Source organism: Taudactylus pleione, unplaced genomic scaffold (assembly GCF_031769625.1).
Source record: "Taudactylus pleione unplaced genomic scaffold, aTauple2 ptg000276l, whole genome shotgun sequence".
Taxonomy (NCBI): domain Eukaryota; kingdom Metazoa; phylum Chordata; class Amphibia; order Anura; family Myobatrachidae; genus Taudactylus; species Taudactylus pleione.
In genome coordinates, this window is record NW_028284678.1 from 5,551,473 (window position 1) to 5,623,561 (window position 72,089).

Here is a 72,089-nt window from a genome sequence, read left to right on the forward strand (position 1 = left end):
AAATGGGGGGCTTTTTTTGTTGCTGTCCGCAGACTCAGTACAGCCAGGCTGGAGGGGATCATACTAAGTTCTAAGCCTGCACTTTAGGGCTTAATGAGGCATATAATTATAAATAAATAATAAAAAAAAACTACAGGGGCTGTAAGTGTCCCCTAACTAATTAAGGGGTGACCCCATAACTATGGGAGGTACCACATTAGCATATGAGTTATACGGCATTGCATAGCCGCCTCCCTGCTCCTGTGCAATATTGTACACCTCAGAATAAGGCCCTATGCTAGTAGCTATTCTATATGTTATTGATCTAAAAACAAAATCCTCAAAATCAATGACCGGTTGGGAGAACATGCTTCATGGCATAAATAAATTGGCCCTAGTGATTTCTGTTTTCTTATTCATTTTCTCATTCATGTGTTGCAGACCCCTTCTCCTACTTGTTTTCATCCAAATAAAATGCTCAGGTTTATTGATTTTGATTTCTGACCTTTTCTGTGTTTTGTTTCATGTTTATTTTTTGTTGCTAATCGTTGAATAACCATTTAGCTCCTCCGTAATTTACTGTTGGATAGATCAACACAACTAAGATATCAATATGTAATAATGTTATTAGCTTGAAAGCTACTGGAAATGAATAGCCAGGCTCAGTGATACCATTCAGAATTTTACTACTGTATTTCCCAATAATTATATGTTGGTGGGGAGTGTTGTGTAAATTCCCCCACCCACACTAACAATTCTCAACAAGTGAAGTCTCTTTGGAAACAACATGAAGCGATGACTGTAGCAGATGTTACTGTACACATCAGGGAGCAAAGAATATCTTAGTAAATGTGTCATTGAGTCCGGTATATGACACATCTGGACTTGTTGTGTTTTTGTATAGCTGGTGTAGAGATGGGTGGGTGGTTATATTTGTACCTTTAGTATACTGTAACACATTGTGTAAATTTAGAAAGTTATCTGTGTGGACCCACCGCAATTTATTATATTATGTTTATCTCACTATGGGCGGGATCAGCGCCATAGCTAGGTGGGGGGCTGGAGGTGCACGTGCACCCGCCGCCAGTGTCCTCCAGCCCGGTGCCGCAGGAAGGCTCCAAGCCAAATGCCCACTGAGATTTTATTGCCAGCGGTCGCCCGGCTCCTTCCTTGCAGCGCCGCGGTTCTCACATGAACTCCAGCTTCCGGCTCTCCCCATGGGCACTATGGGAGAGACGTCATGACATCTCTCCAATAGTTCTGAGCAGCAACCGGGTGGACTGGACGGGGCCGGACATAGTAGCGGGGTTTAAGGTAAGTATTGTTTTTTGTGTGTGTGTGTTAGCAGCACTACAGGGGCATTACTATGGGGGCATTACCATATGGGCACTACTTTGGGGGAATTACCATATGGGCACTACTACAAGGGCATTACTATATGGGCACTTCTACAGGGGCATTGCAATGGGGGCATTACTATATGGGCACTACTACAGAGGCATTACTATGGGGGCATTACTATATGGGCACTACTACAGGGGCATTACTATATTGGCACTACTGCAGGGGCATTACCATATGGGCACTACTACAGGGGCATTACTGTATGGGCACTACTACAGGGGCATTACCTCATGGGCATTACTCTAGGTGCACTGCTGAAGGGGACATTATTATAGGGGCACTGCTGCAGGGGGCATTACTATGGAGGAATTACCAGGGGGGGCATCAAATTACTGTCTTGCCCCAGGTGACAAAAATCCTAGTTTCGGCCCTGGATGTACTAAGCATCATATCTGCGATGCAGTACATTCCGCCTGTCTTCGGGTACATACCGTGGTTGATTACCACGGTATATACCTAGAATATCAGAAAGGACAGCTCTCCCAATAAGAGCTGTCCATTGCAATGGCTCCGGACAGAGGGACTTCAGAATTTAACACCCAGAAGTCCCTCTGGCATCCTTCCCTCTCATAGGCTTCTATTGGGTAATGCCACCTGAAAGTGGCGTTACCCACAGGGACGAGGCTTTGTACATATGGGGAATGCAGTAAAACCCCCGAAAATTGCATTTTCGAGGGTTTTACTGCATTTTCCCCTTTAGTACATCTCGGCCTATTTATTACGTTGAATACATGTGGAGTGTAATGAGGTTTGGGTGGTGGTTTTCATACTGTATGGTGAATTAAGGTCAGTTTTGCTTTGGTTATAATGAAAAGATGCATCAACTTAAACGGGATGCGCTCATAAGCCCGACTGCTGGGATTCCGGTGCTCAGAATGCTGGCACCGGAATCCAAACACCTGTCAGAATCCCTGCGGCGGCATCCCAATCACTGGACTACTGACCGCCGGATTCCCGAAGGTAAGTAGGGGAGTTAGGAGGAGGGTTAGGCACTAAGGGGGAGGGATAGATTTATGGTGCGGGGAGAGTGAGGCTAGGTTAAGGCACTGGGGACGGAGTGTTAGGGTTAGGGGGATTGTTAGGATACCTACCGGTATCTTAATCCTGTCGGGATTCTGACTGCTGGGATCCCGAGCGCTGGCATCCCGTAGAGAACGCACTTAAACACATGTAAGTCTGCACAATGTTTTTCGTGCTGCAGTGGAAATATCATACAGAATCTCGGCAGTGACTTATATCCATCCTCTGGTACTGGTTTGTCAATAAGGGCCTGATTCTGAGCTGCACGCAATTCCAACGCAATGCCCATGTTGAGCGATTATTTGCCAGTGCGCAAAGGCATTACTGGGGGGAGGTGACCTGAAGTGAATGCAAAAAATGTCAGGTGCTTGTGATGGGAGTGTGCCGACATGTCAGTAAAAGTGGCTGTGTTCCCAGTCTCAGAGCTGCAGCCACAGCGCCCATGTTCAGATGGACACTCTGCACCTGCCATAGGACAATGCAGTGCAAGTGACGATGGTGCACGTGAGGGTGCGCCGATGGCGGTGTGTCAAAGAACACAGCGCGCACGGACACTAAAAGTGGGTGTCTCAGGGCTTGTACATTCAAATGGTAGGCTGAAACTAGCAAATGTATATTATCGTCGCCGCAGCTCCGCAAACAGACGCAGCAGCGTCCACCTCTGACGCAGGCCTTAAAGCTCCTCAACTTGATCAAAGTCATGCCCAAAATGATACAGGCCCCTAATGAGACACCACATCAAGGGGAGAAATTAGGGGTCAGGCACATGATCGGATGCCATCCGCCCCCCTCATTTTATTATTATCATTATTAGGTTAGGTAGGAAAATAGAAGATTTTAGCTGGGCACAGTTAAATATGTATAAAAATAATACAAAGTAAATAAAATTAAATTAAACAAATCTACTGCTGGGATAATGGAGTCCAACAAAAACTCAAATAACAATAAGCTACAAACTGAATCAAATAGATAAATAATTCACAGCACTATAATAAAAAAATAACTCTCCAAGATGTAGGAAACACCACATAAATATATAAAGAGTAATTTAATAATTACTTTTTTAAAGAAAATTCTTTAATGTTAAAAAATCATTAGATTATCAGACGTATATCAGTTGTTTGTTTGATCACATAAATGATATTCTAAAAAGTTTCTCATTCACGATCCATCAAACTCAAATTATTATTGTAATAATATAAATAATAATATAAAAGGTAGTTACCATACTACGCCACCGATGTTCGCTAAACTGCGCATGCGTAAAGTTCACAATGCGCGTGCGCAAACTAGCTGCTACGATCAGTAATTTCTCTCTCCTTGAACACAGCCAGGTCAGTAGTTTGAGTGACAGATTGAGGCATTTGTGGGTGGTAACAGGGGAAGGTGCTTGAAAATGGGGGAGTGGAGATCCGTACGCAGGCGTGCCTAATTATGCGAAGAACAGCGTTTTATGGGAGTGCATAATTAACAAAGTAGTGTCATGACACACGTGACATGGGTGGTTTGTACACTGACCTGATCGTAGTGCTTAAGAGAGGGTATGGTCAACCTCATGCTCTACGACCAGTTCCGATGGTTCCCGATGGTCTCGATTAATCCTTATATGCCCGGACATGACGTGTAATGCGTACGAGAATGGGGCGTATTTTTTGTCTTACGGCCGCATCCTCCCCTTGGTCGGCCAGCTAATGATCCGATCTTAAGGACGCAACTTGCGAGGGCATCATTTACATGTCCGGCCCCTTTTCCCTTACGACCGTCCGGCCACTACGACCGACTCTGAATGAGGTCCTGTTTCCTTAGGATAGAGTATTGCAAGTTGCAACCCGCTGAAAAAATTAGCTGCACGTCAGCAGCACGTAGAAAGAAGTCCCTTTCTCCATATGTTGCTAGTTAAATGTTAAGTAGAATATGATTGGTTGCTATGGGCAACATCTCCATTTCTGAAAACTCTCACTTTAGTAAACCTACCCCTTATACTCCACCAGGAAGAGTTAGCTGTTCCCCAGTAGCAGCACATATTTTACTCCAATTGATATATTTAATAGCTATTTACAGACCTTTTGTCATATACATGACTGGCCTGCTTACAAACACACAGCAGGTCACTGATTACTGGTCACTATATAAACCTGCTGAGTTCACTTCTCCAGTGCCTGAGTGTCAACTGTGTCAACACACTGTAGATGCTCCAGCTTCAGAACTATATTTTCCAGTATAGTTTGCTTCCAGTGTTGTTTCAACTCCGGGGGTTCTGTCTCCTCAACAGCAGCACATCCATACCACATTTACATCAGTAGAGTCCTCACACCAGGTAAGTACTGCTTTCAAATCTAATTTCCCCCCTTCTCCCAAAGCTTATACACCCCAATCAGGTTGGTTATGTTTCGGATCGACAAGCCTCTAATAATACCCGCAGAGTGTTTACTATCATTCAGTTGCTGTCTCAGTCCCAGGAACAATTCATCCTGCTTTCTTTAGACGCTGAGAAAGCCTGACAGACTAATTGGGATTATATGAAGTATACACTGTCTTTTTTTGGTTTTGGTGGTGTCATTCTGGATTCAATATTGACTTTGTACCAACACCCCTCTGCTCGGGTCTTTAGCAATGGCTTTCTCTCCAACACTTTCCCCATCTTTAATGGCACTAGACAGGGTTGTCCACTTTCCCCTCTCATTTTTGTTCTTGCTATGGAACCCCTAGCTCAAAAAATCAGGGATTCACAGAATTTCCTGGTTACCCCACTCAGAATGGTCCTCACAAACTTTGTCTCTTTGCTGACGATGTCCTCCTATTTGTTACCAAACCTTTAGCTTCTTTACCTGTTGTATATAATATTTTTGGATAATTTTAGTGCAGTTTCTCTTTCCAACCTAAATACATCTAAATCCGATGCCCTCCCAATCAATATTCCCCCTTCTGTACTATCCCTTCTCAAACATAATTTTTCTTATAATTGGAAGACTGTGTCTCTCACTTACCTTGGTGTGCAGATTCCAACCCATGTTAAAGATGTTTTTGAAGTTAGATTACCTCCACTGTCCACACATATGTCTGCGCTAGCTCGCACCTGGGGTTCCTAGGAGATATCATAGTTGGGATGCATCACTGCCTTTAAAATGACATTACTGCCTAAATTAATGTATCTATTTCAAACTATATTTTTCCTTCCCGTTATTTAACGATGTTTAAAAAATTAATGGTATCATATATTTGGAAAAACAAGCCCCCATGGTTAGCGGCCCATAAGATGGCTCTTCCAAAAAGATATGGTGGGTTGAAGCTCCCCAACCTTTCCTTGTATCAGTCAGCCTGCATACTGGCACATCTCCACAACTGGTTCCTGCCCCCTGAGGTCAAGCCCTGGGTCGACCTAGAACATACTACAGTGGCAGGATTCCCTCTAACAGATCTGCTTTGGCTTCCAAAACAGGTCCGCTCCCTCCCTCCCTCCCTCAGTTTTGCCCACTTGCTATTGTGGATGCTCTAAAGGCATGGGATACTACTGCTATATGTAATGCGGATTGGGGTCTGCCCCCTAGAAATGTATCTGTTAAAGCATTGAGGACCTCATTCAGAGTCGGTCGTTGCGGCCGCATGGTCGTAAGGTAAAAGGGGCCGGATATGCAAATGAAGCGCTCGCAAGTTGCGTCATTAAGATGGGATCAGTAGCTGGACGAGCGAGGGGAGGATGCGGCCGTAAGACTAAAAATACGCCCCCTTCTCGTTCCTATTACACGTCATCTCCGGGCATTTAAGGATTAATCGAGACCATCGGGAACCATCGGAGCTGGTCGTAGAGCTTAAGGTTGACCATACCCTCTCTTAAGCACTACGATCAAGTCAGTGTAAAAAACCTCCCATGTCACATGTGCCATGACACTACTTAGTTAATTATGCACTCCCATAAAACGCTGTTTGCATAGTCAGGCATGCCTGCGTTCGTATCTCCACTCCCCCGTTCACAAGCACCTTCCCCTGTTACCACCCACAAATGCCTCATCCTGTCACTAAAACTAACGACCTGGCCAAGTTGAAGGAGAGAGCAATTTCTGATCGTAATAGCTAGTTTGCGCATGCGCATTGTGAATTTTATGCATGCGCAGTTTAGCGAACATCAGTGGCGTACGACCGTACGGCTGCAATGACCAACTCTGAATGAGGTCCTGAGTTTCTTAATTCCTCATCTGTCTCTTACCTTATGGATCTCCCATGGGGTATCTACTCTAAATGATCTCCTTCTCGGTGATTCTCTACTGCCTTTCTCCCAACTCCAAACAACATTTGGAGTCCCCACTACAGCCCACTATTCCTACCTCCAAATAACCCATTGGCTTTGTGACATGCATAAATTACCCAGAGCATTGTCCCCACCTCCTCCATTGCTCTTGAGTAAACTATCTTCACAAACCTCTAGGGGGGATATTTCTTATTGGTATGTGTTTATACAATCTACACCTATTAACAACTCTACAATGGGAATCTGATTTGCAGCATACTTTTACCCCACTACAATTGAAAAGTACAGTATGTATTGTGATGACTTGGGGTATTTAGCTCGGCAGAGGGTGGATGGGTGCAGTGTTTAGGTGCTTATTGAGGGTCTACACACGGTTTTCAAGTAAATAAATGATGCTTTTACTTCTAGCTTGTGAATTCAGGATACAGAAAACAACAAAACACAATCCTGGTGGCCTTCCCTGTATCACACAGATATAGACCCTGGCTTTCTCAGCCCGCAGCTTTACTGCTTCAATGTCCCACGGTCAGAGAGTTTTGTGGTCACCCCTTGCCTCCTGCAAGGTCCGGACACCGGCCTCCTGGCCCCCAATGGCTCGCTCGGCTTCACTGGGCTCTCTGGCTTACTGCTTCAATGTCCCACGGTCAGAGAGTTTTGTGGTCACCCCTTGCCTCCTGCAAGGTCCGGACACCGGCCTCCTGGCCCCCAATAGCTTGCTCAGCTTCACTGGGCTCTCTGACTGTTACAGTCCCAACTAGACTGTCTCTCCCGGCCTGACTGCTCGGCCTTCTCACTAGCTCACACCTGAGCTCTCTCCACCTGGCAGGTGTATCACTACTCAGTATTTCAACCCTGTGTGGGAGGATCTCTCCAATCCCACACAGAATCTGCTGCTCACCAACGGCACCTCTGGTGATACTGCCACAGTATACTAACTCATGTCACATGTCAAGGTGTAACAATCATATAGAGATGCAGTTTAAACTACTCCATAGACTTTATCTCACCCCAATTAAATTGCACAAAATGTGGTATTCTGTTGGAGACAATGGCCCTGATTCAGACCCACTTGCAAGCGGCTGTCCGCTCGCAAGTGGGTCGATGGTCTGCACTGAGCATGCGCACGACGGAGGGAGCTCCGTCGTGCGCATGCGCCAGACGCGACGAGCGAAGGAAAGTCCTTCGCTCGTTGTGTCTGATCAAAGGGGGCGTGCTGTCGATGTTGATTGACAGCACGCCCCCTTTGGTGGGCGTGCAGGGGGCGTGCCTCCCTGACGGGGGCATTCCCACGGGAACGCCTCCCCTCAGAAGCCGTGATGTCAGTGGGAGTGATTTTGGCTCTGATAGAGCCAAAATCACTCCGGGGCTTGCGGTTGAAAACCTCAACCGCAGGCTCCAGCTCGCAGTTTCGATGGTCGCGATGGTCACGACCATCGCGGCCATCAAACTGCACGCTCGTATAGGCTGTGGGTGGTGACCCACAGCTATACGAGCGTCCAGGAGGACGCTCCATTTTTATGGAGGGCGGCCCTCATTCAGAGAGTGCGCTCTGCTCAGAGCGTATGGCTCTGAATGAGGGCCAATGTTCGCAAGAGAGTACTCTTTTTCATGTCTTCTGGGGTTGCCCAATGGTTTTTGGATTGAGGTATTTGATTTATTATCTAAAGTTCTTGGTATGATTGTTAATCTGAATCCAGTTCTAGCATTGCTTAACTGGTGTCCCCATTCTATTCCTAAAAGTGAACGTTATCTGACAGGCCAAATTTTGCTGGTGGCTAGAGCTACATTGGCCAATTGTGGAAATCTCCGAATCTCCCCATTATATCTCGATTATTTTAAAAAATTCAGTATAATTTTGAAGTGGAGACTTATGATGTTCCCTACTATCCTTCACCTAATTCTCCTTTGATGAAATGGATGTCTTGGCATCTCTACATTACTGAGGGAGCTGGTGCTCTTCAACAGATCCCTATATTTAGTCCTCCTACTCCAGAATTCCAAACTTAGCGACACAACAAGATACCAATTCGGATTTTAGGGCCTGATCCAGAGCCGCTCGTAAGCGGACGCTCGTTCGTTCCGAGCGATGTTCGCACATCTACGCATGCGTATGGGTTGTAATGCGCATGCGCCAACCAGTCAGTGCGGTCGGAAATTGTGTGCTCGCAAAATAGCGAATGCCTGCTAATTTGAGTGACAGAATGAGGCGTATGTGGGTGGTAACAGGGGAAGGTGCTTGAAAACGGGGAGTTGTGATCCGAACGCAGGCGTGCCAAACAGTCAAAACGTCCGTTTTAAGAGTGTGCATAATTAACAAAGCAGCATCATCGACCACGTCACTTGGTTGTCTTTTAGTCTGAACTGCTCGCATGATTGCGGTAGGAAAATGCTACCACAAGAATAGTGAGCAGTTCATACGCCGTTCGATGTACTCGATTAATCAAATAAATAGCGGAGATGACGTATGATGCAAGCGGCCAGGGGGCGTTTTTTCAAAATAGCGAGCGCATGTTTCGTTCGCTCGTTCAGACATAGAGGCGTCAACAGACCGCAAAGAGCGAGCGCTTAATTTAAATATCCGGCCCCTTTTTCAGAACGACCGTCCGCAAATAGCGTCCGGCTCTGAATCAGGCCCTTAGTTTGTTGCATCTGTTGGTAAGATATTACCCACATGCTGTATATGTGTTTCACTGTGTGTCCGGATGTTTCTATGTGACATTGTTAATTTTTTTTTTCTGTTTTGTTTTATTTTATTTTTTTTTCCCCTTTTTATTTTTTTTTATTTCTTCTCCTTCTCTTTCTATATATATATAAAGAGTTTTATTTGAATATTTTGGATTTTTGTATTTGAAAAATGTTCTTAATAAATATTATTGATGCTAAAAAAAAAAAGGACCTCCGTGGAGAGAGACTAGAAGAAGGAAACCTGGGAGGGGAGGGGAGTGGGGGAAATAGTGCAGCAAGCTCCACTGCATGTGTCTCTCACTCTCACTGTGTGGCGCTGACGCTGAGCAGTTCTGTCTGGGAGGGTGTGTGAAGGAGCGAACTTGTGAATGGAGGAGCTCTGTCTCGCAAGATGTCAGCCTATTCTCGCAGTTCAGAAGCACAGAGCTCCTCCAAGCTACAGTCCTCTGATAGGTGCCGGCGGGCTGCCAGTTCCTGTTAGAAAGAATACACTACTGGGGGCGGAGCCACATGCGTCATTCGTCCCCACATCTGGTCGTCCTCCCGGGAAACTTCCCGGTGGCTTTAACGGCCAATCCACCCCTGAATGTGGCAAAATATAAACAAAATGCTGAAATGAAAACATACAGTGTTAGGCCTGATTCTGAGCCAGATGTATCTTAAGAAACTGACGCATTTCCTGAGTTTAGAGTCGACTGCACAAGCATCTTAATCTGAAATCATGTTGTACACATGCGCTGCGTGATGCATCCACAGTAAAAAGTAGTTGCGTCTGTGTCTGATCTTGAGCGAGCGGAGACTAACTTCAAGTGTGCGTTTCTGCGCGACAACTGTCTGGCCAGTATTAAGAGGCATGGAACTGCTGCATCTAATGGGAGTGTTATAGGCTTGTAGTGGCCATGAGGATTGACTTCCTTGCTCATTCTCAGTGTACGTACGCAGTTAGGAAACATCGCCGGCCAGGACTCACTGGCAGTCGGTGTGGCTCCCCTATTTGAGTTTTGGACTGCGCTGCAGCCCCACCTCTCGGGCCGCCACCGGTGGGCAGCGTGATTGGGGCTCATGGAATCCAACAAAATATGCACACAGTCAGGCAGAAAGCTTAATTAGCATATCTTATTTCATAGGCTGTCATTATATATGAACATCCTCTTTTCCACATTTTGAGGAAGAAGCCTCCTTCGCTAATCGCTGATAAGGTTCCCTACTGTGCTGAAAACTCTTTCTGAGTACAAGCTGGAGGATGGGCAGCTTAGGTAATGCAAACCCAGTCTGTAGAAGGGCCTCCAAATTGCCTTTTTGTCTTTCCAGTAGTCCAAGGAACTCTGTGACATGCCTGTGTGCAGCGCCAGATTAAGGTCTGTGGGGGGCCCTGGGCAACAAACTTGAGGGGGCCTCTTTATACCATCGTTTCTTGTCACCCTAGGAAAAAATTTTTCATTTGAATTCACCTCAGTAGTAATGCCCCTCTTGCAATGCACACTGTAGTAGTGCCCCTTATGCAGTGCCCCCAGTAATGGTCCTCCTATGCAGTGTCCACTCTAGTAGTGCCCCTTATGCAGTGCCCCCAGTAATGGTCCCCCTATGCAGTGCCCACTGTAGTAGTGCCCCTTAAATAATGCCCCCAGTAGTGGTCCTTATATAGTGCCCCAGACCCAGTAGTGGTCCTCCCCTATCCCGCTTGTCCACATATCTGTGGTTAGGTGGACAGTGAGTACATTGGCATTTTGTAGGATTTTTTTAATGTCCTGGTACAGTCAAGGAATAGCTTTTTGGGTAAAATGGTACCAAGATGGAATTTGGTACTGGGGGCACTGGTCCTCAATTAACTTTGTGAAACCCACTACATTAATGGCAGATATTGGACGCAACTCTAATATTAACATAGCTGTGATTGCATCAGTGATTCGCTGTGCGACTGGGTGAGAGCTGTAATACTTGCTTCCCCTCGCAAAGGATTGTTTCACAGTCAGTTTTTTTTTTAAAGTATTACTCTTCTTGCTCCCTTTCTGGGATGAAGATCCATCCCCAGCAGCAGCAGCAGCAGCAGGGCTAGCACTCAAGGATTCTTCAGAGGAATCCTGGATAGGGTAAGAGTGACCTAGCCAAAACAAATTGGAAGCAGGACTACCTCCGATCATTAATGTGGATATTGAGTATGATGGTGTTTTGGCGGTAGAGATTGCAAATGCTGGGATCTAGTTGAGAGAATGGAACTAGCTGATGCTGGACTGCTTGTTGTTATATTTTTAACACCAGTTTCAGATGTTGTGAAAAAATATTCATGAGTTCACTGCATATGATGTAACAGGGAGGAGGTTCCTAGATTGTTAATATACCTACCTCTGCTTACCATGGTTTAACAAACATTACAGATGGCTTGATAATTGTCAGTATTTGGGTAAAAATAATTCCACACATAAGAAGTGCATTTGTTGGTCCTACAGTATGCCCACGCATGAAATTGACCTTCCTTTTATCATGGCCAAGAGCTGCTACCACTGGTTCCTGACTTACACACACAATATCCTCATTCTCAATATCCTCATTAGCACTGGTGTCAGCTCCACAAATATCCCTCAGTTTCTATTTCATCAACTATATCTGTTCTGCTCATCCCAGTATCAAAAATGTCAGGCTCACACATCGTACTCGTGGATACACTTAGACTTTCCTCAGGGATTTGTGACATTTCTGTTTCTGAATGCACAGTTTGTTCTACTCTCTGAGGGATAAGGGCTTGCATCATCAGGAGAGGCAGAGGAAGATGCTTCCAGAACCACTATGAGTCATAAATAAAGGCCAAGGCCTCAGTCTTTTCTTGCCACTGCATTTGGTGAATGGCATGTTGGCAATTTTGTTTTTCTGCACCACACTTTCTCTTTATTAGATGTGTTTTTTTCTTTAGCACTGTATATTGTTTTTTTTATTTTAGATGCCCTGACTTAGGGCCTGATTCATTATCGATCACATCTGCGATTATGCACGCAATCGGTCTATTGTTGCATTCTGTGCATGCATATGCATCACAGTGCGCATGTGCGGACCAGCCACTGTGATCGGGACTGCGATTGCAGTGACTCCATAGACCCATCAGAGAGTGATTGACAGAAGTAAAGTTTGTGGGAGGTGACGGGGCGTGGTCGGTGAAATGCAGGCATGCCCGTGCATTTGAACGCCATTGCATGGGTGTGCATAAATTATCCACTGCAATGCCATACACAGCTTGAGTACTCATAGCATGCGATTAGCAATTTCTGAGTAAGGTCAGAGCTTGTGCAAGTATGCGCAAGGCTGCGATGGTACGCTATGTTATTGATGGTTTTGCAGTCTTGCTAAGGATTATGGATATGTGTAAGGTAAAGTGGGCATCCTTATGTTGTGCATAGTGATTGCAGTGGATTAGCATACTGTCGCAGTGAGACTGCGTGCATAATCGCTATTGCAATCACAGTTGTTATCCTTAATGAATCAGGCCCTTAGAATCTCTATGCCCTTGAGCATCGGCTTTAGTAGATGACGTTGAAGGACTAGCATCATCATTACTGGTGGCAGAAGCTGCAGCAACAGTATTTGGTTGCTTGTCTTCTCTAAATGGCACGTTATCCATTTTTCAATTTGCAGATCACTGAGTGGCCTATATATGCACATGAGCAAAACAGAGCACACAAAACATTACCTTTTTTTTAATGGTGCAGCAGTATTCCTGCGTGGACTGGAGCCACGGGGCTTATATATGCATGTGAGCAAAACAAAGGGCCTGATTCAGCAAGGATCTCAACTGCTAATACACACGCAATTGGCCAATTGTGGAGTGCTGCGCATGCGTATGCATCACAGTGTACATGCGCGAAACAGTCACTGCAATCGCAGTGATTACACAGACCCATCGCACAGTGATTGACAGGAAGTGCCGTTTGGGGGTGGTGACAATGGGGTGGTTGGTGAAATGCAGGCATGCCAATGCGTTTCAACGCCATTGCATGGGCGTGCATAAATTATACACTGCGATGCAATACACAGCTTATTTTGCTCATAGCGTGCAACGAGGTTAGCAATTTTTGAGTAAGGACAGAGCTTGTGCAAGTGTGCATGAGGCTGCAATGGTACTCGATTCTACCAATGGTTTTGCAGTCTTGCTAATGATTACAGATGTGTGTAATGTAAACTGGGTGACTTTATGTTGTGCTGATGTGGTATAGCGATCGCAATGGATTGGACTGCGTGTGTAATCGTTATTGCATTCACAGTTGCGATCCTTGCTGAATCAGGGCCTGATTCAGAACCGCTCGTAAGCGTCCGCTCGTTCGCTCTGAGCGATGTTCGCACATCTGCACATGCGTATGGGTTGTAATGCGCATGCGCCAACCAGTCAGTGCGGTCAGAAATCGTGTGCTCGCAAAATAGCGAATGCCTGCTAATTTGAGTGACAGAATGAGGCGTTTGTGGGTGGTAACAGGGGAAGGTGCTTGAAAACGGGGAGTGGAGATCCGAATGCAGGCATGTCAAACGGTCAAAACGGGCGTTTTAAGGGTGTGCATAATTAACAAAGCAGCGTCATCGACCACGTCACTTGGTTGTCTTTTAGCCTGAACTGCTCGCATGATTGCGGTAGGAAAATGCTACCACAAGAATAGCGAGCAGTTCATACGCCTTTCGATGTACTCGATTAATCTAATAAATAGCGGAGATGATGTATGATGCGAGCGGCAAAGGGGCGTCTTTACAAAATAGCGAGCGCATGTTTCGTTCGCTCGCTCAGACATAGAGGCGTCAACAGACCGCAAAGAGCGAGCGCTCAATTTAAATAGCCAGCTCCTTTTTCTGAACGAGCGTCCGCAAATAGCATCCGGCTCTGAATCAGGCCCTTAGGCCCAAAGTGCACAAAACAGTGCAAACAATACAATTTATTTCATTTTTTATGGCACAGCTGTATTCCTGTGTTGACTGGAGACACAGGGCGTATATATGCATGTAAGCAAAAGAAAACGCACAAAACAGTACAAACAATACAATTATTTAATGTCATTGTTTGATTTTTTGATGGCGCAGGTCTATTCAAACAGCTTGGAGTGGAGTCACAGGGCTTATTTATGCAGTGTACATGAATGTCTTACTGATGGACACAGCGCTGCCAATACAGCAGAGATCAGCACAGCATGCAGCAGCGTGCACCCCCTATACACTTTTACTAAGCAGCACAGCCACTTGTAAATAGAGTTAGTGTTGGGCTGTGATTAACTATAGGGTTAGGCTGTAATTAGGGTTAGTGTTAGGGTTAAGCTGTAATTACGGTTAGCGTTAGGCTGTGAAATAGTGTTATGGTTAGGTTGTACTTAGAGTTAGTGTTAGGCTGTGATTAGTGTTAAAGTATGGTTAGGCAGCAATTGGGGTTAGTGTTAGGCTGTGATTAGTGCTAGGGTTAGGCTGTGATTAGGGTTAGGGTCAGGGTTAGGCTGTGATTAGTGTTAGGCATACTTGCCGACAATCAGCTTCCTCCTTCCGGGAGGGAGCTGATTGTTGGCTAACAGCGGAAGGCGCGTCCGGACAGCTGGACACGTTGGGGGCAGAGCCAAGGTAGGTGCTACGCAATCGTGTCATCGCGGCCCCACCCCCTCTTCACAATGCTGTTATTTTCAGCACTGTGAGGCAGGGGCGGGGCCACGATGGCGCGATTCAGCGCGAATCGTGTCACCGGCCCCCCTGCTGTGGGGATTTCTAGTGTATTCTGGGGGAGGTCGGGAGGCTTGGGGAATGTTGGGAGGCTTGCCTGCCTTTCCGGGGGGTCGGGAGTGGTACCCGATATTCGGGAGGCTCCCGGTCAAATCGGGAGGGTAGGCAAGGCTGGTATTCGGGATAGGCTGCAATTAGGGTTAGTATTAGGCTGTGATTAGTGTTAGGGTTAGGCTGTGATTAGTAATTATTGTTAGGGCTAGGCCAGGGCATCGTACCTGCCTCCCCCCCTCCCCACCTCCACCATTGCGCCCGGACCAAAGAAGATACCTTTTCATGTAATGATCAGGCAACTGTGCCTACTGGGGATGACTGTAGGGGGAGCTGAAGCAGAAGCGCGCAGCCCCTCCCAGGCACGGGCAGACATCCCATCCTGAGAGCTGCTGGGTGACTTAGGGCCTGATTCAGAGCCACTCGTAAGCGGCAGCTCGTTCGCTCCGAGCGATGTTTGGCCAACTGCGCATGCGTACGGATCGTTATACGCATGCGCGAACCAGTCAGTGCGGTCGAAATTCATGTGCTGGCAAAATAGCGAATGCCTGCTAATTTGAGTGACAGAATGAGGCGTATGTGGGTGGTAACAGGGGAAGGTGCTTGAAAACGGGGAGTGGAGATCCGAACGCAGGCGTGCTTAAAGGTCAAAACAGGCATTTTATGGGTGTGCATAATTAAAACAGCAGCGTCATTGACCAAGTCACTGGGTTATTTTATAGCCAGAACTGCTCGCAAAATTGTGGTAGCAAAAACTGACCACAAGAATAGCGAGCAGTTCATACCCTGTTCGATGTACTCGATTAATCTAATAAATAGCGGACATGACATAGGATGCTAGCGGCCAGGGGGCGTAGTTTCCCAAAAAACAACCGCAAGTTTTGCTCGCTCGTTCAGACCTAAAGGCATGAACAGACCGCAAACAGCGAACGGTTCATTTGAATAGCCACCCCTATTTTCAGGACGAGCGAGCGCTAATTGTGTCCAGCTCTGAATCAGGCCCTTACTTCACGGCACTCTTTCAGCTCCGGAGCACCAGGTTTGTCTTAGTTTTTTGCGTGGGGGGGCGGACTGCCACGGGTGGGGGAGCCGGACTGCCGTGGGTGGGGGGAAGGGGGGCAGACTTCTGTGGGTAGGGGGAGGGGGGACATTTGTGTGAATTTGAAAAAGGTTTTTTGTATCTTTGTCAGTGTGTATCTGTATCAGTGTCTGTGTGTGTGTGTGTGTGTGTGTGTGTGTGTGTGTGTGTGTGTGTGTGTGTGTGTGTCAGTGTGTGTGTTTATCTGTGTCATTGTATCTTTGTCAGTGTCTGTGTCAGTGTGTGTGTATCCATGTCATTGTGTGTTTATCTGTGTCAGTGTGTGTGTATCTGTATCAGTGTCTGTGTGTGTGCCAGTGTGTGTGTATCTGTCAGTGTGTGTGTATCTTTGTGAGTGTCTGTGTCAGTGTGTGTGTGTCAGTCTGTGTATCTTTGTTAATTTGTGTATCCTTGTTAGTGTATGTGTGTCGGTGTGTGCTTCTTTATCAGTGTGTGTGTATCTGTGATGGTGTGGCTGAGAGACAACCCAGGGGGGAGGCAATGGTGTGGCTGAAAGATGACAGAGGGGGGAGGTGATGATGTGGCTGAGAGACAATGCGGGGGGAGGCGATGGTGTGGCTGAGAGACTACAAAAGGGGGGAGGTGATGGTGTGGCTGAGAGACAACAAAGGGGGAGGCAATGGTGTGGCTGAGAGTCGACAATGGGGGGGAGGTGATGGTGTGACTGAGAGACAAACCAGGGGGAGGCAATGGTGTGGCTGAAAGATGACAAAGGGGGGAGGTGATGATGTGGCTGAGAGACGACAAAGGGGGGGAGGTGATGGTGTGGCTGAGTGTCAACAATGGGGGGGAGGTGATGGTGTGGCTGAGAGACGATGAAGGGGGGAGGTGATGGTGTTCTGAGAAACAATGCATGGGGAGGCAATGGTGTGGCTGAGAGAAGATGCGGAGGGGAGGCAATGGTGTGGTTGAGAGAGACGATGCAGGGGGAGATGATGTTGTGGCTGAGAGACGACGCAGGGGGAGAGGCAAAGGTGTGCTGAGAGACAATGCGGGGGGGAAGCGATGTTGCGATTGAAAGACGATGCAGAGGGGAGGCGATGGTGTGGCTGAGAGACGACGCAGGGGCAGGAAGTTATACAGGTGGAACGAGTCTGGTTGAACCGCTGTTGTATGATGATGACCTTCTTAATATTCTTACACAAACAGGCACCATCCAGATGATGTGACCTACATGAATAGTGAATACCGACTAAAGACGCCGTCTTCCCAGTGAGGATCCATTTATTCAGAGGTTCCAAGTTGTGAGTAACCACCGTATAGGTAAGGTGCACATGGAATGGAAAGGAATGTTCCCAGAGTGATGAGAAATGGGTGGTGTGTCATGTTGGCACGCCCCATTTTCAGTGGCCATGCCCATTTTTTGTTGCGCGGCTACGGCGCATACATTTATTTTGCTATTTGTGTGTCGTGGTGGTGGGGGGCTCCGTTTTTCAACTTGCCCTGGGCTCCAAAGTCCCTAGTTACGCCACTGGGTTAGTGTTAGGGTTAGGCTGCAATAGTAGTAAGGTTAGGCTAAAATAGCATTGTTTACATTCTGACTATCAATATTTCATACCACACCAGGACTGAGGAACTAACTAAGGACTTTCCAAGTATATGAGCTGAGGAGCCCACTATGTACTTTCCTAAAGTATGGGCTGAGGAAACCTAGTCAGTCCTGTACATTATACACAAGCAGCTGATGAAAAGTCCCCACCTACATTATCAGGTCTTGAAGAAACTGAATCTACTGTATCTTCTACATTGATCCTTTTCCTTAGCAGAGCTGAACATTTCTACAGTGTATTACAGGAAATCAGGTCTTAAACCTTCTTTTAACTATTAGACAAGAAATGAGTATTCCCCAAGCTTAGAAATACAAGTCATACAAGGTCATTTGGCAAAGTAGACTTCTATCTGGGAAACATTGTTCTTACAGTTTCAGTAATCAGTTAAATTCTAGATACAGTAGTTTTATTTTTTTTTACCCCTTTTCATATGAAAGCTGAACATTTTATTAAATCGATGGGAAGATTGGCAGACTAATAGCACAATTAGCTCATTTATTTCATCAACCTTTATGCTTTTGCCTTTGTATTAGGCTTTAAACTATCATTTGTTGATACAAGTGCTGCACAGAACGTTTGACTCACTTGGCCGAGCATCACTCAGTGTACATTGCCATTAGTGACTGTAGCAAGGACAGGTTTTCATACCTGTCTGTAACTGCTGAATTATTAACCTCGTCAAGGCAGATCAGTGTATGTCAGGGCCCGCTGGCAGGATGGAAAGCTTTGGCATATGGCAATGTGCAAGGACTGCAGGTTTGCCAGTCATGTGCTAATACCTCTGGAAGAGAAGGGACCATGTCATTCATGTTCTAAGCTATAGCCATGGAGAATGTCAATAATGCATCATTCCACAGTTAAATGCATTTAAAGAATACATGTATCCAGCTTGTACAGCAATTTCCTAAGCGTAAAAGCTTGGCATGCCGCAGACAGCGTGATATATAATAAAAGAAGATGCAAAAAGGATAACAAACGGAGCACGATGGGCACAGACGTACAGTATCATTTATTTAATGTATTTTTTATGCACAAGGGGGGAGATGTATCAAACCTTCTAAAGAGAACAAGTGGAGAAGTTGCCCTTAGCAACTAATCAGCTTGTAACTATCATAGCATGTATTATATCCCTGATAGGTTGAATCTGATTGGCTGATATGGGCAACACCACCACATGTCTGCTTTAGAAGGTTTGATAAATATCTCCCAAAAATACTTATGCTGCCGTCTGTATGAAGATCCTGTGATAACTTAAAGTTACTACTCCTATTATGTTTTTCAGTAGGCAGATCAATAGCAGTATGGGTGTTACAGTACTCACACGATTATGAGACCGCAGGACTGCTGCCCGAGAAAAAGACAGGGTTGAGGAGTGACAGTCCTTCCACTACTGGGACTAGCTGGACTGAGGCTGCAGAAGAATGGCACAAGGACAGATATAGACACGGTGCACTACCAGCGACAGATGGATAGGTCTAAGGAATGTCAAGGGACTATGGTGCAGCTAGGACACCAGACAATGGGTGGCTGGACAATTACTGTACTGGCCCACAGGGGTACAGGGGAAACCCCCAGTGGGCACCACTGCCTTAGGGCCCACCCCCTCCTCTAGGGATCAGGTTCCAGACTGTACACTTGAATTATACTGCACAGTAATATTGTATATTTTGTTCAATGCACTGGTGCTATTAATCTGATACATTATCATGCATTCACTAGCAGTATTTACTATATATATATATATATATATTTAAAGGGGCCCAGACCCCCTCTGGAGGCTAGCAACACCCCTAAGTATGGGCCCCTATCACTGCATTCCGCCAGTAGGCCCTTCATGCCCCAGTCCAACACTGCTTGCAGGTAAAAAGACAAGACTTAGACAGGCAAGGTACAGACAAGAACTTGACAGAAAAGACACAGACAAGGACTAGACAGACAAGATACAAACAGGGCACTATATTGTGGTAGGAACACAGGCTGAAGGAGCAGACAAAGGGCCTGATTCAGACCTGCTCGCAAGCTCAAAATCACTCGCTTCGGGGCTCGCAGCAAAACGGGGCGGCTGTGGATGTTGATCGACAGCTCGCCCCATTTTGTAGGCGGGGAGGGGGGGCAGCTGGCCAAATGGAGGCGTTCCCGAAGGAATGCCTGCCATTTGAGGGCGGCCCTACTGACATCACCAGTGATGTCAGTAGTGAGCTTCCGGCTCTATTAGATGGTCGTGATGGTCGTGACCATTGTGACCATCACCTGGCTGCTCGCAAAAGCTGTGGGTGGAATTAGAAAGACCAGCTAGAACTCAGGCTCCTGAGCACAGAACAAACATAACCTGGATGTCAGACAATATCACTGACCCGGAGTGAAGGGCTGGCTGCAACTTATCTGGAGCAGGGACCAATCAGAGCAATTCCTGAAAAGAGCCTCCTAATGACAAGCAAGTATGCAGCTGAGTGCTGCACACACACAGACAGACAAGAATGCAGGAATGAGCTGCACAGAGACAAGACAGGACTACAGCTGCCTGCAACAGCCGGAACATGGATCAAGATACAGAGTGGGTGCTACTATTAGGTAGCATTAATTGTTTTGGGGTGAGCATTTGGGCGTGGGGCCCCAGGGTTTGCTCTGGCTGGGCTTTTTCAGGGCATCACCACTTAACTCACATAGATACTTTTTCATCACCTATTTATTTGTTTGTTTATTATCCATGTAATTTTAATTATTTCTTAATATATTAACACTTATTGATTATCTTTACACATCTATACTTTACACTTCACTATCACCTTCTTTCCTTTTTTCGTGTGATACCCTGGGGTTGGTCCTTGGCTGGATTCTTTTGGGGTGCCCTGCGCCTCAGAAGTGAACCCCTGAATGTTAGGGATGCCGGTATAGAGGAGCCTTGATGCTGGCCCGGTGCTTAATCATATATTTGCAAATGTATGCAACTAATATCTCTGAATTTCTATTATCATGTACGGTTCAAGTATTTTTGCTGATATTGTTGCAGTGTGCTGGAGGGAGCATCCTTTTTTTCTCTGCACACGCACAGACAGACAGGAATGCAGGAATAAGCTGCACAGAGACAAGACAGGATTCCAGCTGCCTGCAACAGCCGGAACATGGATCAAGACATGATACAGTGTCACAGTCGCAACTATGGCTGGGACTTGCTACCAAGATGATCCGTTTCCGTGGATCCTAACAATGAGGTGGGCAGTCATAGGCTACGTACAGTGTGGCTCATTATTTGCAGGTGTCCGACCCCTGGAGCTAACAAAATACACAGTGATGATGATGATAATGATGATGATAACCATCCTGTTGCTGCACTCTGATTGGCTGATTGCAGACTGCCTTCTCCAGCTGATTGTGCTCATTCATTTACATGGCTATATGATATGTCTGTTCAGATTTGTTATTTATGCCTTGCAGCCAAAGCAGCAGAAAATTCCCATTGCACACAAATGTGATAAGGTGACAGCTGAGGATGTAAAGCAGTGGGCACGAACACTTCATCATAGCCCCGTCATCATAGTCCAGGAGACTTGCTCTCTCTCTTGCAAGGAGCCGGGAGCACCACCCAATTTTTGGGAGCCTCCCGACATTGCAGAAGAGTCAGTAAGTATGCTTTATGGATGTACATCAACCCCCATGCTTTGGTTTGGGTTTAGGATCTGTATCTCCTTCAAGGTTTTGGATCTGGATTTGGTTTTGCAAAACCACCCTCACGTCTTTTGGTTTTCTATCTGTATTTTTTTTTAAAAATCATAAAAACAGCTGAAATCACATAATTTGGGACTGGTTTTTTTTATTCCTACAGTATTATTAACCTCAATAACATTTATTTCCAGTCAATTTTAATCAGCTCACAGCTCACAATATTGATTTCATCCAGTTTAGGCCAAAAGGTTACATCGAGCTAGCTGGCTGACTAAGCTAAGTGACAGCAGTGAGCGGCACTAACATGTGGCAGTTCAGCTTCCACCATGGCACAGAGTGGCACTGCAGTGGCAGACAGGATGGCCGTTTAATCTACTATATAAAAGCGAAAATTTGTCCTTCTGTCTTTCTATACAAATCCACAGTTTACAAGCCACGATCGTCAAATTTTACATATGAGCGTATTAAAACACGGCGGAGGCAACGAAAAAAATGTGAAATCAAAATTAATAACTGTTAATTTTTAATTAATGAAAAACCACAATTTTTGCATAGTACTCGCCCTCTACAGGTCAGGTACGGAATTAAAAAAAAGATTTAGCTTATCTACTATTTTTTCCTTTCTATCTTCTCTAATAAATCAAAATTAATTACTGTTAATTTTTAATTAATTAAAAAACACAACTTTTGCATAGCATTCGCCCTCTACAGGTCAGGTACGGAATTCTAAAAGGATTTAGCTTATCTACAATTTTTTCTATTCTATCTTCTCTACTATATAAAAGTGAAATTTTGTCCTTTTGTACTTATGTCTTTCTATACAAAATCCACAGTTTACAAGCGAAGATCATGACATTGTACATACGAGCGTATTAAAACATGGCGGAGGCAACTAATTTTTAAATGGAAATGAATTACTCTTAATTTTTAATTAATTAAAAAACACTATTTTTGCTGTACGCTCATTGTGGGGCCTCATGGCATATGGGTAGGGCCTTGGAGCAAGCATTTTGTGTTGTCATGTTTTGTCATGATCTTAATGTTTATTATCGAAGAGAGCTTTAGCAGGCTTTGCCAGCATTCTCAGCTCTCTGACTATACCAAATTACGCAACAACATTCACTTCTTTCTTCCAACTTTGTCAAAAAGATGATTAAGCAAAGGCCCTGCAGTACTGTGAGCTGCCAAAATATTACACATGGAATGCTTCTCAAAAAGTTTTATGCGCAGAAAACAGAGAGTCGCTGTAGATGGTCATCCTGGTATCAGAGCAACAGAAGCTCTTGGCCGTGTTTACACTGTACATCCGACAAATTGGGAATGCTTCTAGCTCCCCATCAAATATCAGGATTGCATAGGACAGATCAGCAGGATTACACAGTACAATTGGCAGATTTGCACAGCAGGATTCCAGGATTGCACATTTCAGATTAGCAGGATCCAGGATTGCACAGTGAAGATTAGCAGGATTACACCAGCACGATAACAAGATTGCACAGTGCAGGTTTAGCAGGATTACACAGCAGGATAGCACAGTGCAGATTTAGCAGGAGTATGCAGCAGGAAAACAGAATTGCACAACGCAGATTAGCAGGACAGCCCTACATGATATCAGGACTGCACAGAGCATGTTTTAGTGGAATAGCCAAGCAGGGTAACAGCACAACAGGATTCACTATGAAGCACACATTAACAAGCAGCCAAAGTACTGAGGCCTCAATGAGGAAACAACCTTATGCGCTAGCTGTCGGTCATAATGGGCAAGAAGTGTCGGTCAGCTGTGTTGTCTCTTCTGTTCAAAAATATACTTATGGGTATCTATTAACCAAAAATGAAAAAAGAATGGAAAAGCGAAAATTTGTCCTTCTGTCTTTCTATACAAATCCACAGTTTACAAGCCAAGATCGTGAAATTTTACATACAAGCGTATTAAAACACGGCGGAGGCAAATAAAAATTTTTTAAATCGAAATGAATTACTGTTAATTTTTAATTAATTAAAAAACACAATTTTTGCATAGCATTCGCCCTCTACAGGTCAATTACGGAATTAGAAAAGGATTTTGCTTATCTACAATTTTTTCACAGCATATGGGTAGGGCCTCGGAGACAGCGTTTTGTGTTGTCATGTTTTGTCATGATCTTAATGTTTATTATCGAAGAGAGTTTTAGCAGGCTTTGCCAGCATTCTCAGCTCTCTGACTATACCAAATTACACAACAACATTGACTTCTTTCTTCGAAATGTATCAAAATGATGACTTTGCAAGGACCCTGCTGTACTGTAAGCTGCCAAAATATTATACATGGAATGCTTCTCGAAAAGTTTTTATGCGCAGAAAACAGGGAGTCGCTGTAGATGGTCATAACTGGTATGAGAGCAACCGAAGCTTCTGGCCGTGTTTGAACTGTACATCTGACAAATTTTGAATGCTTCTATCTTCGAAATTTGCTTTACACCATTACAGGTCCTACTTCCTTTGTAGACCTTAGGACTGTGGATGAGGAAGTTTGTCACACTTTTCGTGAGGCCTGCCTAATGAGAGGTTGGTTGGAGGATAATGTGTAAACAAACATTCTTAAAATCCCGGGCAACGAAGGGTACTCCAGGTAGTAAACTATAAAATTAAAAATGTCAGGCAGCAATGCCCCAAACAGCACATAATGCAAAGAAAAGAGGTGCAAGATGGAATGTCCTTGGGCCCTTCCACGCACCCTTATGTTGTATATAGTAAACAGGACATGCACAGTTTTACAAACCAATCACTTCAGCAACCGTGACTGCCACTTGTGGCTGAAGCGATTGGATTATTTGGGCAACACAAAACAAGCTACCAACGGACAGCTGACATTCCTGGCAATGATCTCTCCATGCACAAACTGGCTTTACAGAGGCAAGATGTTGTCACCATCATCATCCGATTCCTCACCCTCTAAGTGTGTACATCATCACCAAACAATATTAATTTGTCCCCACTGAAATCCAACATTAAAGCCTCATGTGCCTCTGTAATTTTTAGATGCAATTGGCGGTAAATGTCTTCCTCATGAAAATTGTAGTTCATCATCTTTTCCCCATTTTGAGGAAGTAGCCTCCTACACTGATCACTGACAAGGTTCCCGGCTGTGCTGAAAACTCTTTCTGAGTACACACAGGAGGGTGGGCAGCTCAAGTAAAGCAAATCCAGTTTGTGCAAGGGCCTCCAAATTGCCTTTCTCCTGCCAGTGAAACAGACTGTCTGATATGCCTATTTGGATGCTATCATTAAGATATTCCTCAACCATTCTTTGAATTGTGACCATATGAGATGGAGTCACGGTAGAGATCTTATTAATTGTATGCTTTTAGATCCGACCAGATGTCAAAATTTGGTTGTGTTGACTCATCTGCATCACCAGTGGGTCTTTCTTTGGGAAAGTTTAGTTTTTTCCTGGCAGCTGCACTTGCTGGAGAAACTGAAGGAGGAGCCATAGCTGCATCACATGCCACTTGAACTGACAATTTCCTTACCAACAGCTCTTTGCATCTCTTTAGATCTGTGTTCCCTGGGAAGAAAGACATGACATATAACTTAAACATGAGATCCAGCAAGGTCACCAAAACATATTGATCCGATTGTAAGATCCTGACAACACTTGGATCCTGGCAAAGTGAATAAAGGACTTGATCTACAAGTCCGACATACTTAGTGGAATTGCTTCATTTCAACTCCTCCTTCAGTCCTCAAGCTGCTTTCCAACAGTCTAATTAGGGGAATTACCTGTCTCAAGCTGGCAGTGTCTGAACTCATTTCACAGGTGACTACTTCAAAGGGTTTCAGCACTTTGCACAACACGGAAAGTATTTTCCACTGAGCTTGAGTAAGGTACATTCCCCCTCCTCTTCCTATGTCATAGTTCGTTGTGTAGCTTTGGATGGCTTTTTGCTGTTCCTCCATCCGCAGAAGCATATAAAGGGTGGAATTCCACCTCGTAACTACATCTTGCTTCAGCTGGTGACAGGGCAAATTTAACATTTCTTGCAGGTGTTGCAATCTTCTACATGTACCTGCTCAATGGTGAAAATGTCCAGAAATTTTGCGGGCCACAGAGAGCATCTCCTGCACAGCCCTGTCATTTTTGTAAATCATTTGAACCACCAAGTTCATTGTGTGAGTAAACATGGGACATTTTGGAATTCACCCTGTTGTAATGATGTCACAATATTGGTGGCATTGTCAGAAATCACAAATCCCAAAGAGAGTCCAAGCAGGGTAAGCCATTTTTCAAAAACTTCCCTGAGTTTTTCTAAGAGGTTGATAGCAGTATGGGCTCCATTTACAAACGAAATATAACCCCTTTAGTGCTCGCTAAAGGGGTTATACCTTCTTGCTGTATTTAGTAAACAGCGGTAATCTAAGATTACCGCTGTTTGTACAGCATGGCTCTCGCCATCTTTTGATGGCGAGAGCGATGTGGGCCCCATTGCCGGCAATGGAGACCCGGCGGTGCCTTTCCGGCTTCAACGAAGCCTTCCAGGCACTGCCGGGTCTCCCTGTCATGCACATGCGCAGACGGACCATCGCGCATGCGCATGACCCTGGAGCCCCATCTCTGGCAGTGTTAGGCTGCCAGCAGCCCAGCAGAGGACCTCGTCGTGGACGAGGATTCCGCTGGACTTCGCGGGACCTCGCCGGAGGGGTAAGTATTACTAAATACCAGTGGAATTTTCGTTTGTATCACAGTGATACTAAACGAAAATTCCAGCTGGTATTTCCCTTCGTTTGTAAATGGGGCCCTATGTCTCTTAGTGAAACCGGTGATACACAGAGTAGCCTGCCTTGAAATGAGCTGCTTTTTCTTAGATGTTGCTGCTGCTGTTGGTGAAGGCAATTCACCCAACCAGTGGGCTGTTACAGTCATGTAATCTTGCATTTGCCCTGTTCCACTTGTCCACATATCTGTGGACAGTGGCTACATGAGTGGACAGTGGGTACAATGTCATTTTGGAGGACACTAATTAAGTTTTTTTTACGTCCCTGTATACTATGGGAATTGCTGTTCTAGTGAAGTGGAACCTAGATGGGATTTGGTAGAGGGGACACATGATCTCAATTAATTGTCTAAAACCCATTGCACTAATGGCGGATATTGGATGCACAGCTAATACCAGCATAGCAGTTATGGCGTCAGTGACCGCTGTGCAACTGCTGTCATACTTGCTCCCCCTTGCAAAGGATTGTTAAACAGTCAATTGTTATTTTGAACTACTAATAGTAGTCTTCCTGGTCCCCTTCTGGCATGAAGATCCACTCCCAGAAGCAGCAGGCGTAGCGCTCAAGGATTCTTCTGAGGAATCCAGGATAGGAGAGGACTGAGTTCGCCTTATTAAATTGGATACAGGACTAGTTCTGATCATGATTACGGATATTGTTTATGAAGGTGTTGGTGGTAACGATGCCAGGTACCTAGATCTAGTAGAGAGAAGGGAGCTAGCTGTCACAGGACTGCTTGTTGTTACTTTTTTAGCCAAAGTTTCTGAATATTGCAAACACTTTGGATGGATGCGCTGTAGACAATGTAACAGGGATGAGGTTCCTAGATGGTTATGATACTCTACTTACTCTGGCATTACAATGGGTACAGATGGCTTGACAATTGTTGTCCGGATTTGCGTAGAATTATTCCACACGTAAGAACTAAGAAGTGGATTTTTTTGTTTTATGCCCAGGCATGACAATGGACTTTTCCTTATCATGGGCAACAACTGTTTCTACAGGGGCCTGATTTTCACAAACAACATTCTCTTCATCAACATCCTTATTAGCGTCAGCTACACAAATATCCTCCTCATCCTGATGTATGTCTACAGAAGCATCCTTGATTTCTATGTCAGCATGTTGACTTGTGCTGCTCATCCCCACATTTGCAGAGGATGCACAAGTGGTGGAAGGATGCTCCTCTTAGAGTACAGTTTTGAAAAGGTCAGGCTCACACATGGCACCCACCAACACACTAAGACTTTCCTCAGGGATTTGTGACATTTCTGAGATAACAGTTGGTTTCTGTGCCTTAACAATTTACATTTTTTAAAACATCTACAGGTAGAAGGGCTTACATCATCATAAGATGCAGAACCACCAGTCATAAATAAAGGCCAAGGCCTTAGCCTTTCCATGCCACTTCGTGTAGTGAAAGGCATATTGCCAATTTTATGTCTTTCTGCAGCTAACTTTCCCTTTGATGTGATTTTCTTTACCAATGTAAAAGTTTGCTTCTTTGATTTTAGATACCCTGACTTATGCCCTGTATGCCCTTGGGCATTGGCTTTAGATGATGCAGACATACTAGTATCACCATGGCGGGTGGCACTGGCAGCAGCTGCAACACTAGTAAGTGGTTACTACTCTCCTCTCAAACTGATCATTCTCCATATCAACAAACACAAATGAAGTGGGGTACAGCACACACGTAAATTTGTACCAATTTTAAATATTACACTGTGGTATGAATGACCTACAGTGTCGCAATATTTTTAATGAATAAATGAATAAAACATTGTGCTACCACTTACAGCGTCACAATATGTTTTGAATATTACACTGCATTTCCACTTACAGCATCACAATATTTTTTATGAATAAAACACTGCGCTACCACTTATAGTGTCAACTGATTGTTCTCCATATTAATAAACACAAATTAAGTTGGGTACGGCACACACATCAATTTGTATCAATTTTAAATATAAAACTGCGGTATCGATGACCTACAGTGTCACAAAATTTTTCTGAATTAAACACTATGCTACCACTTACAGTGTCACAATATTTTTTGTGAATAAAATACTGCGCTACCACTTACAGTGTCACAATGTTTTTTATGAATACACTGCGCTACTACTTACAGTGTCACAATATGTACCCGCTCATCTCTAGTATGCTTTCGTAGTTGCTTGGATTTGCAAAGCAGTCGGTGGGTGCCCCAATACAAATCCCGGCGACTGCACCATATGCATATTTTCGCAGAGCTGCTGCGTACAAATTCACAGCTGCTGCGACATTGGCATACATCTTTGACTCAAGCCCTCAGTAACTAGATGATTCAGCAGTAAATTAAAGTTAATATAAAAAATGTATAGCTATTGACAAATCAGTGCCACACCCAGTATACCATTGACACAAAACTGCAAAATACCTAGAGATGAGCGGTTCGGAATCCTTGGAATCCGAACATGCCCGAACTTCTGTGATCCAAGATGATCTGATCTGCAGCTTGGATTTCCCTGTCTGCCTCAGATCCCTACCCAAGCCAAAACCTCAAGATCCCGCTGTCAGATCTTGCGGTTTTGGCTCGGGCGCCATTTTCAAAAGTCCCATTGAAATCAATGGGCTGACCGCTGGGGAAGCGCTCTTTGGCTGACAGACAGCTCTCTCAGCCAATCAACACTTCCCCATAGACTTCAATGGCGCAAACGGATGCAAGATGGTGGCCCCCACCCAGAGCCAGATTTAGAGTTTATGAGGCCCTAGGCAAGATATATGTTTTAGGGCCCCCTCCATCAAACAATCATGTGTGTGTATACAAGGGAATAGTTGAGATGGGAGGAAAGGGGGACAAACAGAAGCAGAAAGGAGGAAAGGGAAAAAAAAGGGTGAGACGGGGAGGAAAGGGGGATGAACAGAGGTGGATGGGTGGAAAGGGGGGTTGGAATGAAAAGGGGAAGAACATGGTGAGACAGAAGAAAGGGGGAAGAACAGAGGGAGACGGGAGAAGGTGGGGAAACAAAAAATAAAATAAACACCTACACAATTGCTAGTGACTCGCAAAGAGAGAGAGAGGGAGAGAGAGAGAGAGAGAGAGAGAGAGAGATGTGTGTTATTATTTTATTATATAACACTATAAGAAAAAAAAATTTCAGCTAAACTTACCCATGCCTGTCTGTTGGGTCATTTTGCTGCCCCTGATTTCAGAGGCAGAAGACCAGTGTCCTGCATTATCACCCCATGAATCTCACTTGGGAGATGGAATGTCTCGGGGGTGAGTCTGTCTCCCGTGGTTCCTACATCACGGGGGAGGCTAGCTGCGGGGGAGGGGAGGGGGGTCGGAGGGGGCTGGTACATGGCGGGGGGATGCAATGGAGGCAGAGGCTGGCAGCATTCACTGTTACTGCAGTCACTGGTTACAGCAGCACAGGGTTAAGGAGAGGAGGGGCTAGATCAGCACACACTGCGGTGAGGGAGGGCTGGGTACACTGTGGAGGGTAGCTACAGTGGAAGAGGCTGGCAGCACTCATGTGACTGCAGGGGCTGGCCAGATTAGCACACGCTGCGGGGAGGGGGGCTGGCTACACTCCGCAGGGAGAGGAGGTTTGAGTGGTGGAGGAAGCTGGCTTCACTTACTGACTGTAGCTGCTCACACTGCATGCATCACAGGGATGGAGATTGAGATGATTGGAGGAGAGGAGTGGATAGAGCTGAAAGTGGTGCTGTGCTGCAGTGGTGACTGGTTCACCGGGCTGAGCGGGCTCCCAGCTGAAGAACAGTAGAACTCCACTTCTAACTCCACCGGCACAGTAGAGGAAGGGCCACGACCATGCTGCTGCTGCTGTCCTGCCTGTGGGTGTGTCCTCTCCTGGCCCATGCCAGCAGCAACAGTTCAACACAGCACAGCAGGTTATCTCCAGGACCGGATTTCAGGGGAACCCGACCACGGGCCCTTCAGGATCCAACGGGCCCTACGCGGGCACCTAGGTTGCCTAATGGTAAATGCGGCCCTGCCCCCACCACACAGAGGACACCACCCGCTGCAGTGCCGACACCGACGATACCACCACAACCCAGGACTGCTGGCACTTCCGCATTGCCGGCACCCCTGAACTGCCGACATTAACAGCAACTCTGCACTGATGGCCCAATTAAGACCCGGTCGCAAGGCTGCATTCGCACGCAGCCAGTCGATGTTCGCAATCTGCGCATGCGTACAAGATGCAGTTCGCGTGCGCAAACTTGTCACTGCGATTTGGAAACCGTTCGCAGCCAGTAGACGCTCTGCAAGCATGAGTGACAAGACGTGCCATTTGTGGGTGGTGACGGGGTGATCGATGGTAACGGGGGTGTGATGGTGCGAACGCAGGCATGTTGGTGCATTGCTAGGCAATTTCAGGGGCGTGCATAATTAAGACACATCGTCAGCATACACGTCACATGGCTGAATTAAACACAGCAGGACACGCAGTGCTTGCGGTTGGGTATGGTCAACCACATGTGGTGCATATGGGTCCGATGTCAGCCAATGTTACTGATTGTTTAATACACTTCCTGGAGATTACGTATGTTACTAAGGGAAAGTGGGCGTCTTGTATCAGGCTGGTGGGCATCTAATTTCATACCGCGATCGCATGGCAAAAAGTAGTGGGTGTGCTAATGTCTTGCTAGCGAGATTTGCATACTTTGACTGTGAACGCAGCCTTGTGACCAGATCTGAATCAGGCCCTGAGATCACCGCCACTACCCCCATCCTGCTGACATCCTGCCAACACTGCCAGCGCTTCAACACTCAGAACACTGATAGTACTTCTGCACTGCCAACACTGCTGGCACCCCCACACTGAGAACACTGCTGGCGCTCCTGCACTGCTGACACCTCCTGCACTCTTGCACTGAGGACACCACCGCCACCCCTGCACAGCAATTTCCACCGCCACCGTCCCACAGCCGAAACCGCCTCCACCAGGACAATGCCATCACCCTCTATCACAGGAAGTGCATCATTGGTACATCCAACCTGCACTGTATCCCACCTGCACTGTAACCTCCACAGTATCCATCCCGCGCTGTATCCGAAACACACTGTATCTGACCCGCACTGTATCCATCCTGCACTGTATCCGTCCTGCACTGTGGGCCTGATTCAGAGCCGGACGCTCTGACCAGAGCACTCGCTCTGAATCAGGGCCGGCCTACCTAAAATTGGAGCGGCCTCTTGGATGCTCGCATAGCTGTGGGTTACCACCCACAGCTTATGCGAGCGTCCATGATGATGGTCGCGATGGTCAAGACCATCGCGACCATCGGGCTTGCGACGAGACCCTTGAGGTAGGGTCTCGTTGCCGCAAGCCCTTGAGCCAAAATCACTAGTGATGTCAGTGGGGCTGCACCCAGACGGTAGGCGTTCCCATGGGAACGCCTCCGTCTGGGCAGCCACGCCCACCAAAGGGGGCGTGCTGTCAATCACCATCGACAGCACGCCCCCTTTGGTGCGAGACCCTGAGCAATGGCTTCCCTGTCGCTCGCCGGGTCTCGCGCATGCACACGACGGAGCACCCTCCGTCGTGCGCAATGCGCACTTGGGCACCATCGACCAGCTTGCGAGCGGACAGCGCTTGCGAGCGGGTCTGATTGAGACCCTGTATCCATCCTGCACTGTATCCATCCTGCACTGTGGGCCTGATTCAGACCCGCTCGCAAGCGCACAGCACTCGCAAGTGGGTCAAAGGTCCCCAACTGCGCATGCGCCGCCTCTGGCATGCGCATGCGCGAGACATGTCCAGCGACGACAGATCAGTCGCTACGGGTCTCATTACAAGACAGGGTGGCTGTCGATGGTGAGTGACAGCTCGCCACGTTTCGTCGGCGGGGAGGGGAGGTGGCTGCACAAACGCAGGCGTTTGTGAGCGACCCTACTGACATCACTAGTGATGTCAGTAGTGGACTTCCTGCTCTATTAGAAGTCCACTCGGGCTTGCGGTAGCCGAGACTCTACCACAGGGTCTCGTCGCTAGCCCAATGGTCGCAAACGGCTCTGAATCAGGCCCTGTATCCAACCCACACTGAGGGCCTGATTCATCAAAGATCGCAAGTGCAAAAATGCATGTACAAGGTCGATTGTTGCTTTCTGCGCATGTGTACACATCGCAGTACACGTGTGTGAACTAGCTATATTGACAGGAATTACCATTTGAGGGTGGTGATGGGGGGGTGGCCGGCAAAATGCAGACGTGCCAGTGCGACCATCACGACCATCGGGCTTGCGACGAGACCCTTGTGGTAGGATCTCGTTGCCGCAAGTCCTGGAGTGCTTTCGGCTCTATCAGAGCCAAAAGCACTCCCACTGACATCACTTGTGATGTCAGTGGGGCCAGCCCCAGACGGTAGGCGCCTCCATCTGGGCAGCCACGCCCGCGGCGCACCCACCAAAGGGGGCATGCTGTCACTCACCATCGACAGCACGCCCCCTTTGGTACGAGACCCGGAGTGACGACTTTCTCGTCGCTATCCGGGTCTCGCGCATGCGCACGACGGAGCCGGCTCCGTCGTGCGCATGCGCACTGGGCCAACATCGACCCGCTTGCGAGCGCTCAGCACTCGCGAGCGGGTCTGAATCAGGCCCTGTATCCAGCCCACACAGTATCCCACACTGAGTGCTCGATTCAGACCCGCTCGCTAGATGCATTCGCACGCAGTGAAAGTATGCAAATCTGTGATCGCACAACAAGGCACTAGCGCCCCCACTATGACTTGGCGTGTGATCGTGGTGTGTATGCAGGCGCCCACCAGTCTGTCTTAAGATGCCCACTTATGCACGTCATCTTTAGGATGTGTATGCAACCAATGGTAACATCGAATACCAACGGAAGCGATCGCAGCACTTGTGGTTGACCATACCCTACCGCAAGTACTGCGAGTGCTTCAGTGTGAATTTCAACCATGTGACATGTTCAATGACGCTGTGTCTTAATTTTGCACGCCTCTTAAACGGCGTTAAGACGCTCAGGCACGCCTTCGTTCGCACCACCACTCCATCGACCAACCCCTGTCACCACCCACAAACGGCATGTCCTGTCGCCCATTCTAGCGAGCTGTCTATGCGCAGCAAGCGAATGCTTCCCGATTGCATGGACTAGTTCAGCACGCGCACTGCGATGCGTACGCATACGCACATTGCAAACATGGGCAGGCTGCATGCGAATGCAGCCTAGCGAGCGGGTGTGAATCAGACCCTGTATGCGACCCGAACTGTATCCAACCCACATTGTATCCCACACTGTATGCGACCCATACTGTATCCAACCCGCACTGTATCCAACCCGCAGATACGGAATGCTGTTTTTTGGTTGGAGAGACAGATGAGTACAGTAAAAAATAATGGTTTAGGTGTGGATCAAATTATTATAATATAAGTCACTCAACATAAATTTTTCTCTTACATAAAACTTAAATACCAAAATTGGTGGCTCACATGACACATTTGTTCAGTGAGATATATATTGCGTTAAGTGTGGTTCAAATTTACATAGAGGAGCAACGCAACAAAGTTGTAGAGTGATCTTCTGTTGGTCCTTGTAGCAAGCAAGAGTCCAACACTCTGTAATCGACACTCAGTACAGCACCACAACATGTCGCTGGTGAGCCCTGTGCCACAGCCACCCCCTAAGCAGCACATATTCCACCTTAACCCCATGCCAGGGGGAGAGTTGGTGGAAGCCACTGCACCGGGTAACAAGGGTCCTGCTTGGACCATCCTAAGGACGTGTGACTGGCAGTATAGATCCCCTGGCACTGTGGGAGACGTCATGACATCTCTCCCCACACAATACGAGACCCGGGAAGAGGGAGCAGGGTGCGACAGCACCGTCTGCACCACCCTCCTTACGGCCCTGTATATATATAAAAAAAACATCACTTGGGAATAAACTAGAGATGTGCGTGTTCGGTTCTCAGAGAACTGACAAAAACTGAATTTAGGGGTTCCAAGTTCAACTGAATCCGAGTTTGGAATCACTTTGGGTACCAAGTTGAACTGAGTCAGTTTGGATCTTCCACCAGCTCGGAAATCAGATTTAAAAACCGAACTCGGGTCTTGGATTGCATGTTAACAGGTCAAAATGACGTCATTTCAGCTGGTCTTTTTTTTTTACTTTAAAAAAAAAAAATACAGATTCAAAACCAAAACACATGAGGGTGGCTTTGCAAAACCAAAACCAAAACACCAAGATGAATCTGAATCCAAAACCAAAACACGGGGGTTGGCGCAAATTTCTAGAATAAACTATAATGGCAAATGTATATTGAAAGCACAGAAAGATGTTTGATTGGGATAGCCCTAGCTTGCATCATGCATATACCTGCTCATTTACAGTAAGTAGACTCTTACTGCTTTAATTAATATAATGGAGGGCTCCTATGTTTCATTAGTCCCTTAGCCTAATAGGCACACTGTTCCTTTTGCTGAGGAAGTACGACGACAAATTAGTGAGCGATCCCTTCTCACCATGCCTGTGCTCTAGGCTCTTGGAAATGGGGCATCTGGGCTGTGAGTTTGCGGGGCCCAGTATAGCTTCACACATCTGGAAAGCGCAGAGTGTTTTGGAATATCAAGTCTTGATTTAAACAGTGTGCCACCCTGGGGAAATCTATGAGTAATGGCTGTGCTGAAGTAACGTCTGTCTGCTGTGACAAACCATAGAAAGTGTGAAAGCAGATTTGCTCTATTAAAGATTTAGATGATTTAATGAGTGAGCAGGCTCTTGGAATAATGTCTAATAATGATTCTAAACAAATTGGCGAGCTCGGCAAGAGTATGTCTGATTATTGCCTTCTTTTGGATATCACCGCTGCCGTGGTATATTGTAGCTTTTTAAAAACAATATATTGTATATATATATAATATATATATATATATATATATATATATATATTTTTTTTTTTTATTATTTTTTTTACTAGCGCTAGACAGTAAATCAAAATTATAAACAGAATCTCAGGGTTAGAGCGCAGCAGCTGTTCCATTATTAGCAGACACTGCAAATTATTAACTGTTCAGATTTAAGGATAGATTTTACGCCAGCAGCTCGGTAACAGGGATTATTTACAGGCAGTGTATTACAGCACTGTGGGAAGCCCACCAGCTGCACTTTGCAGACATCAATCTGCAGTTCTCCCCACCTGGGACTTACACTTTGCACACAGGCAGGTGAACAGCATCAGTGGGTTAGAAGAGTGTTTGTACGACTAGATACATTGCAATCATACAGTGTCAACAGCATTATACAGTTATTTTTTATTGTTGATAGCACAGAATACACAGAACAGCAAACCTAATATTTCAGGAGGATTAGCAAACTCTTATCTTTACCCACCAGGGATGGAAAAATCCGTCAGTAGAATAATGACTACAAACATGTATTTATTATGTGTATAGAAATGCACAGATGTATCTTATGATTTTACTAAAGGTCTGTCACTGACATTCATTGAGAGTCACTTTTCCAACTGCATTCACTGCAAACTACAATTTCTACACTCTGGGCCTGATTCAGACCCGCTCGCGAGCGCTGAGCGCCCGCAAGTGGGTCAATGTTGGCCCAGTGCGCATGCGCACGAGGGAGCTGGCTCCGTCGTGCGCATGCGCGAGACCCGGATAGCGACGGCCAAGCCGTCGCTCCGGGTCTCACTACAAAGGGGGCGTGCTGTCAATGGTGAGTGACAGCACGCCCCCTTTAGTGGGCGTGCCGGGGGCGTGGCTGGCCATACGGAGGCGTTCCCATGGGAACGCCTACCATCTGGGGCCGGCCTCACTGACATCACAAGTGATGTCAGTGGGAGTGCTCTCGGCTCTGATAGAGCCGTAAGCACTCCAGGGCTTGCGGCAGACGAGACCCTACCACAAGGGTCTCGTCGCAAGCCCGATGGTCGCGATGGTCTTGACCATCGCGACCATCTTTTTGGGCGCTCGCTATAACTGTCACCCACAGCTATATAAGCGGCCAGGAGGCCGCTCAAAAAAAACAGAGGGACGGCCCTGATTCAGAGCGAGCGCTCTGTCAGAGCGTCCGGCTCTCAATCAGGCCCTGAATCCCAAGGCTGCTTTCACATCCACATTAGAAGCACATTCATGATGACATACAACGCACTTAGTCACGCCAAGAAAGAGCCTCAGAGCCGCCATTTAGACCAAGACCTCAGAGAAGCAATGGGAATGTTCGGGAGGACTGGTGGCCGTGTTTCCAACAAGAGGCCCAGGGCTTGGTTTTGCAGGCAGCTCTGTAATAAGTCAAACACATTTAGAGGCAATTCATAAGAAAAGAGAGGTAGGGGTATATTTACTAAAGTGCGGGTTTTTAGAAGTGTTGCCCATAGCAACCAATCAGATTCTAGCTATTACCTTCTAGAAGGTGCTAGATAAATAAGTAGAATCTGATTGGTTGCTAGGGGCAACAGCTCTAATTCTAAAAACCCGCACTTTAGTAAATATAACCGAGAGAAATGAGAAGAAAGAAAAGAGAGGAATAGAGAAATGGGAAGAAAGAAAACAGAGAAAAGGGGGTGGGAAGTAAAAGGGGGAGAGAGAAAAAGTTGAGAGAGAAAGGGGCTCATTTATCATTGAATATTTGAGGTAAAATCCCCGAAATCACACGGTTTCTGGGGTTTACCTCAAATATTAAATTTTCCCCGGATGTATTAAGGAGGGACCGCAGCAGGTATCTCCAATACCTGCTGTGATCCCTCCATTCCTGCAGGCAGCCGCCTCCCCCATAGGTTTCTATGCTCGATGTGATGCTGCCAGATTTACCAATATCCGGAATGCGATGCATTCCGAATTTTGGCCCCCGCAGCTAATGCCACCACATAATTAGCCGGCAGAGGATTCCTCTGGAACCCTCCCCGGGCAATGGCTGCTAGTCACTGGAACTGCACATGTGCCCCAGCACTGGCCGGTAGCTCTCTGGAGACATCACAGAGACAGATTCCTTTCGGAGCCCATGTCCCTTCATGTCCCAGATGATACATCAGCCGTTATGATCGCATTTTGCAATGCGATCATGGGCGGTAGTGACATGCCCTGATCGCGTTGCAAATGCGAACATTAATAAATGGGGGCAAAGCGAGAGAGAGAGAGGAAGAGTGGGAAGAAGAGAGATTGAGATGAGGGGGAGAGAGAGGGAGACAGGGAAAGAGGGGGAGAAACAAAAAGAGAGGACGGAAACATATGGGGAAGACCATGTCAAAGTCTTCCCCATCAGGCATGTCCATCACTGACTTTATCTTGCACAACAGATAGTTGAATACCATGGTGTAAAGCCTATTGTTATATACACAGAATATATACTTGGGTCACTACAGGTGCTGTTGGTTCCTTTACTTTGCCAAAATCTATATCTAATTGGAATTTGTTTGACTTATTAAGTGATGGACTTTCGCTTGAAGAAGCAATGAAAGTGAGGTGCCTAGAGAAAAAAACAACCACTCCCTTTGATTTAATTAACAGACCACAGGCATGGATGGAATATGGGAAGTATTATACATAGAGATGAGTGGTTTGGATCTCAAAAACGGCATCATATTGGCTATCCGGCTCTCATGTGTTTTGGATAGCCAATGAGATCAAACTGAACTAACCCGACATCGTGCTAATTTGGCAGAATAACCCGAATCAAATAGAACTGCTCATCTCTAGTTATATGTAAGTTTAGGCATCTCCCTTCAGATGACTGAGTGTGGAACAAAGTTGACCTTTTTTGCCCTGCCAGGGCATGCTGGCACTTGTTGTTATCATGTGCCAGCATGCCCTGATGACCAATAAAATTTGGAATAACAGAACTAGCTGAGACCTGTTGTCCACCAGTGAAGAATAATAATCCTTTTTTATTACAAGTAATTATTAACTTCACACCTACCATCCAGGAGTGTGGGAAATAGTCCTAGTACTATCAGCACAAAGCTGGTTGTACCTGGAGGTGGACGTTCAGCATTTTTTTGTGGACCTCACTTTCCTAGGGATCCCAGACCTGTGCTGGCACCTATAGACTGTAAGCTTGCCCTATAGAATGTAAGCTTGTGAGCAGGGCCCTCTTACCTTTATGTCTGTCTCTTACAACCCAGTTTTGTTCTATTAATGTTGCTTCAAATTGTAAAACACAATGGAATATGCTGCGCTATATATGAAATTGTTAATAAATAAATAAATATATAAATGTATACTTTCTGAAAGTCAAAAGTGAAGTAACCAGCAAAATTGCTGAATACAAGAGTCTAGTGGAAACTCAAAAAGGACTCTAAATAAAAGTGCAGAGGTCTGACAATGTTAGGAAATATGCAAACAGAGATCTAGCTATCTTTCCAAAGAGGAAAGTCATCCTATACCAACTAATAAATGTCGATACATCTAAATAGAATGGCATGAGTTAGAGGGCAAACAGAACCATCATTGAGAAAGCACAGACTATGTTAAGTGATGTGGGTCTGGATAAAAGATATTGGGCAGAAGCAGTTCTAACTGCGGTGTACCTTATGAATATAGCACCTACAGTGACAGTTAAAAGTAGAAGGCATGGACTGGTAAAAGCCAAGTGTTGATCATCTCCATGCCTTTGGGTGCAAAGCATATGCCCATATCCCTAAAGAAAGAAGAGTCAAGTTGGATCCCAAGTCCATTTAATGTATTATGCTTAGATTTTTTAAGAAAGTAAAGGATACAGATTGTGGGACATTGTCAATCAAAAGCTCCTAAAGTCTATAGATGTAGAGAAAGAGATAGACTGCACTACTGTGACTGGACACTGACATGTGCTTGATTGATAAGAAAATCACATTAGCCTCTCTGAATCAAAAAAATAACCAACAACATTTATTAAACATACAATAAAATAATATATATAAATTCATAAAATGTAACTCTTAAATAAGAGTATATATCACAGTGATACAGTTGTTGCAACAACTCATATGGCCATTTAAAAAGTATCCGTTTAGTAGATCTTTACCCAATAAGGGATTTTTCTTTGTTGTGAGTTCAATTTGTAAAAATAACGGGTCAAATGCTCACCATTTTCCACATACAAATGTTTGGAATATTCGGCAAAAGCCTGATGTGAATTAGTTTCCAACTGGCACTTGTAGTGCTCCAGGCTTGCTGAGGAAATGTATCGTTGGAGATGGAATGGTCCGCAAGGCTAGGTAGCCCTCAGCAGTGACGGAGCCATGAATTACCACCTGGCATTTGAGGCGAAGTGGCAGCTGTGCTGGGACCGGTGTCCGTCCAACACCGCAGTCTTATACAAATCTCCCGTTGTCGACAAGCAGTGTGTAGAGTGGCACTGCACTAGATCCTTGGCTGCTGGCTTTTGACACTCCGGTGTAATTGGAGCTCCCATCTCTCTGTGCCTCGTGGATGATGGTGGCAGGTAGCAGATTGCTGAGTTGCTGAACACTGTTCACAGTGTTTAACCCCTTCAACGCGTTTTGCTCCCCTCTTGGAGCTTTTTCAATTCAATTTTTCTCTTGAAAAAGCTCCAAGAGGGGAGCGAAATGCGTCAAAGGGGTTAAACACTGTGAACAGTGTTCAGCAACTCAGCAATCTGCTACCTGCCATGATCATCCACGAGGCACAGAGAGACGGGAGCTCCAAGTATTAAAAATCTGCCTTGAGTCCTATAGTGTGAGGCTTAATTCCTGCTGTAGAATATTTTACCGGGTTTTTATTGTAATGTTTGAATGACAACAAAAAAACTCCACAAAGAGCAAATACTGTACATGGGCATAAGAGAGAAAAGTGGAATTCATGAAGCCACCACCATACAATTTTAGTAGCTCTTCAGGAGGTTTCATTTTTCGTAGAAAGGCATTCAGCAAATGTGACGCCAGACCTTTGATTGACATATCAGCAAGGTTCTCCTCACTAACTACATATTTCACACTGCCAAAATACCAGGTCTCTCATTTAATTGTGTCTTATGGCAATGTGCTTAGAGTGACCATAATGTTTGGTGCTGGAAGACAAATGAAACACTTATTGTCACATGCAATTTGGACTAAGAAGACCTAACTCACACAAAGGGGTATAACTAAAGTGCTGGTTTATAGAAGTGGAGATGTTGCACATAACCAATCAGATTCTAGCTATTACCTTCTAGAAGGTGCTACATAAATGATAAGTCGAATCTGATTGGTTGCTATGGGAACCTCCACTTCTATAAACCCGAACTTTAGTAAATATACCCCAAAGTCTCCTTCATCCACAATGCTTCTTTGGCTGATTCTGTGAGTGCCATGTACTCAGCTTCAGTGGTAGACAAGGCAACAGTATGCTGTTTCCTACGAGCCCAGCTGATGGCTACACCAAAGCAAACACTTACACAGTGAATACTGTAGTAGGAATACCTATCGTCCTCATCTGATCCCCAACAGGCATCACATAAGGCTTGTAGATCTGAACTAGTTTTTCAAACTTTAGTTTCAAGGCACTTGTACTCTTCAGGTATCTCAGGATAACAGCAATCCATTGCTCACTTCCAGGATTGATAGAAAATTAGCTAACATGAATAACTGCATGTGTGATGTCTGGGCATGTACTAACACTTGCATACATTAAAGTTCCAATGGCACTTTGATAAGGAACTACTTTCATTTAAATTTGTTTAGCATCACCTTAATATACTCTATAGCAGATCTAGCAATGAACAGGCATAATGTACTGTACCTTGCAACAGACAAGAAGATCTCCCTGTAGTCAATGCCTGATTTTTGGGTGTAACCCTTGGCAACAAGTCAGGCTTTGCAGTGAGTGAGACTTCTATTGGTGTTTAGCTTATTTTAGAAAACCCATGTGTTTTTGACTGTTTTGCTGTTACGTAGCCTGTCCACAAAGGTCCATGTGTTTCATTTAAGGCTGTAAGCTCCTTGTCTGTGGCTGATTTCTACTTTTACCAGTTGCTGCTTGACTTTGCTTCTTGTATAGTTTGAAGTTCACAGCAGACAAAGGCCCTCATTCAGAGCCGTACGCTCTGAGCAGAGCGCACGCTCTGAATGAGGGCCGCCCTCCATAATTATGGAGCGTCCTCCTGGACGCTCGTATAGCTGTGGGTCACCACTCACAGCCTATACAAGCGTGCAGTTTGATGGCCGCGATGGTCGTGACCATCGCGACCATCGCCACTGCGAGCCGGAGCCTGCGGTTGAGGTTTTCAACCGCGAGGCCTGGAGTGATTTTGGCTCTATCAGAGCCAAAATCACTCCCACTGACATCACTAGTGATGTCAGTGGGCCAGCTTCTGACGGTAGGCGTTCCCTTGGGAACGCCCCCGTCAGGGAGGCACGCCCCCGGCACGCCCAGCAAAGGGGGCGTGCTGTCAATCAACATCGACAGCACGCCCCCTTTGATCAGACACAACGAGCGAAGGAAAGTCCTTCGCTCGTCGCGTCTGGTGCATGCGCACGACGGAGCTCCCGCCGTCGTGCGCATGCTCAGTGCAGACCATCGACCCACTTGCGAGCGGACAGCCGCTCGCGAGTGGGTCTGAATCAGGGCCAAAGTTAGCAAATTCCTTGCTGTATCTTTTAGGAGGTCTACCTTTGTTTCTCCTCATAGAGTTCCTGATCTGCAATTGATCACTTGTACAGTATCTGTAGTCTCTTTTTCTGACACATTTCCAGCTGTTGGCGTGATTAGCATCACAAGTTGCAACATCCAGCTTGTTTTTGGTTGAAGATGTCTCATGAAAGGATACATCTATAGACTTTAACAAACTGTGTCACCTGAGGTCAATCCAAAAACTGATGACCCCAGCCAAAACCCGGTGCTCAAGAGAACAAATTTTATAATAGTTTTATTAAATATATTGTATATCTAGAATATTTGATATATTTATCTCAGTTCACAGTGCTGCAGAGCCTAAATGTCAGTTGCTAGTCTGACATAAAACAAACTCAACCATAGAGAAAGAGATAGACTGCGCTACTGTGACTGGATACTGACATGTGCTTGATTGATTTTTATTAAAATAGATAATGTATAATTAGAGAATTAAAGCATCCAGTGTCCCACCACTCACAGATTTCACCATCCCATACAATATGATCAATGAGAGAAATGTGCAGGAAATAGCTACACAAGTTTCCTGGGAGAGCTGGTTAATTACAGGACATTTCATCATCATATGTAGTGCATCCACGTTAAGTGGTCTAGCAACTCACTTTGTAATACTGGAGTCTCTTATTCTGGAGAAATAAGGGCTGGGCGGGAGTCACTCAGTGTCCATCATGTAATGTGTTGCTCCGCCGTGGTGTTGATGCCGTGGGTGTAGACTCGGGGAAGCACATCAGGTGAATGCCGTAGTGGCTATGGCAATCACCTGACACCCTTCCCTTTGGCTCCACTCTCAGAATCGACGCCACAGGGGGAGCGCGCGTCACTTCCTCATAGTTGCCTCCGAGCTACCCAAATTACGGCTGCGAGCTACCGGTAGCTCACGAACTATGGGTTGGCGACCACCGGTTTATATCATCCTGTGTTTTTGGTTACAGATAAAACTGTCAAAGTGTGGAATGTCTTATTGTTTTGATACCAGAGACAGCCATGAGCAAGGGGTGTGCACTGTCTCCTGTCTACAGTAAGTGCTGGGATCCCATAGTGCCTGAGAAGTATCACTGCATGACCTCTGACCCCAATTTGCTACATAGGGCAAGGATGTGCCCCTGAGTTTTTCCTCAGAAAGATGGCCCCCATATACAGGAGAGACCCTGCATGCTCCCCTGTCTCACCACTGCTGTACGTAAGTGAGTGCATACTCAACTGCCACCACTGGTTGTGTATGTACAGGTGCTTCTCTTTATCCGCACACCAACTGCATTAACACTATCTTCGTTCCTGGCTGGATATGTTGCATCTGTTATATGCCTGTATTGTGTACCAGTTGTAGATACCAACATTAACTAGGGGTGTGCACCGGCCACTTTTCGTGTTTTGTGTTTTGGTTTTGGATCTGGATCTTTCTTCGTGTTTTGGATCTGGATTGGTTTTGCCAAAACCACCCTTCCGTGTTTTGGGTTCTGGGTTTTGTGTTTTGGATCTGTATTTTTTTGAAAAAAAGCATAAAAACAGCTAAAATCACAGAATTTGTAGGTTTTTCTGCTCCTATGCTATTATTAACCTCAATAACCTTAATTTCCACTCATTTCCAGTCTATTCTGAACACCTCACACCTCACAATAGTGTTTTTATGTCCAAAAGGTTGCACCGAGGTAGCTGGATGACTATGCTAAGCGACACGAGTGGGCGGCACAAACACGTGACCCATCTAGGAGTGACACTGCAGTGGCAGGCAGGATGGCAGTTAGAAAAACTAGGCCCCAAACTGTACATAATGCAAAGAAAAAAAGAGGTGCAAGATGGAATTGTCCTTGGGCCCTCCCACCCACCCTTATGTTGTATAAACAGGACATGCACACTTTAACAAATCAATCATTTCAGCGCCAGGGTCTGCCACACAACTGTGGCTGAAATGATTGGTTCGTTTGGGCCCCCACAAAACAAGCTGGCAATTAATGTGTCCCTGCACAAACTGGCTCTACGGAGGCAAGATGTCATCCTCATCCTCCTCATCCACCGATTCCTCACCCTCTTCAGTGTGTACATCCTCATCCTCACAAAGTATTAACTCGTCCCCACTTGAATCCACCACCACAGGTCCCTCTGTACCTTCTGGAGGCTGGTCTCCCTGGAAGAGCTGATAATTCATTTTGATGAACATCATCTTCTCCACATTCTGTGGAAGCAACCTCCTACGCCTTTCGCTGACAAGGTTCCCGGCTGCACTAAACACTCTTTCGGAGTACACACTGGAGGGGGGGCAACTCAGGTAAAATAGAGCCAGTTTGTACAGGGGCCTCCAAATTGCCTCTTTTTCCTGCCAGTACAGGTATGGACTGTCTGACATGCCTACTTGGATGCTGTCACCGATGTAATCCTCCACCATTCTGTCAATGGTGACAGTATCATATGCAGTGACAGTAGACATGTCAGAAATTGTTGCCAGGTCCTTCAGTCCGGACCAGATGTCCAAACTTGGTCCTGCCTGCCCTGCATCACCGCCAGCGGGTTGCTTAGGATACCTAAGTTTTTTCCTGGCAGCCCCAGTTGCGGGAGAAAATGAAGAAGGAGCCGTTGACGTGTCACGTTCCGCTTCAGCTGACAGTGTGTTCACCAGCAGGTCTTTGCACCTCTGCAGGCTTGTGTCGGCCGGAAAGAGAGACACCACATAGGCTTTAAACCTAGGATCGAGCACGGTGGCCAAAATGTAGTGGTCTGATTTCAACAGATTGACCACCCTGGAATCCTGGCAAAGCGAATGAAGGGCTTCATCCACAAGTCCCACATGCCGAGCGGAATCGCTCCGTCTTAGCTCCTCCTTCACTTTCTCCAGCTGCTTCTGCAAAAGCCTGATGAGGGGAATGACCTGACTCAAGCTGGCAGTGTCTGAACTGACTTCACGTGTGGCAAGTTCGAAGGGCTGAAGAACCTTGCACAACACGGAAATCATTCTCCACTGCGCTTGAGTCAGGTGCATACCCCCTCCTTTGCCTATGTCATAGGTGGATGTATAGGCTTGTATGGCCTTTTGCTGCTCCTCCATCCTCTGAAGCATATAGAGGGTTGAGTTCCACCGCGTCACAACCTCTTGCTTCAGGTGATGGCGGGGCAGGTTCAAGAGTGTTTGCTGGCGCTCCAGTCTTCGGCACGCAGTCGCTGAATGGCGAAAGTGGCCAGAAATTTTTCGGGCCACCCAAAGCGTCTCCTGCACGCCCCTGTCGCTTTTCAGAAAATTCTGCACCACCAAGTTTATTGTGTGAGCAAAACATGGGACGTGCTGGAATTTGCCCAGATGTAATGCCCGCACAATATTGGTGGCGTTGTCAGATATCACAAATCCCCAGGAGAGTCTAAGTGGGGTAAGCCACTGGGCGATGATTTCCCTCAGTTTCTCTAAGAGGTTGTCGGCGGTGTGCCTCTTACTGAAACCGGTGATACACAGCGTAGCCTGCCTTGTAACGAGCTGGCGTTTCTGAGATGCTGCTACTGGTGACGCTGCTGCTGTTGCTGCGTAAGGTGATACATCTACCCAGTGGGCTGTCACAGTCATATAGTCCTTAGTCTGCCCTGTTCCACTTGTCCACATGTCCGTGGTTAAGTGGACATTGTGTACAACGGCATTTTTCAGGACACTGAGGACACTTTTTCTGACGTTTCTGTACAGTCTCGGTATCGCCTGCCTAGTGAAGTGGAATCTAGACGGGATTTGGAACCGGGGACACACTACCTCCATCAATTGTCTAAATCCCACTGCACTAATGGCGGATACCGGACGCACGTCTAACACCAACATAGCAGTCAAGGCCTCAGTTATACGTTTTGCTTCAGGATGACTGCTGTCGTACTTCATCCTCCTCGCTAAGGACTGTTGGAGGGTCAATTGTTTAGTAAAAGTAGTGGTGTTCCTACTTCCTCTCTGGGATGATGAACGACTCCCAGCAGCAGCAGCAACAGCAGCAGCGGCAGCAGTAGGCGTAGCAATGCAGGATCCTCCGGAGGAATCCCGGATAGGAGAGTCAGTCATGCCAGTGATATGGCCTGCAGGACTACTTCCGATCCTGACTAAGGAGGAAATTGACGAGGAGGGAGTTGACGGTGTGGTTTGCAGGCGCTTGGATACAACAGGACAACGGGATTTAGGTGTCCCTGGACTGCTTACGGTCTGAGCCAAAGTTTCTGAACTTGACAGTAACTTTTTATGAACGCGCTGCAGGTGCCGTATAAGGGAGGATGTTCCTAGGTGGTTGACGTCCCTACCCCTACTTATTTCACCTTTACATATGGTACATATGGCAAGACAGTTGTTGTCCGGATTTGGATAGAAATATTGCCAGACCAAAGAGGTGGAATGTTTGGTCTTCTGCCCAGGCATGACCGTGATGGGCTTTTTCATCCCACGGACAACAACTGTCTCCCCCGGAGCCTGATTTAAACAAACCACATCACCATCAGAATCCTCCTCGCCAACTTCCTCCTCAGCGCCAGCTACACCAGTATCCTCATCCTGTTGTACTTCAACAGTGACATCTTCAATTTGCATATCAGCAAGTGGACTGTGGGTGCTCCTTTCAGCACTTGCAGGGGGCGTGCAAATGGTGGAAAGAGCCACCTCTTCCCGTCCAGTGCTGGGAAGGTCAGGCATCGCAACCACCACCACACTTGGACTCTCTTTGGGGATTTGTGATATCTTCTTAGAAAGCACAGTTCTTCGCTGTGCTTTTGCCAGCTTAACTCTTTTGATTTTTTTAGTGGGAGGAGGGCTTCCATCGTCATGTGAAGCTGAACCACTAGTCATGAACATACTAGGGATCGACCTTAGCCGTTCCTTGCCACTCCGTGTCGTAAATGGCATATTGGCAAGTTTACGTTTCTCTTCAGCTGATTTAAATGTCTTTTTCAAGGTCATTTTCCTGAACTTTGCCATTTGGGATTGTATGTGCCCTCTACTATGACATTGGGCATCGGCCTTGGCAGACGACGTTGATGGCATGTTATCGTCTATGTCATGACTAGTGGCAGCAGCTTCAGCACTAGGAGGAAGTGGTTCTTGATCTTTCTCTATTTTATTTTTATCGGAGAAAGTTTGGTCCTCCATTTATGTTATATCGATTTGATATATACGTGCGGCTAAACACAGAAAATAAATTTTTTTTTGGTTCGGACTGGAGTGTACTTTGTGGGTTACAGCACCCTTTAACGGTCAAGCCAGCCGGCCCTTTACTTATGACACAGGCGCACTCTTGGCACTACTTTGTTGATGCACGTGCGGCTACTGCGCACACAATTCACAAACACAGAAAATAATTTTTTTTTTGGTTTGGACTGGAGTGTACTTTCGGGGGTTACAGCACCCTTAACGGTCAAGCCAGCCGGCCCTTTACTTATGACACAGGCGCACGCTTGGCACTACTTTGTTGATGCACGTGCGGCTACTGCGCACACAATTCACAAACACAGAAAATTATTTTTTTTTTGGTTTGGACTGGAGTGTACTTTCGGGGGTTACAGCACCCTTAACGGTCAAGCCAGCCGGCCCTTTACTTATGACACAGGCGCACTCTTGGCACTACTTTGTTGATGCACGTGCGGCTACTGCGCACACAATTCACAAACACAGAAAATAATTTTTTTTTGGTTAGGACTGGAGTGTACTTTCGGGGGTTACAGCACCCTTTAACGGTCAAGCCAGCCGGCCCTTTACTTATGACACAGGCGCACGCTTGGCACTACTTTGTTGATGCACGTGCGGCTACTGCGCACACAATTCACAAACACAGAAAATAATTTTTTTTTTGGTTTGGACTGGAGTGTACTTTCGGGGGTTACAGCACCCTTAACGGTCAAGCCAGCCGGCCCTTTACTTATGACACAGGCGCACGCTTGGCACTACTTTGTTGATGCACGTGCGGCTACTGCGCACACAATTCACAAACACAGAAAATAATTTTTTTTTTGGTTTGGACTGGAGTGTACTTTGGGGGTTACAGCACCCTTTAACGGTCAAGCCAGCCGGCCCTTTACTTATGACACAGGCGCACGCTTGGCACTACTTTGTTGATGCACGTGCGACTACTGCGCACACAATTCACAAACACAGAAAATAATATTTTTTTTGGTTTGGACTGGAGTGTACTTTCGGGGGTTACAGCACCCTTAACGGTCAAGCCAGCCGGCCCTTTACTTATGACACAGGCGCACGCTTGGCACTACTTTGTTGATGCACGTGCGGCTACTGCGCACACAATTCACAAACACAGAAAATAATTTTTTTTTTGGTTTGGACTGGAGTGTACTTTCGGGGGTTACAGCACCCTTAACGGTCAAGCCAGCCGGCCCTTTACTTATGACACAGGCGCACGCTTGGCACTACTTTGTTGATGCACGTGCGGCTACTGCGCACACAATTCACAAACACAGAAAATAATTTTTTTTTTGGTTTGGACTGGAGTGTACTTTCGGGGGTTACAGCACCCTTAACGGTCAAGCCAGCCGGCCCTTTACTTATGACACAGGCGCACGCTTGGCACTACTTTGTTGATGCACGTGCGGCTACTGCGCACACAATTCACAAACACAGAAAATAATTTTTTTTTTGGTTTGGACTGGAGTGTACTTTCGGGGGTTACAGCACCCTTAACGGTCAAGCCAGCCGGCCCTTTACTTATGACACAGGCGCACTCTTGGCACTACTTTGTTGATGCACGTGCGGCTACTGCGCACACAATTCACAAACACAGAAAATAATTTTTTTTTGGTTAGGACTGGAGTGTACTTTCGGGGGTTACAGCACCCTTTAACGGTCAAGCCAGCCGGCCCTTTACTTATGACACAGGCGCACGCTTGGCACTACTTTGTTGATGCACGTGCGGCTACTGCGCACACAATTCACAAACACAGAAAATAATTTTTTTTTTGGTTTGGACTGGAGTGTACTTTCGGGGGTTACAGCACCCTTAACGGTCAAGCCAGCCGGCCCTTTACTTATGACACAGGCGCACGCTTGGCACTACTTTGTTGATGCACGTGCGGCTACTGCGCACACAATTCACAAACACAGAAAATAATTTTTTTTTTGGTTTGGACTGGAGTGTACTTTGGGGGTTACAGCACCCTTTAACGGTCAAGCCAGCCGGCCCTTTACTTATGACACAGGCGCACGCTTGGCACTACTTTGTTGATGCACGTGCGACTACTGCGCACACAATTCACAAACACAGAAAATAATATTTTTTTTGGTTTGGACTGGAGTGTACTTTCGGGGGTTACAGCACCCTTAACGGTCAAGCCAGCCGGCCCTTTACTTATGACACAGGCGCACGCTTGGCACTACTTTGTTGATGCACGTGCGGCTACTGCGCACACAATTCACAAACACAGAAAATAATTTTTTTTTTGGTTTGGACTGGAGTGTACTTTCGGGGGTTACAGCACCCTTAACGGTCAAGCCAGCCGGCCCTTTACTTATGACACAGGCGCACGCTTGGCACTACTTTGTTGATGCACGTGCGGCTACTGCGCACACAATTCACAAACACAGAAAATAATTTTTTTTTTGGTTTGGACTGGAGTGTACTTTGGGGGTTACAGCACCCTTTAACGGTCAAGCCAGCCGGCCCTTTACTTATGACACAGGCGCACGCTTGGCACTACTTTGTTGATGCACGTGCGACTACTGCGCACACAATTCACAAACACAGAAAATAATATTTTTTTTGGTTTGGACTGGAGTGTACTTTCGGGGGTTACAGCACCCTTAACGGTCAAGCCAGCCGGCCCTTTACTTATGACACAGGCGCACGCTTGGCACTACTTTGTTGATGCACGTGCGGCTACTGCGCACACAATTCACAAACACAGAAAATAATTTTTTTTTTGGTTTGGACTGGAGTGTACTTTCGGGGGTTACAGCACCCTTAACGGTCAAGCCAGCCGGCCCTTTACTTATGACACAGGCGCACGCTTGGCACTACTTTGTTGATGCACGTGCGGCTACTGCGCACACAATTCACAAACACAGAAAATAATTTTTTTTTGGTTTGGACTGGAGTGTACTTTCGGGGGTTACAGCACCCTTAACGGTCAAGCCAGCCGGCCCTTTACTTATGACACAGGCGCACGCTTGGCACTACTTTGTTGATGCACGTGCGGCTACTGCGCACACAATTCACAAACACAGAAAATATATTATTTTTTTAGCACTTGGGGGGAGCACCCCTGATGGACAGAGCACCCCCTGGACAACACTACAGCACTCCTTTAGGACTGGGACACTGCACAGGACTTTGGAGTGGACACAGCCCCTATGGAGAACTGACTGCACAACACAGTCCAGCCAGCCCCTATGGACTTTGAAGTAGTGGACACAGCCCCTATTAACAACAGCAGCACAGCACAACACAGCCAGCCCCTATGGACTTTGAAGTAGTGGACAACAGCAGCACTACACTACACTACACTACACAGCCCTAACTCCCACCCTCCCTCTTCACTGTCCACAGCCGAGTGAGAAAATGGCGCCGACGTGTGTACCTTATATAGGATCCAAAACCCGCGAGACTCGGAAGGCGGGAAGATGACGTTTTGCCTCGATTTCAGATCCGAGTCAGGCGGGAAAAGTCGAGCCTGACTCGGATCGGACTCGGATCGGGGGGGCTCGGGGGGGTTCGGATTTCAGAAATCCGAACCCGCTCACCCCTAACATTAACCCTTTCTTTTCCAACAACTCATTCTGCCTGACTGATAAACCTAAGACCTGGTTAAGCTTTTCATTGTGTGGACTGATCTCTATCACACACCATCTATATCAATGCCTTAAGGATCTGTGAATAGGCCAAAGTCACCGCAATCATGCCACAATTTTTTGCCATCTTAAAGGCCACTGAATGTTTGCGCTGTATTACATTATCCCCCATGTGTCTGACTCCATCTGGCCTACACCAGCCTGCTTCCTGCTGTTCTGACCTTTGTACTTCCCTACCTGAGGCCCATCTGGGCTGTATCCTGGGGGTATCCTATTGACTTTATTTATACTTCTTTAACTCAGTGTTATGGGAATAGTTTAATAAAAAATAATGCGGTTGAAAGCAAATCTGCCTATGCACAGTTGAATCCCATTTGTCCATTACAAATTCCTGTAATAAAATAGCAGCTGTTTGTTCTAAGTTTACAGGCATTAGCCTCTGTTATCTGCATATATCATATTCTTACACTACAATTAAAAGTGCCTGTTATAACAAATTAAAAAACTTCTTCTGTCTCTCCATAGTGGATTAAGAAGACCTAAATTAAATAAACATAAGTGGTCAGGTATAGCGGCTACTTAACATATTTGTCACACAGGACAGGTCCTCCATTTGCCCCAAAAGGCCCTAGTGCATTCCCCCCAATATGCCATCACAGTGCCCCCCTCCTCCCCCAAAACCCTGAGTACTCACATCTTGCGACCGGCTCCAAGTCTTGCATTCTTCCGGCTCTGTGTTGTGCATGCACAGTGCATACAGAGGAGAGCTGGTCCTGAGTCCCCTCATCAGCGATGACTCACGTGACGCTGAAGAGGTCCCTCGCTAACAATGACGCCTGTCAGACCTGCATGCAGGTCCAACGGGCGATGTCGCTGACGACCTGCGGGAGCAAGCATCATCATCAACATAGCAGGTACACACCAGACGATGTGCCCAATATGTCGTCCAATCTGGCTGGATCAGACGACATATCGTGTGTACCCGGCATTACAGTAAACGTGGAAATATATAACTACTGTACCACTAATTGGCAGGTTATTTAAATATTGCTACCATATTTCTAAATCCAAACAGTAAGAACTGACAAACTTTTTCCACAATATATTAGGAAACCAAGTTGTTGTTTTTTTCCTTTGGTTTGTTATAGTTTGATTGGAAACCTCCTTTAGTTCAGTGTCCTTCTATGCAACAATCTGTGTATTTTAAATACCATATCAGTTATTTTCCCCCGACTTATAGCGTGACTGAACTACAGCAAGATGGATATAGCAATAATAATCATCAATGAATCACTTATGGATATATTGTTAGTGCTCGTAAATCTAGCTCATAGATGTGCCTTGAGCAAAGAAGCAAGAATTGTCATCTTTAACACCAAAATGTGCATCAGGTGTATTTGCCCCGCAGTTGTATATTAACAACCCCCATCTGCCCCTCTCTATGTGTAAGAGACCGAAGTGCAAGGTTTATTCGACTGTATAAACAGACATAAGGGGGTATATTTACTAAGTACGGGTTTTGAGTGGAGATGTTGCCCATAGCAACCAATCAGATTCTACTTAACATTTATCCTGCCCCTTCTAGAAGATAATAGCTAGAATCTGATTGGTTACTATGGGCAACATATCCACTTCTAAAAGCCTGCACTTTAGTAAATACAGCCCAAGTTGTAGTCATGCACAGTGCATCAATTTTGCACCGACATCAGCACCGACACACCACTTTACAGCAAGGAAACGGTGCTTTACGGCAGTTTATATTCCTATGATCATTTTTAAATAATGTTATATTCATTTTATATGTGACAACAATTATCTTCCAATTTACGCGTCTTCTACAATTCATGTGGAACAATGTGGCACTAAATACAGTAAGTGACAAAGTTAAATATAATTTATGAACATGAAAGTGTTAATAAATGTACAGATAAACAACATCGCAGAACCATAATTAGGCAAAGTGCAGATTTCACACAAATGTTGTCACAAGAAAAAAATATGGTATAATTACTTCACAAGTGTTTCTCAGTGGGCTTATTCCATAATACATCGCTGTTCATTTATTTGAGCTCAGACAGATGTGGCTTATCAATTATACATTACATAAAGCAATTCAACTGTATTTATGTTTTCCTTATATGCTTTGAATAATTTTATTTTAAAGTTGCAATTTTAAAGTTGCAGTAAGCGAAGTGTCAAAAAATAGCACAGAAACTAAAGAGCACTTGTATCTGCTTTGAAGGGATCTTATATTCTTTTATCCATAAAGTGTAAATGAAAGATATGTTTTCAAAATAACCTTTCTGCCATAGGTACCCCCCAGGCAAAGCAAGACTGCTACAGTACAGTACATTAAGGTTAATGCACAGTGCCGCCTTAAAGTGCCCTTTCTGGTAAACACCTGCTGAGAATATGAGTATTTTAGGCAATTGCGTTATTCATTTTAGAGAAATGGGGCATAGAAGCAAAACAAAAGCTCTATTGTTACAAGTCACACAGCAAAGCAAAAGCTCTATTGTTACAAGTCACACAGCAAAGCAAAAGCTCTATTGTTACAAGTCACACAGCAAAGCAAAAGCTCTATTGTTACAAGTCACCCAGCAAAGCAAAAGCTCTATTGTTACAAGTCACCCAGCAAATCAAAAGCTCTATTGTTACAAGTCACACAGCAAAGCAAAAGCTCTATTGTTACAAGTCACACAGCAAAGCAAAAGCTCTATTGTTACAAGGCACCCAGCAAAGCAAAAGCTCTATTGTTACAAGTCACCCAGCAAAGCAAAAGCTCTATTGTTACAAGTCACACAGCAAAGCAAAAGCTCTATTGTCACAAGTCACACAGCAAAGCAAAAGCTCTATTGTTACAAGTCACACAGCAAATCAAAAGCTCTATTGTTACAAGTTACCCAGCAAAGCAAAAGCTCTATTGTTACAAGTCACCCAGCAAATCAAAAGCTCTATTGTTACAAGTCACACAGCAAAGCAAAAGCTCTATTGTTACAAGTCACACAGCAAATCAAAAGCTCTATTGTTACAAGGCACCCAGCAAAGCAAAAGCTCTATTGTTACAAGTCACCCAGCAAAGCAAAAGCTCTATTGTTACAAGTCACACAGCAAAGCAAAAGCTCTATTGTTACAAGTCACACAGCAAAACAAAAGCTCTATTGTTACAAGTCACCCAGCAAATCAAAAGCTCTATTGTTACAAGTCACACAGCAAAGCAAAAGCTCTATTGTTACAAGTCACCCAGCAAAGCAAAAGCTCTATTGTTACAAGTCACCCAGCAAATCAAAAGCTCTATTGTTACAAGTCACACAGCAAATCAAAAGCTCTATTGTTACAAGTCACACAGCAAAGCAAAAGCTCTATTATTACAAGGCACCCAAAGTCAACTTGTGTTACCATCTTGCAGCACATACTGTATATGTTAACACACAGATGTGCATCTAAAAAAAAATAATTAGGTTAAGATCCCTGTCCACTTGACTCCCACATTTTGGTGCATGGGACCAGGAATTAGAACAATGGGCCGAATTCAATTCAATGCGAATTGAATAGCGCCAGGAAGGAGCTCCCAGAGCTATTCAATTCAGAGCGCTGTTTTGTTGGGGAAAGCCGTTCTCGCAGCCCTCGCGCCTTACACATTGTGTTTAGTCGTGAGAACGGGCCTTCTCCAACTAAACTGTTCGACGTGATGTTGTTTCAGCGTCGCTAAAGGCAGAAAACGGCATCACGCTTGTAGTTTTGTCTGAATTCTGCTCGTATCCCCAGGGGGGTGCGAGAAGAAATCCTTTAGCCGCCCCAAACAGTGCGGTGTATTAAATTGACGCGGAAGCTCCCTCCCGCGGCTATTCAGCTTCGCATTGAATTGAATTTGGCCCAATTAGTCCAAAATGAAAATGAGATCAGCAAATGAAAAAGGAATTCTGGAAGGAGTCAATCCAGGCTACTGATTGGCTCTGGATGACCACATGGGATAAGTGTCACAGAATCCTTGCCCAACACGACAGCTCTTGAATAATTATTATTATTATTATTTTGAATAATGTTTAATTCATTATAGCAGGAGAAAGAGAGGCATCATTTTATATTTGGTTTCAATAACCGTACATAGCAGTTTGGCCTTTTCTATGGATATATTATCCCCAAAACTTTGATTTCCAATGGCAACCTATACTTTGGTCGATCTACGCTTCTGTCTATATGTAATCAATAAAAAATACCACTAACTTGTCTGGCATCACCGCTTTACAGGTAAGTTATGGAGGACAAAGAAGGCAATGTCGTCATCATTATCAGGGCCGGACTAAGGGAGGGGCGACAGGAGCAGTCGTCCAGGGGCCCCCACACACAGAAGGCCCCCACACAGGGCCGATGTGACCCTGCTGAGAACAGGTGTTCAGCGATACCTGTTCCCAGGTTTGAGGCTTAGAAGCAGCAGCGGCTGTTCTACTGAATGCAGCAGCACAGTCAGTGCTGCAGGAACAGCTCTCTCCTAGGGAGGAGAAGGGTCGGCACACTAGCGAATGTAGGGGGGATTTCTGAGTACCTAGAAACCCCCCCTGGTACAACGATTCCCCCCCGACAGTGACCAGCCGTATTGGGGGCGAAGCCAATATGACAAGCCCCGCCCCCATATATCCACCAATCGCTGCATTACATCGCGGGGGGGGGGCTAATTACAATATTACAAAATACAAATTAGACATGTAAGCAGAAAAATGTATATAAAAATATGATGTTTAGGATGTAGGTGCAGATCTTACAGCCTTGAGAAAGAGGGTAATGATAATGGGAAAGGGAGTAGCGATTGGAGATGTAACTGGCAGACAGTACACCTGGCGGAGTAGTAGCAGGTGTAGTTAGGACAGGCTATATGGAACAGGTGCGCATTGAAAGAAACCTTCACGATTGAAGGTTGGAGGAGAGTCCTGTCAGGTGGGTGGAGAGCTCCATAAATGGGAAGTAGCATGGGAGAAGTCTTTAGAGGTGAGCAATAGAGGTGGTTATAGAGGATGAGGCATGGTGCAGATGTGAGGATGCCAGGATCATGCTTAGATCATTTACCCACTAGGTGTGTCATGTCCCATTGTTAGACCAGGGACCAGGTTCGTATTAGATCAGAGGGGCAAGCAATGTGTTTCCGTTTTAAACAAACACAATGAGAGACACAATGGTACAACGCAATTTTATTATTGCCACTAAGTAAACATCAATTGACATAAAAAATGTTTATCATAAACAGAATAACATCTTGCACATTTCAATACCAAGATAATTGCTTAATACCCCCCTGTCCTCTACCGGTTACCCCAACTGGCAAATAAAGGTCAACTCCAGGAAACACAAGCTATGCTTGACTCAGTAAAATGTATGTGGTATGCTTGACCAGCAAATTGTAGCAATGTGACACAGGGGGTCATTCAGACCCACTCGCAAGCGGCAGTATGCTCGCAAGTGGGTCGATGTTCCCCACTGCGCATGCGCACGACGGAGGGAGCTCCGTCGTGCGCATGCGCGAGACCCGGACTGCGACAGCCAAGCTGTCGCTCTGGGTCTCGCACCAAAAGGGGGCGTGCTATCGATGTTGATTGACAGCACACCCCCTTTGGTGGGCGTGTCGGGGGCGTGCCTGCCAGACGGAGGCGTTCCCATGGGAAGGCCTACCGTCTGAAGCCGGCTCCACTGACATCACTAGTGATGTCAGTGGGAGTGATTTTGGCTCTGATAGAGCCAAAATCACTCCAGGGCTTGTGGCAGGGAGACCCTACCGCAGGGTCTCCGTCGCAAGTCTGATGGTCGCGATGGTCAAGACCATCGCGACCATCTTTTTGGACGCTCGTATATGCTGTGGGTGGTGACCCACAGCTATACTAGCGTCCAGGAGGACGCTCCATTTTAATGGAGGAGGGCCCTGATTCAGAGCGAGCGCTCTGGTCAGAGCGTCCGGCTCTGAATCGGGCCCACAGTCCTTTGCTAGCATGAGAGCGTTTGCTGAGGAAAATTAAGACAGTACATAGGCTATGCTGGAAGCAGTAGTTCTCCGGCCTATTGCAGCTAATAAACACAGTCTCTTGCTAGCATGAGGGCCTTTGCTGAGAAACATGAAAACAATCTACTTAAAGGCCTATGCCACAAATTATTACCACAAGAGTTGCCAGCCGGGGTTACACATTGTTAAAGAAGAGACATTTGCAAACCTATACATGCATAAATAGAAAAGATGCCTCGGCCGGCATAGATGTACCAGTAAACACAATAAAACTTTAGCAATGAGTCATTTGCAAAATTCCACATGGCATACAAGATAACGAGCGCCACGGCGGGCGGAAGTACCCAGATAAATTGCACAGGATATTCCAGGAAATGTACAATTTCAAGCTTAGTCTTCACAGGTGACAGGTATTTTAAGCTAATCCTAGCATTAATAACAGTAAAGGCCACGGCGGGCAAAAATACACATTTTGACTTTCACTACTACTAAACACAGCAGAGACAATGTCAGGAACCATTACACTGACTGAACATAGCATTTACACAACCTGTCTAGTGGCTGCGCAGCGGCAGCGCCAAACAGCAAGCCAGAGACACAGTACCTCAGAAGGAGGAAGGCTCGAATGAGGACACTTAGTAAACTCCCTCCCCAATGAGTGTGGGGCAGCCGAGGCAGGGTAGGCTAAACTCCATTTCATTAGTTTCCAAATAAAGGGACCCGCACCCAAGTGGCCCCATCCTCTTTCAGTCTCGGAAAACTAAGTTAGACTAGGCCCTGAAGGAAGGGGAAACTAGACTTCAATGGGAGAGGAGCATAACCCCGGGCCAGGCAGAGTAAGCACAGAAAGTGCAAGAGATTAACCCTCAGTATCTCACCCCACTCGTTGCGGGGCTTCTGCCTCCTCCGATATCCAGTGGAGCTCCGGGATGCTAATGCACCGCACCAGAGCTCCAAGAAGCAGTCCTCAGATGTCAGTACACAGGGATGCATGCAGGGGAAATTCCCCTTCTCATGGCTCTGTCTGGCAGTGAAGTTACTGCAGCCCAGGGGTCCTTGAGCCTTTTCCTTTGGGGTTGTCTCTTCCCTTGCACGCTATCCTCGGGTCCTCCTAGCGTAGCCTTGCTCCAGGTGGGCGTCCCTTTGGTCAGCACTGGTGGTCAAATCGTGGTGCAGGCTACTTCGCCTTGATCTCGCAGGTAGTTCCTCTGCGCCGATCTTTCGTGTCTTCGGGCACTTCTCCGGGCAGCCCATAGCATAAGGGGTCCTACGGCTGTCTCAGCAAGTAGCGGCAGTAACAGTCTTCTCCGGGTGCAGTGGCTGACAGGTACAGGTGGTGATTACTCTAGGGGGTCCTGCAGGGACAGGCTCAGCGGGGTTCTTTACCCTCCAGGGTGAGTGTAATTACACCTCAGGCACTTGTAGTGGTTTGGTATGGTAATCCAGTGGGGTACTCCTCTCTGCTACAGAGTACAGTATTTAGAATACACGGTAAGGCACTTGTAGGGGCTTGGTATAACACTCCAGTGGGGTACTCCTCTCTGCTACAGAATACAGTAATTGTAATCCAGAGCAACCCAGGGGCTCAATAATTATAATCCAGGTGGGAAGCAGGGGTCCCTGCAGCAGGCACTCCTCTAAACAGCAGGCAGCAACAGCACAGCCCTCATACTTAGCAGAGGGCTCTTCCATACTGGGGGGTCCTCCCAGTTCTTCACTGGTCCTTACAGCTAGAAGTTCTCAGGGGGTCTTTGCGCCGGCTGTTCACAGCCAGGATACCTTCGCTGTGGCAGCGCTCTGGCTTCCACCACAGCCACTGACCTCCAGCAAGTCCTGCTCTGCATCTGGGTTACTACTGGCTAGGACACCCCCCTCCTCTTCCCCTGCAGGTATTTGAATCACTCTACAAACTACATGGCAGCTCCTACTGCCCAGCTGCTTTCCATCAGGGCATCTCTCTCTCCACCAAGGGAGCTGTTTTTATCATCTCCCTACACTACTCTGCCCGCCTACCTGGGTCTGACCTGACTCCTCTGAGTGGACAGGGGGCCCCGGTAACACACCGCCCATGGCATCCTCTACCCAGGCCACCAATAAAAGAACAGACATTTTCCCGCACAAAGGGGTTGCTGTCCAAGGGATGAATTCTTCCCCCCATCTGCACATGCTCAGAAAGGTCCAGGGAGAGCAGGGTCAGCCAAAGTTCACTGTGCCTGCCTATGGGACCAATGGTGCTGTATAGTCCTATGTAAAAAAAACTGACACGGGCTGCAGGATATCTATATCCTCTAGCTAGCTAAACGGGTAACCCCATAACTATGGGAGTACCACAGGTGCTAGCACATCAACTTGCAGCCTTTTGTGTTAGGGAGTTAAGAAAAGTGGCTGTAAAATTGAGGCCTAGCTTGTAGATGTCACTATTAGTAGAGGTATAATGGAGCCATTCATAGCTTATATGTGTTATCAGTAGACAGCCACATTCCAATGGGATAACCATTGTAAGATGTGTAGAGACGCTAAGTATTATGGGTAATCTGAGACTCTACACAAAGGAGTTTTGAAATAGAGTTTATCTCCAGACATACTAGGATACGTCATTACTGTATTTCTTTGTCTGAATATATCTTAGTGCTTACAGAGCATGTGCAAGAGAGATAAGTTTGGTCAATGTTATGCTGTACCAATCAGTGGATACCTAGTTTGTTACTAATATGGGCTTAATATCCAGAAAGCCACCACCCCATACTAGGGTATATAAATCAAGAGCAAGACAAAGGCTCCTGCTTGTGCATGGACCTGAGACTGCATGGTGCCTGCAATGTATATTGAACTACCTGGGCATTGTGAAGCGAGGGCTCCCCGGATGAAGATGAAGTACATCTTATGTTGAAGATGATTAATTACCGGTGTCATCTGAATACATAGACAAAAGTTGAGTATACCGTATACTTTGTATATTGTTTGTTTGTTACTTGTAAATAAAGTGTGTTCATTTGTACTCACTCAAATGGTCACGTGTGTTTATAATTCATTTTGATCAGAACGAAACCCACCGTTATGCATGCAGCCATCAGCGACATCGTCCCATCTGACGTGCAGCACATCAGATGAGACGACGTCACTGACGATGCTCATAAGTGCGCAACTGAGGGTACACACTGAGCAATATGGACGATATATCGCTCCAATCCCTGTCGGAACGATACAGTATCTTGTTCAATATATCGCCTGATGTGTACCCGGCCTAAGTTAAGCCTCAGGAGTTTTCAGAATTGGGGGAATGTGACTGAAGGACAGAGAGCAGAGGCGTCACCGGGTCTGGTGACACTCGGTGCGCACTCTGACTGTCCCAGGGTACCTGAGTGCCTGCGCCTGAAATAGGGGCATGGCCTAAAGTAAAGGGGAGAGGCCTCACGGGGATCCCGATGACGTCACTCCGGGGGCAGCCCAGCATTGCCGGAGATGCTGGGCTGCCCCCCGCATACTGGGCTGTCGGCTCCTCTTCTATGACAGCAGCCGGGTGCTGCAGGAGAATGTCACACTGCAGCACCCGGCTCCTGTAACTGCATAGGAGCCAGTATTTTGGTGTCACCCCCTCCGAGGGTGACACCCGGCTGCAGCCCGCACCCCCCACACACCCCTCATGACACCACTGACAGAGATGATTAAAGAGAATATCATGGGGAGATGTGCTAACAGTACTTAGAGACAGCCAGAACCCGTTACCCAGCTGCAGAGAACCCCAGAAAAACGCCAGCTCCAGTGATCCAACAGCAGAGCGCCCCAGGTGCTAGTACTTGCGCTACCACCAGCTCCAGTTTAGGCTTACTCAGATGGCCGATGGTGATCCAATGCTGCAGGTTCGAAAGCAGCACTCGGACCTGCGATGCTGGCAGTGGGCATCTTTAGCCTTCAGACACCTCCTGCAGCCCTTTGTGAGTCTGGACACAGCATAGCATATACAGCAGTATACAGATACAATAATAATATTGTTCAGTGCTATTTTAATAAAATTGAACAAAGTTATTTTGTAAAGAGACAGAGGGCCTGATTCAGAATCGGTCACAAGCGCTGAGCGCTCACAACCGGGTCGATGTTTGGCCACTGGGCATGCGCACGACGGAGACGGCTCCGTCATGCGCATGCGTGAGACCCGGCTAGCGACTGGTGGTCCATTGCTCCGGGTCTCGCACCAAAGGGTGCGAGCTGTCGATGGTGAGTGACAGCTCGCCCCGTTTGGTAGGCGTGGCCAGGGAGTGGCTTCGCAAACGGAGGCGTTCCCAAGCGAAAGCCTGCCGTTTGTGGGCGGCCCAACTGACATCACCAGTGATGTCAGTGGGAGAGCTTCCGGCTTTGTTAGAGCCAGAAGCTCTCTGGGGCTTGCGGCCACAAGACCCTACCACAAGGGTCTCGTCACAAGCCCGATGGTCGCGATGGTCTTGACCATCAACCTGGCCGCTCGCTATAGCTGTGTGTGGTCACCCACAGCTATGTGAGCGGCCAGGAGGCCGCTCCAAAAAAAAAAAAGCGCCCTGATTCAGAGCGAGCGCTCTTTCAGAGCGTCCGGCTCTGAATCAGGCCCAGTGTGCACACATTATAGCTACTTCTCTTTTTGTTTAAATTTGCATTTTTATGTGATCAAATCTTATATTTAGTATGGAATTGTATTGAGTGATAACAGAAAAAAATTCCTAAGCCTTCCAAACAAAGAATTATGCACTGCCTGTACTGAGGGTGCCACATAACCTAATATAAAGCAAAACAGTGTATACAGTGACTCTCCCATGTACAATACACAAAAAGATAAGTGCCGTAATACTGTAAGATTGTGTTTTCACTGTGTATGCTGTCGCCAAGTTATCACAAACGATGGGGTCTATTTACTAAGCCTTGGATGGAGATAAAGTACCAACCAATCAGCTACTAACTGTCATTTTTCAAACACACCTTGAAAAAGCTGACCCTGTGCAGCGAAATGAGTTGGTGACATTACCCTGTCAATTGGCACTTATCACTTTTGTATGTTGTGCTGTACTCTGCTGTATTGGCTGTGGTGTGTCCATAAGAAGACATTCACGTGCATATATAAGCCCTGTGACTCCACTCCATGCTGTTTGAATAGACCTGCGCTTGTGACATGAAAAAATTTAATTAAATAATTGTATTGTTTGTACTGTTTGGTGCACTTTGTTCAAGTATATATATACACATATATAAGCTCTATGGCTTCAGTCCATGCAGGAATAGACCTGTGACATAAAAAAAAAATAATAATTGTATTGTTTGGTGTGCTTTTGTTCATGTGCATATATAAGGCAAGCCCTGTGGCTCCAGTCCATGCAGGAATAGAACTGCTCCATCAAAAAAATTAATTAAATAATTGTATTGTTTGTACCATTTGGTGTGCTTTGTTCATGTGCATATATAAGCCACGCAGTGACCTGCAAATTGAAAAATGGATGACTTTCAGTTTAGAGAAGAGCAACCAAATACTGTCGCTGCAGCTGCTACCACCAGTCATGTTGACTATGCTAGTCCTTCAATGTCATCTATTAAAGCAATGCTCAAGGGCAAAGAGGATCTAAGTCAGTACATCTAAAATCAAAAAAACACATCTAATAAAGGGAAAGTATCGTGCAGAAAACATAAAATTGCCAACATGCCATTCACCACACACAGTAACAAAGAAACACTGAAGCCTTGGCCTTTATTTATGAGTGGTGGTTCTGCAAGTGTCAGTGAGGCATCTTCCTCTGCCTTTCATGTTGATGCAAGACCTTATCACTCAGAGTGTAGAAGAGGTATAAAAAAAATGAAAACCACTAAGGCAGTAGAACAAACTGTGCGTTCAGAAACAGAAATGTCACAAATACCTGAGGACAGTCTAAGTGTGTCCACGAGTGCGATGTGTGAGCCTGACCTTTCTGATACTGTTGTACTCACAGAGAAGCTGCCTTCCACCATTTCTGCTCCCTCTGCAAATGTGGGGATGAGCAGCACAAATATAGCTGATGACATAGAAATTGAGTAGCTGATGCTGGTGCTAATGAGGATGTTGAGGATGAGGATGTTGTTTGTGTGTGTCAGGCACCAATGGAAGCAGCTCTTGGCCATGATAAGAGGAAAGCCTTTGTCGTGCCTGAGCATAGGACCGACAAATGCACCTCTTACGTGTGGAATTATTTTTACCCAAATCCCGACAACAATTGTAAAGCCATCTGTAGCATTTGTAAAACCACAATAAGTAGAGGTAGGGAAGTTAACCATCTAGGAACCTCTTCCCTGTTACGTCATTTGCATCTAACTCATGAAAAGTTTTTGACAACATCAGAAATGGGCGCTAAAAAAATAACAACAAGCAGTCCAGCATAACCTAGCTCCCTAGCTCCTGACAATGTAAACATTTCACCAGTCAACATTGTGAGAATAACGACGCTTTTCACCAGTCAACATCATAACTGCTTGTCATTGTCGACCTTTTGACTACATTCCATGCTTTATAAACAGTTGTGCAAAACAGAAAGCATTAAAATAACATCTTTGTTTTCAGTACAAATACTTGAATGTTGCTACCTTTTATCAGCTAATGTTCAGGGGCGCCGAGAGGGGGGTAAGATGGGGTAACCAGGTTGCTGGAGGGGCCCGGTGGGGGACCCAGGTCTGGCGCTGCACCCTCCTCCCTCTTAAATCACAGCAGCCCAGTACACGATGCTATGTGCTGGGTTGCAGTGGAAGACTGCGATTAGGCCACGTCCCCCCCTTCACCCAGGCCTGGCCAGCCTCTCTATGCCACCCTGCTAATGCTAGCTGCTGATGAGCCTGGAAGCAATGTGCATAGAACCATGTAGCAGATGTGTCCTTAGCTGTAGGAAAAAAAATAACAAAATGAGGACTTTAACATTCATTGAGCTCCATACTTAGCTTACTAATAGGAAGCATTTTTTATTCTGCAGAATAATTACATTCGGAATACAAACCTTTCATATAAATATTTTGGGACGATGATTGAAAGCCACAAGATGTTCAGTAAAAAAAAATTCTACTCTTACAAACAAAATTGTAATTAAATCAGATGTAATTTAACAAGCTTTGAAGGGTTCTTCTTGCAATTCTGCATGATTTCATTAAGATATTGCTAGCAGATGAATAGTCCTTTTACTGTAGAAGGGATATAATCATTTAATTTGAATACATAATAAGAAGCTATTTTAATGGTGCCAGATTACATCTTAACATGTTTCATTTACTTGCTGGGTCAGTGACACATTTCCTTGTACATTGAGGACTTGTCTAAATGTTGCAGAAGGGGAGTGTAAGGTGCGGTGCAGGGATAAATGATATATATACACAAATAGCTGTGTCCAATCATATACAGGTATGGGATCTTTTATCTGGAAACCAGTTATCCAAAAAGTCCCCAAAAAAACTAAACAGAATATCTGGTCTTCTTATGAATTTGTTATACACACAGACATGTGTTCTTCCATCACTGTGAGGAGCACTGCTAAACAATTTAATAGTATAAGTTGTGTGAAGACCAACAGGTGTTGTCTCATATACCGTACAGGGCCGTAGAGAGCAAAAAAGAAAACTTTTGCAGCGCTGGGGAGGGGGGCGCTGTAAACCCTTCAACTCGGCGCAAAGCAAGGGGGGGGGGGCGATCAGTGTGAACGCTCCACCCCCAAAGGCAAATGAGACTGCTGTGGCTGCTGCTCAGCTGTGTGCTGGGCTGCTGTGAGAGTGAGAGAAGTGAGGGGGGCGGCGCCGGACCCGGGCCACAGCCGAGCCCCTCAGGAAGCCCGGGCCTGGGTAAACAGTACCCTCTCCCCCTCCCTCTCGGTGCCCCTGCTCATATATATGAGGTCTGGCATCACAAATTACAGAACAAAAAACATACCTGGATGTGGCTGGATCTCACCAGGGTTAATGCCTGCAGCTGCTGTGGCGAGTTGGTGAAAATTGTATTAGTGCTCCTTTCGGAGCAGTGAAACTGAGGGGTCTATTTACTAAGCAGTGTTAGGAGACAAAGTGAAAGGAGATGAGGTGCCAGCCTATCAGCTCCCAACTGTCATTTTTCAAACACAGCCTGTGACATAACAGTTAGGAGCTGATTGGCTGGTACCTTATCTAATTTCGAATTGTCTCCTAACACTGCTTAGTAAATAGATCCCACGGCTCTTGGCGGGCCTAACGGTGATACACCAGTGGGGTGTGATATGCTTTTATATTTCTGTTTTACATGTGAGTGAGATACTGTAATAAAATCTTTGTGATAATTTACTTGACAATATTGCACTACGTATTTTCCTGGTCTCTTTTTCATGAGGGAAAATACAGTCCATCCCCATATGACATTAAGGGCCAAGAAATAGGAGTGGACACTTCTATCCATAAAAATAAATAATTCTGGGAAGTGAAAATTAAACATCTCTCCCCCTTGGTTGTGATGTGCTTGAATTGTTCGTTCACATGTGAGTGAGATACATTGGTTCACCCCTTTTTGTTATTAGACAATACTATACTATGTGCTGTCATTTTCTTCTGTTTTGAGGAAACCACAAACAAAGTTTCCAAGGAGTGAATAGAAAAGTGTACAGAACTCTTAAGGAAAAGTGAGGAGGCTCATATACACATACAGTATATCCCTCCTATCTGTTTAAAAAGTAAGGACTATTTGTTTTTGGACTTAGGGAAAAATACAGGGACATGGCCTCCGCCGGCTAGCACTAAACATCCCCCTCCCCCCCATCTGGGATGGACCCCCTGTCTTTTTTCAAACAGCTTATAAAATAACAGTTATATAAGTTGATTGGTTGGTACTTTATCTCTATTTACTTTATATTTGTCCAAGCTTTGATAAATCTTATTGTGAGTCCGCCGACTGTGGGGTGGACAATTCTAGTGCTCTGCCCTATTTTCAGTTTTAAACAGTGTGGGCAGTGTGAGAGACAGATTGCTGGGCACCAGGACTAGTATACTTTAAACTGCATATTTGACTACATTTATTTTTAGTAAAATATAGTGTGGAAGCACTGCAGCCGAAAGTGGGAATTTAAATATATGTACAGTAAGTATAAATATAATACATTGTTCAACGCTGCAGCCCGGAATGCAGATCAGGGGCTGCAGTGTCTTGGTGAGTAAAACTCAGTGCCGCGCAGTGTATGCCCTGCCTTATCCAGTTGGTGCAATGGGCAGGCCGCAGCAATCATCCCTGGAAGCTACATTCAGTGAGTTTTTGGAGAGACTTATCATGTAACCCTCTCAGTTTGGATGCATTCTAGAGGTACAGTACAAGGATAGTTCCAGCATGTCGGATCCTACGCTAGTCCTCAGGGCTGATGTAGAGGCAGCCACTGGAATGATGTCTAGGAATCTGATCACTCTGCCTCTGTAGCCCAAATTCGGCCAGAGAAGGTGGACAGGTCACCCAGAAGAACACTGGAGGGAGATGGAAATATATATCTCTCACACTTCATCCTTGGGATGGCCAATCAGAAGTCCCATATCAATCTTTTGGATCAATATGGGATTACTACTGTATCTCTGCATTTATTACAGTACAAAATCAGCAAAATAATACCACCAGAATAGCACAAATCACTATTTTATTCTCCGGCTGTTCTGCAGTTGAGCCCAGTGCCTTTAAGCTGAAGCCCTCTGCCCACTAACAAGTGCTGTCCTAAACCATAGTAAGAGGCCAGTGGGAAATTAGCAGACAACAACCAGGAGATGTTGCAGCAGCGTGACCACACATAACCAGAAGTAAGTGCTTCCAGGTGCTGGTGTAGGAGTCTGCTGGAACAAGTGGTTCCAGGCAGTAGCGTAACTACGGTGGTGCGACCAGTGCCATGGCACAGGGCACCGCAGGGCAGGGGGTGCTGTTTGTACCTGTCAATTTTCCTGTTTATTATAATTCTCACTTCTAGCTTCCTCTTCTTTTATCCCCAGCATCTCCTGGCCTCCCCTATCTCTTCCCTGGCCCTTCCCCATGAGGCCATGGCCCTTCTTCAGGTGCGCCATCTTAAGTTCCTATTTAAAAAAAGGAGGGGGGGCGCCAATGCTCTCTCTGGCACAGGGCACCAAAAAGTCTAGTTATGGCTTTGGTTCCAGGCGCCAGTGTGAGAATGGCCAGTGCTGCTATACTTATCCGACCACTTTTGGGATACCGAGCATCAGGATGCTACTGTCAGCATTTTCACAGCAGGCATCCCAACTACCAGTATTACATACCCAACCCTTTATTATACCATACTGTAAATTGTCACCTGTAAATAAGTTGCAATTACATGATTACATGTGCCCCCCTACACTTATTCCTGAACCTATTACACTTTTTATTCAGCATCCTTTTGTGCTGTGCTGTGCTTGTGTGTGTGTGTGTGTGTGTGTGTGTGTGTGTGTGTGTGTGTGTGTGTGTGTGTGTGTGTGTGTGTGTGTGTGTGTGTGTGTATATATATATATATATATATAACTATTATTGTTATTATTTCCCCTTAGGATACACCAAAACACTGGATAATATAGTGAAAGCTGTGTCTTCTCCCAGTTATTAAATTATTTTTTATCAATAAAAAGGATACCATTAGACAGAGACGCTATCCTTGATAAAGGGCGCAAGCCTTAAACGCGTTGGAAGCCACAGACCGTGCATTTACTTTGGGAATATCGTTTTGCCGCTGAGCAAAAGATCAAGACACTCACGAAGTGAACCTGCCAAGAATGGCGAACTAGACACATATGGAGGGAACCAGTCAGTACACAGCGAACAACGGCAGAAAAGGTAGGCAAATAGAGGGACAGACAGCTAATTCCAAATTTTCACGCAAGGCCAGTACTGACACCATTGGAACCCCTGTACTTCCCAGCACGGACTATATACACAATAAAGGCTATACACATTTTCATACTAACCTTTTTTCCCCTTTACAGGTATTGCATACCCTTCTTATTTTAATAATATTATTACGTTTATTTTTTTAATTTATATCCCATTCTTTTAATTTTTACTTTTTTAATTTATTTTTATTTATTTGTATTATTTATATTTATTTTATTTGGTCTAATTTATAGTCTTTTACATTTCCCATCATTTACTTAGTTTTTTACAATTCCTTCATTTTTATTTCACACCAACACAAGCGCCCCTTTTTTATATCAGTTTCTTCTTCCAGGGTAGTAATAATAATAAAAAAAACACCTCTACTCAATAGTACAAGCACATAGCTTAGAATTAAAGAAGGAAGCCAGAAATTAAGCAAAGAGGGTAAGGAATTATTCATTGCCTACTAGCTGCTTGTAGGGGGCAGAAATCAAAAGGAGAAGATTGCCAAAAAGTGGACAGCACCTTTAACCTGGATAGTAAACAGGTGACTCTCACATACAGGAGGGCAATATATTTATGTGACTATCGCGCATTCCATAATGGAACAATCCATAAAGAGTCATGTGACACAAGTGATTACGCTGTGCAAGTGCTGTAAAAATCAGCTTTGCACAAAAGGTACAATTTTACAGCAGAACCTATCATTATTTTGGGAAGATCTGTAAAGGAGCTTCTATATAGCCATTTCCTGTTTTAAGTTGCCCAATGTATTCCTCTTTCTATTTCCAGACCATTGAGTTGGCAGTTGCGTCTCCCTTGAGGTCACTGCTTAAGTACACAGGATGGTTATTACATAAAATACCTGTCTTGTGTGTAATGGTATTTTATTATGTTATCTGTGGCCACTCTGGTTTTGAAATGTAAAAGTCACACGCTCCACAATGAAAGACAGATATGTACGTGAACGTGTTACGGCCTTTACAGGCAGCTTTTTACCTAACTGTCTACATTTGTGTGTCCCCGGGCTGTCACTCATACACCAAACAAGGCAGAAACAGGGACCGCACTTCTCAGCTGTTCAGTGTATCACTGACAGCCAATTTCACCGAGCATCCTCTGTCTTTTTATAGCACATTCTCTTGGAGCCAAAGAAAATGTGAAAAACAAAAATCAGCTAAGCTCATGGCCTCATCATTCAAATGCCGATTCATGAAGGCCAAGAGAACATCATAATTTACTTTTCATTACATTAAACATGTTTCGGTTCAATTAAAACAGTGAAAGAACTGCATCCAGAAATCTTCAGATAAAAATAATTTTTCAGTGTTTTGTAATATCTTTTTTATTTGTATTACTGTTGTTATACTGTGGTTGTGTTATTGTATTATTTATTATAGTTTTGTTTTTTTGTTTTTAAAAACAAGTTCACTTACATTAGGATTAGAGATGAGCGGTTCGGATTCTGTGGAATCCGAACCGCTCCGAACATTGGGGATCCGAGTCCACCCGAACCCTGTTCGGGTGTTCACCGCCTGACTCGGATCCCCGTTCGGGGCCGAACGGCGGCCGCCTGATGTCGGATTCTCACTAGAGAATCCGACATCAGGTCTCCTCGCGTGTAGGGCAGAGCGCAGTGATAGCGCTCTGCCCTACACAGACACAGACACACAGCCACCAGCGGCAGCTGTGTGTTTGTTACAGCAGCCAATGAGAGTCACACAGACTCTCATTGGCTGCTGCACGGAGGGAGCCGGCTGGAGCTCACACATGAGCTCCATCTTCCGGCTCCCTCCTCAGCGTGTGACAGAGCGGACGGCGCGGGAGCGGGGAATCAGGTAAGTTTTATTTTTTTTATTTTTTTACTTGTCAAAGGTCCGGGGGCGCTACTGGGGGGGGGTCTGCTACTGGGGGGGGCTATACTACTTGGGGGGCCATACTACAGAGGGGCCTGCTACTGGGGGGGGGGCTATACTACTGGGGCGGTCTGCACTACTGGGGGGGGTCTGCTACTGGGCGGGGCTATACTACTGGGGGGGCCATACTACAGAGGGGCCTGCTACTGGGGGGGCTATACTACTGGGGGGGGTCTGCTACTGGGGGGGCCATACTACTGAGGGGCCTGCTACTGGGGGGGGCCATACTACTGGGGGGGCTTACTACTACTGGGGGGGGCTGCTACTGGGGCAGCCTACTACAGGGGGGGCCATACTACAGGGGGGGCCCATACTACAGGGGGGGCTACTACTGGGGCAGCCTACTACTGGGGGGGCCTGCTACTGGGGCAGCCTACTACTGGGGGAGCCATACTACTGGGGGGGCATACTACTGGGTGGCATGCTAATGGGGGGCATACTACTGGGGGGGCCTGCTAATGGGGGGCATACTACTGGGGGGGGCCTGCTAATGGGGGGCATACTACTGGGGGGCATTCTACTGGGGGCACTGCATAGTGGACCCTACTACTAAGGGGACTGCATAGGGGGCACCACTGCTGGGGGACATTGTGTAAGGGACACCGCTACTGTGGGCATTGTGTAAAAGGGTCACTACTGTGGGCATTGTGTAAAAGGGGCACTACTGTGTGTCGTAACATAAATAAGAGACACTACTTTATGGTGTAATGTGAATCAGGCCCTATGTGCGGTGTAATGCTAATAAGATTGTGCACTGTGACTCCTAGGGCCATAGCCCACTTTGTAAACAAGTACTATGACTCTGCTGGCCGTACCCCACTGGGTGGGTGCCCTACTTTTCATTTCTGCCACTGCTGTGTGGCAATGTGTCATAGATGTGCTTTATACTGTGGTGTCTGTGTCATTGTGCCGCTGCTTTGTCGCTTAGTAACCAGTCAGCTCACTGCAACCTTTGGCCAATAATGTTGAAAACAATATTATAAGCTGTGATATGGTCTAAATTGACTGGAAATTAATGTTATTGAGGTTAATAATACTCTAGGAAGAAAAAAAAGACCAATTTATGTGATTTTAGCTTTTTTTGTCAATTTTTGTAAAAAAATCCAAATCCAAATCCAAATCCAAAGCCAGTCACCGCAGTTTGGCAAATCCAAATCCAAATCCAAAGCCGGACGACGAATTAGAACCAATTCCAAATCCAAATCCGGCAAAAATGGTCCGGCGCACATCCCTAATTAGGATACACTAATACAGCACGTCCTACTGAAGGAGCCTCAGCCCATTCCTGTGATCAGGGGTGTATTAAGACAGGAGGGGGCCCGTGGGCAGTCTCCTCTCTGCCCGGCGGCCGGCAGAACACTCAGGGCCTGATTCAGAGCCAGACGCTATTTGCGGACGGTCGTTCCAAAAAAGGGGCCGGCTATTTAAATATGAGCACTCGCTCTTTTGCGGTTTGTTGACGCCTATATGTCTGAGCGAGCAAACGAAAAATGCGCTTGCTATTTTGTAAAGGCGCCCCTTTGCCATTCGCATCACACGTCATCTCCGGTATTTATTAGATTAATCGGGAACATCGAAAGGCATCAGAACTGCTCGCAGTGGTTGTGGTAGGATTTTCCTACCGCAATCACTGCGAGCAGTTCAGGCTGTAAGACAACCAAGTGACGTGGTCGATGATGCTCCTTTACTAATTATGTACTCCCATTAAACGCCGTTTTGACCATTTGACATGCCTGCGTTCGGATCTCCACTCCCCCGTTTTCAAGCACCTTCCCCTGTTACCACCCACAAACGGTACATTCTGTTAATCAAATTAGAAGCCCCTCGCTGTTTTGCGAGCGCACGATATCCGACCGCAATGACTGGTTTGCGCATGCGCATTACGACCCATACGCATGCGCAGTTGTGCGAACATCGCTCAGAGCGAACGAGCGGCCGCTTACGAGCGGCTCTGAATCAGGCCCTGAGCCAGATAGTAGACTGTGGGCACTAGTAGACCCTGGCAGACTTCGGGGTGGAGATAAATCTAAACAAGGGAGACAGAACATGTGGGCTAATCAGCTATATCAGTGGTTCTCAAAGTCGGTCCTCAGGAGATCACGGGGCCCGGTATACACATTTTTCAGGGCCACCATCCCGGGTGAAGCAGAAGGTGACAGGGAGAGTGTAGAGAGGAAGAGAAAAAGGGTGACAAACAGAGGGTGACAGTGTAAGGGTGAGAGGTAGGGTGTAAGGGAGGGCTCTGTAGGGGAGGGAGGGGAGAATAGAGAATAAGAGAGAGAGAGAAAAACACACAACAGAAAACACAAACGGAGTTACCTTTCACTCCTATGTACATTTCCCCTGGATGACGCAGTGACAGAGGCAGGCATAACCTATGCGCCGGGGCCGGTCCCTACATTGTGACGTCAGGCAGGCCCCCGCCAACAGCAGCTTCAGAGCGGAGGAGATTGGAGGAGCCGGGGTCGGTGACATCAGGTCCCCGGCAACAGCACTATCAGAGTTACAGTACTGCTATCAATACCGCTGCAGGGCCCCCTTATTACCATGGGCCCCAGGAGCAATGCATCACTGGACATGACACCTGTCTCTGGGCTTGTCCGGGGACCCTGGATTCTCGGGGCCCGGTATGGCTGTGCCCTTAGTCTCCCTCCGTCGCCAGGCATGCTCAGGACCCCACACTGTTCACGTTTTCCATGTCACCCAGCAGGTGCACAGGTGTATTCATTACTCACTGACACATTTTAAAAGATCCACCAGTGGAGATAATTATTTCACTTGCGATTCTGTGAGGAGACCTGGAAAACATGCACTGTTTGGGGTCCTGAGGACTGTGTTTGAGAACCTGTGAGCTATATATTGGGAAAGAGGGAGCTGTAAGACTCAGGAAAAAGAAGACATTGGTTTT